This window comes from Sturnira hondurensis, unplaced genomic scaffold, assembly GCF_014824575.4.
Source record: "Sturnira hondurensis isolate 20B ecotype Veracruz unplaced genomic scaffold, ASM1482457v3 Scaffold0019428, whole genome shotgun sequence".
In the NCBI taxonomy this organism is placed as follows: Eukaryota; Metazoa; Chordata; class Mammalia; order Chiroptera; family Phyllostomidae; genus Sturnira; species Sturnira hondurensis.
In genome coordinates, this window is record NW_028092059.1 from 810268 (window position 1) to 882356 (window position 72089).

Sequence of the window (72089 nt, forward strand, 5' to 3'; positions counted from 1 at the left end):
AGAAAGCGGTAAGCTGGCATTTTCACTGGGAGCACCAGCCTTCATAGTCCAAGGTGATGTTTGGACTGATACCGTCCACGTGTGTTGGAGACTGATGGTTACCGGTTGTCATTGCCTTTTATATTTCCATAGGCTTCCCTCACCAAAAGCCACCTCATTGTCTACTGATGCCTACCAGGGTAGTTTATACGCGGTGCTTATTTCTTAAAAGGCCACAGCCGGGTCACACACTATTTAAAGCACTACTTTATTTAAGACAACTTTCAAGTGCTTCTTCTCCCTTTGCTATCTATGATTGCCCCATTCCAGTTTGCCATAGAACAGCTGTTTCGATATCCAGCATTTATCTGTTCTCCACATGCATCCAGCCCAGAGGGATTGTTAAGCAGATCATTGTTTTAATTCTGGCTACATTCCAGGTCCCCATTATTAGTGATCCTGTCTTAACATTTACTGTTCGGTTTGGCTCACAGGTGATGTTGATTAAATTGGATATGCCATCTGGGGTGGGTTTTCGTCTGGTAGGCACATTCAAGGCAGGGTACACCTACGGTTCCATTTCGGTCCGAGGCTTTATGCCACATTTGAAGGCACTCTGGACAAGGTTTTGTGAAACCCAGGCTCGACTCCTGACTTATTCTGTTAGTAGTTGTGTACAGTTGGGTAACCTACTTCACTGCTTGGGCTTTGGTTTCCTAATGAACGAAACAAAGAGAATAAATAGTAATGCATTCCTTCACTTGTTCCCTTGTTAATTGTTAACCATTTATTAGGCAGCTACTTTGTGCCTGACACTATGCTAGAGGTAAAGAACTATGGAGCCTAGAGAACAAAGCAACCCAATCCGCTACCAGGAGTCACAGGATTTCTCAAAAAGGGCATGATCATTGAGCTGCATCCTAAAGATGATGAACTTTGCCCTGAACAGTGTGGTCCAACTGGTTGGATCATTGTCCTTTGACCAAAGGGTTGCTGGTTCATTTCCCAGTTGGGGCACATGCTTGGGTTGCAGGTATTCTCTCTCATCAGTGTTTCTCTTGCTCCCTTCCTCTCTCTTAAAAAGCAATGAAAAAATATCCTCAGGTGAATATAAAAGTAAATAAGAAAGAAAGAATTTAAAAAGAGCTCCAAACTTTGCTTTTGTGCATTTTGTCAATCAAAAGGGGTATTTTGATTGTGTCAGGGTTACACAATTTTATCCCTATTTATTGTGAAAAAAAATCAAACATGTACAAGTTTTTTTATTTGTTATTTCATTAGTTCATTTAAATAAGCAAAGAAGCCTTGAATGCATGCGTGATGTAGCACATAGGATTGTTCTGAGGATCAAATGGCATGATGTGTAAATGTACACCTTTTGAAATGCTGGAGAAAGCTCTTCCAAAATGCGGGTGACATTGCCCACCCCACCTATCCCAAGAGACTAAGACTAAAGAAAAAATCAATATGAAAAAAAAAATAGAAATCAAAAGCACAGACAATAATAAGAGCAGTAATGGTTAACACTTGTTCAGATCACACAATGCACTGCACAGTGTTCTGAGTGTCTGACTTGCATTGGCTCATATAATCCTCACAGCAAGCAATACGGTGGATCCTGGAAGTGAGTCATATGGAAGAGTCAATATTGGACCATTTTTGACCTACAAAAATGGCAATTTTATATAGTTCAACCTATTATTACTTCACTGTTTTGCAGATGAAGAAATGGGGTGCAAGTTGGTTAATGTACCCAAGATCACAGAATTAGCCAACTATTGTTATTTTTCTTATTATCTGTGGACATGCTGAATCTGTTAGGGTTCCTGAGTTACAAGACTAAAAATCCAAAATGCCTAATTTTAAAGAGAAAAATGATTTATTGGGAGGCTGTGGAGCTACTCAGAGTCAGGAAAAGCTGAACAGCAGAGTACTTCCAGAATCCCACTGCTTCTCCTTACCTCAGGGCGTCGCCCTCTTCCAAGCCACCACCACCCCTCACCTGGACGAATGCAGAAGCCTCTTCACTGGTCTCCAGGCTTCTGCCCTTTCCCTGCCTCAGGAGACTTTCAGCCTAGTGGAGGGATAGATCATGTTTAAATGTAGGTCACGTGATGTCTCTCAACTACTGAAACCCTTCCATGGCTCCTGTTTTACTCAGAGGCAAAGCCAACAGGTTTCCTCTGACTAAGGAGGTCCTGCTTGATCTGCCCCAGGCCCCCCCACACCTCGGACCTCACCTCCTACCTTCCTCTCTCTCTGTTCCTCGCTGCTGCAGTCACACATTCCCTGAAGACCCAGGACACAATCATGCCTCAGACCTGTAACTCCAGGTCTTTTCCCAGACCACCCTGTGGTCCCTCCCACACCAACGTCTGTTTTTTTTCTCAGTGAGGTTTCCTTTCAGCCTCCATTTGACACTTTAACGCCCTCCCAAGAGAGACACAGCCTTCTTCCTGCCCTCCTTTATTTTTTATTTCTGTAGCACTTACTATATTCTCACACACTTTATGTTTGCCATTTTATATTTAGTATTGGTCTTAAGTAGAATACTAGTTAGAACAGAGGTATTTTACTATTTTGCCCAGTAATTGAGAACTAAATAAATATTCATTGAGTGAATGGATAACTAGGCCTCAGAAAAATAAAACAAACAGAACAAATGAAACAAAAGTAGAGTCTTGGGGATCCAGGAAGTTTCAACTACTTCCTGGGCAATTGTGTTCAAAATGCAATTCTTAGAAGAAAGATGGATGAGCAGCGGAGCTGAGGCCCCAAGCCCACCCCTGCCCAGGACAGGAGAGGGCACACAGTGTCCCTGAACAATTGCAGGTGGCTGTCCTTAACTTCTATGTCATAAAAAGGGGAGTGGATCCAGGCCAGTGAAAAGTAATGGCCCTGCCACCCTTCCACACGCTGACCTGCTTGATTGGATTCGTATCTTCTTTGTTGTATTTTACAGGCATCTGATATACGGTCTAATATTCTCCGGAAACAGTGCACATCCACAAAAATTTCTATTTAAAAATCACCCTTCTCAATGCAGACCATTATGGTTTCCTTTAGAATGATTCTTTTTCTGTGGTTCTGAGTAAACTTTAGAATATATGAAATTAGAATGCCTATGTATCTTCTAGGAGAGTTTTTGAGTTCTTGTATTTAGGAATTTTATTTTATCTTGTAGAAAATGCAGAAATTATCAGCTTCTAGTACCTCTTTTATTCTGCTCAAAATAAAATAATTATACAGATTTTTCTGATAAAAAGGTAATATGCACTGACTGAAAAAAATAAAAAACACAAAAGCATATAACATAGAGCTCCCTCGATCTTGTGATTCTGCTTGCTCCCATTCTATGACACAGAGGAGCCCTCTGTTATTATGTAGGATATGTACTTTCCGTTTGCTGTGATGTCACAGACTGTTGTAAAAGCACTCAGTAAACAATATTATTCACATTCCTGTATACACTGCATGTTTGATAAATAACCATTATGCACATTGTTCTACAAATTGTATTCTTCACTTTATGTTCTATCATGCACCACATTGGTCTACTTTACCTTATTTAAAGGTTGTATACTGTCCCATTATATGAATACATCATCACATATTTAACCAATCCTTTGATTATGGACACTGTTGTTAAAAACAAGGCTACAGGTGAAGGTATATGAATTAAGAAATACAAATTGGTAGTTACGAAATAGTCACAGGGATGTAAGGTACGGCATAGGGAATGTCGTCAATAATGTGGTGCCAGGTGGATAGTAGACTTCTCAGGAGAATCACTTCATAAATTACATAAATGTCTAACAACTCTACACCTGAAACTAATATGAAATAATACTGAATGCCAGTTATAATTAAAAAATTAAAAAAGAAAAATGTGCTATACCGATACTCCAAAAAAAGACTACAACTGACATCATTTAATATAAATGTCCATTTTTCTTTTTAGGATAAAATCCAAAAATACAATTACTGAGTCAAAATGTAGATGTATTTTACATTTTGATACATATTACTAGATTGTACTACAGAAAATTTATCACAATGTATGCTCCCACCAACAATGTGTGAATAATGCTTACTTCCTAACACCATCATTGAATGGAAGGCACAGAATCTATTGGGATGTCTGTGCATTCTAGACAGCATTCTAAATTCCAGAAACCAGGTCTTACACAGTACCATCTCCACTGGTGTTTGGACGTAAGTCAGACAAAGTAGAGTAAATCAGACAAGTCTGGCCTAAATTAACACAGCTCTAAAAATGGCAGCCCACACTGTTGTATGGTCGAACGGTAGACACTGGAATAAGTGTATGGCCTTAGATGGGGGTTTTAATGATTTCAACAAGACTGGCCAGTATCTGAGTAGATAGATAGACATAGAAATAATAATATTCAGAAACTGTCAGCCAGCAATACCTAGTATAGGACACACACACCACTACTCTACACTCTCTGGCCTGTAGCAGACAAAAGTAATTGCAATGAGCTCAGGCTCCACCTCTGATTCCTTCACAGAATTGTCTCTGGCAGCCACTGCAAACTCATTAGAGTAAACACATCAGGTACAACCTATTTGCCATCCCAGAAAAATGAACCCAGAAGATACAGAATTCTCACCAGGATGTGTTTTAGGGGAGAGTGGGAAGTTACTGGTGTCATCTGATTGGAAACTTAAATCTGTTNTGGAAGGCACAGAATCTATTGGGATGTCTGTGCATTCTAGACAGCATTCTAAAGTCTAGAAACCAGGTCTTACACAGTACCATCTCCACTGGTGTTTGGACGTAAGTCAGACAAAGTAGAGCAAATCAGACAAGTCTGACCTAAATTAACACAGCTCTAAGAATGGCAGCCCACACTGTTGCATGGTCGAACGGTAGACACTGGAATAAGTGTATGGCCTTAGATGGGGGTTTTAATGATTTCAACAAGACTGGCCAGTATCTGAGTAGACAGATAAACATAGAAATGTAATATTCGGAAACTGTCAGCCAGCAATACCTAGTATAGGACACACACACCACTACTCTACACTCTTTGGCCTGTAGCAGACAAAAGTAATTGCAATGAGCTCAGGCTCCACCTCTGATTCCTTCACAGAATTGTCTCTGGCAGCCACTGCAAACTCATTCAAGTAAACACATCAGGTACAACCTATTTGCCATCCCAGAAAAATGAACCCAGAAGATACAGAATTCTCACCAGGATGTGTTTTAGGGGAGAGTGGGAAGTTACTGGTGTCATCTGATTGGAAACTTAAATCTGTTTTTGAAGATTGTACCTAGTGGATAATTAATATTTGATTCAGAAAAAGTCTAGTCAGAATCTTTCTGGTAATGGAGACAAAAGATGACAAGATAGCAACTGTATGTATTTGATTTCTTAAAACAATGAGAAATTTTGTATTTTCGTCTAGCATTTCTTCAATGGTATGTATATTTCAATAGATAAAACTAGGTGTGCTGTCCCAAATTTTCAAAAAAAATTCTTGATCTTATGTTAGTAAAAATAGCTAGTGCTAGCTGCTATAAGAAACAACCCTCCACCCTGGCTGGTGTAGCTCAGTGGATTGAGCGCAGACCTGTGAACCACACAATCGCGGTTCGATTCCCAGTCAGGGCACATGCCTGGGTTGCAGGCCAGTTCCCAGCAGGGGACTCACAAGGGGCAACCATACATTGATATTTCTCTCCTTCTCTCCTTCCTTCCCCTCTAAAAGATAAATAAATACAAATTAAAAATTAAAAAAAGAAAAAAAGAAACAATCCTCAAATCCCAGTGGGTTAACAATACAGCAAAATCTGTTCCTTGCTCCCCCAAAAGCCAGAGATTTTCATGGGTGCCTCTATCAAGCAGTGGCTATGGGATTCAGGCTTTGTATCGTATGTTGTCAATACATTGTTACTTGGAAAGGAGAGGCAAAATCATGAGAGATCACACAGATGGTTTTCCGGCCAGTCCTGGAAGTGGTGTACATCACTTCCAAATGACCAGGACCTGATCCCATAGCCCAGTCAAAAGAAAGCTAGGAAACGGGGACTCTCAGGAAGGGGCAGCCAGTCACTGCCACAGGTACACAACCAGGCCTGGACATTTTATCATTGTTTGTAAGTCTAACAGCAATATTCCCCTTCTTTAAATTTTGGAAGGAAGAGCAGTTTGCTATGTTTCAGTGGGTTCTTCCTGAAATTATTGCATTTTGAGTATGACTGAATCCACAAATCCTTAGGTCTAAAAACGGAAGTGATCTCAAGAGGCACCTTAGATGAATTCACATCTGGTAGGTCATGTTCTCTCCAATGACTCTCAACCTCTTTTCACCACTAAGAAGTCTCTTAATTATTTTTCTCCCGGGTCTTTGTATTTAGAAATAAGTTGTCTACCAAACCCTATTTATGGAGCAACAACATTCGTTTTCCCAACATGTTACTAATTAACATATAAAACTACACATCAGAAGTTGTGTGCAGAATGTAGGGACTAGTCTTGCACTGAGTTGATGTAAAACCAGCCAAATGCAAAGAAACCTGGAGTTCCAGTGCATTTGTGTCTCTCTTGGTGTTAGGAACTGAATTATGTGTCCCCCAAGTTCAGATGTCGAAGCCTAACACCCAATGTGGCTGTACGGAGAGATAAGGCCTTTAAGGAGGTAATTACGGTTAAATGAGCGCCTGCGGGTGGGGCCCTCATCCACGAGCACTGGCATCTTTATGAGAAGAGGAGGCACCCGAGCTTCTCCTTATGAACAGAAGAAAGTCCACGTGAAGAAGACATAGGAAAATGCTGTCTGTAAGTCAAGGGGAAAGGTTTCATTAAAAACCAGCTGAGACCTTGGTCTTGACCTCCAAGCCTCCAGAACTGTGAAAAAAATTAATTTCTGCTGTTTAAGCCACTCAGTCTGGGTGGTATTTTGTTATGGCAGCATGAGCAGACTAATAACACTCCCTTAAAGGTAAAAGGGGTTTTTTTTTTTCCATCTTTAAAATGTGAAAAAGACCTCAAGTATTCACTCTGTCATTGTCGATTGTGATTAGGATGATCTGTATTATCCTCCTTATCTAAAGAGCTTTATTTAATGAGGGGTAATATCATCTCAAATCTCACTGCTGCTAGGTGTGATTACGTATCAAGCACCATGCATCAGAAAGCCCTAGGTGGAAGAAGAATCAGCTCCATAAACATGAAATTACATACGATTTGGTGTTTGTTAATAGAAGGCCCCACCTATTGGAGGTTCAAGTTCCATCTTTAATATTTTCTTAGGCAATCTTTACAGATAATCACCCATGAACACTAAATGATGTCGAAACTATCAATCCAAGTTATTATTTATTGACCAGTTTAGAGGATGGGCTCAAGGAATCCTGACAATTACATAAAATATTTCGATCTACCACCAACAAAGTATTTTACCATCCCTCTTCAAGGCAAGAATCAGTACTTATAGGTGCAAAAAAAGTGAGGCAAATGCCAAGATCATTCTTTTTAAAGCTTAGCACCATGTTTTGCAGAGGAGCTATCTTTGGTATTCTCCATTGCAACCTCTCCAGGTATGACCTTAATCTTTGTCCTTCCCAAGGCAGCTCCTCTGTGATTAATACACACATGCAGAATGTGAAGACTGTTAGAAAGCAAGATTTCGCATCCGCATTTTAATAATAAATGCAAACACAGACTTACCCAGTGCCTTTTACGCCTGCCTGCAACAAAAACAGCTGAACAGATTGGGATGGAATTCAGAGACTGACAGTCTGACAAAAAATCCCTTTTTGTCTAAAATCTGGCTTCCATAGGTTTTTGCAAATCTAAATATTTGATTTTGTACTGGAAAAGGAGCCAGTCTTATGTACAATTTATAAAATAAATGTGTAGATACATGTTTTAAAATCCCCAAATTTTGTCAACACATACTGTCCAACTTTAAAGACTACCCACACCCCCCATTTGTCCCTTATGATTTGGGTGTGCTCTCCTTCTGCCTTTTAGGCTTTAACTCTATTTATCTAATAAGGACTCTTTTGCAAACCAGTGTTTCAATAGTGATTTAAACAGTAGTTTCAGTGTCAAATTGGCCTTTCCACAGCAGGGAGTTTTAAGCCTCGCTGTATTATACTTCCCAGACACTCAGGAGCTGGAGTTAGGAGATATAATATTTTCTTTGAAGTTCGCCTTTCACTACACACTGGGATGCAAACAAGCTGCAGTTACTCAGCAGTCAAACAATTCCATCACACAGAGAACAGGGTCCAATACTGTACCAAATTTTCTAATTATGCCGTTGTGATATTTGCTGCATGAGGTTAGGTGAAAGCAGACTAGAATCAATATAAAACTCCTTGTCTAAACAGGACATCTGGGCTTTGAGATATTTATTTATTGCCTCAAAATACCCCTTTGGAAAATCATAATTATAATACATGCAACTTAATTAGGGAAAAACAAAAGATTTCTGATCAACTCACACATATGTTGAAGGTACTTATTGTACCAGAGAGATGCATGACCAGACTATATCTACACGTGAAGTTCCAGGTTTAAGCAGATACATTTTCTTCCCATGTGTATTACTATATTGCCTTCATGGTTTATATATCATAGCAATTCAGTTGCCTTAAAGCTATTTCTTTCAGGGATTTCTTAATCATTTTCTATCCTGAGAGTTGGACTTTCTCCTTTTGTAAGATTTTTTAAAGTTCATGCATGATTCTTTTATTATTAATATTTTAGAAAGAGAAAAAACAATAGACCGCCAAGGAGACATCTCACCCGTGATGGAGAAGTAAGGTGTTGAAGAGCGTTCAAGGGCCCAGTAAAAAGTATCATGAACTATTGCTCACAGAAGCTGCAGGGAAATTGGAAGGGACTACAGGTGCAGAGTGAGGTGCGCCAGCCTAACACCCTGCAGTTCTGAAGAGCTAAGGAACTGAGGGAAATACTGTTCCATTGCACAAATGTAACCATTTCAATATTGTTCTAAACTTAAATAAGAATTTTGATGTACTTTAACCATCATTAATCTGCAGTAGTATCTGAAAACAACATTTGGAGTGATTTATATTTTAGAAAAAAGATTTCAACTTCTGGTCAAATACAGGCGTGGTTAAACATGGCTCGCCTTCTCACACAACCACAGCAACAATTACAACTAAATTACAAAACAGCTATCTCCCAGAACCATCAGAAAATCGAGCTGTAGCGAAGCCTGACAACCAAGGAATTAAAGAAGCCACATTCATTCAGATAGGTAGGAGTGGTGTAGACACAAAACAAGCTGGTCTCACACCTGCATGTGGTAGATAAAAAAAACATGGAGGGATATCTCAGGAATGAGGAATCCCAGCCCTACACTAGGACCCGCACCCAGGGTACCAGTGCCAGGAAGGTAAGTTCTCATAACTTCTGGCTGTAAAAACCAGTTGGGGTGGCTGTGGTAGAAGAAACTGTGAGATTCTCAGTCTTCTCCTCTTAAAGGGGCCCCAGTGAACTTAGGACTTACTCAGACTCATTCCCTCTGGGCTCCAGCACCAAGGCAGCAGCTTGAAGGGCACCAATGGCATAGGGGGAGAAACTAAAGCATCTGGCACCAGGGCAAGTGCCAAGGGGTAGCTTCCTCCTGGACAAAACACCAAAGGCCAGGCAGCAACCATTGTCCCTTCTCTGAGCCCTCCCTGACATAGAGCCACAGACCAGTGGTACTGTGTTAGAGACTCCATCACAGGTTTAGAGGAGTTGCCACATCCCAGCAACTACCTAAGGCCCCATCCCATCCAACTTACAGGCGTGCTTTCCTACATTAGGCCACACTACTAAGACAAGGGATGGAAGCAGCTCTACATAATACACAAACACAAACACAAACGCAAACACAGGGAGGCTGCCAAAATGAGGAGACAAAGATATATGGCCCAAATTAAAGAACAGAACAAAACTCCATAAAAAAAGAACTGAAAATCAAAAGAACAAAAGAAAATCAAAATCAAAAGAAAATCAAAAGAACTGAACAAAATGTAGATAAGCAAACTGTCAGATGCAGAGTTCAAAACAGTGTTTATTTGGATGCTCAAGGAGCTCACTGGGTACTTCTACAGCATCAAAAAGACCCAGGCAGAAATGAACTTTACACGGAGTGAAATAAATAAAAAATTACAGGAATCAATAGTGGAGTGGATGAAGTCGAGAATCACATCAATGGTTTGGAATATAAGGAAGAAAAAATTAATCAGAACAGCAAGTAGAAAAGAGAATTTTAAAAAAAGGACAGGCTAAGGGGCCTCTGGGACAACTTCAGACATACCAATATCAGAATTATAGCAGTGCCGGAAGGAGAAAAGAAAAAGCAAAAAAATTGAAAACTCATTTGAAAAGATAATGAAAGAAAGCTTCTCTAATTTGGTGAAGGAATAGACATTCAAGTCCAGGAAGCACGGAGAGTCCCAAACAAGATGGACCCAAAGAGGACCACACCAAGACGCATCATAATTAAAATGCCAAATGTTAAAAATAAAGAGAGTATGTTAAAAGCAGCAAGAGAGAAGCAGATAGTTACCTACAAAGCAGTTCCCATAAGACTATCAGCTGATTTCTCAAAAGAAACTTTGCAGGCTAGAAGAGACTGGCAAGAAGTACTCAAAGTGTTGAGAAGCAAAGACCTACAACTAGATTATTCTATTCAGCAAAGCTATCATTTAGAATCAAAGGGCAGATAAATAAAGTGCTTCCCAGACAATGTAAAGCTAAAGGAGTTTATCATTACCAGGAGCTTATTATATGAAATGTTAAAGGGACTTATTTAAGAAAAAGAAAATCAAAACTATGAACATTAAAATGGCAATAAATTTACAGCTATCTACAACTGAATCTAAAAAGACAAACTAAGAAAATCAGCAGAACAGAAATAGAATCATAGATTTGGAGATCAATCGGGAGGGGGAGAATGGGGAAAAAGGTGCAGGGATTAAGAAGTACAAAAGAACAGAATAGGCAAGAGGATGCTAAGAACAACAGAGGAAATGAAGTAGCCAAAGAACTTGTATGCCTGACCCATAGACATGAACTAAGAGGGGACTGCTGGAGGGGATGGGCGTGCAGGGTGGAAGGAGGCAAAGGGGGAAAATTGGGACAACTGTAAAGGCATCCTCAATTTTATATATATGAAAGAAGAAAAGGGAAAACATCAGGACTTAAGGGCTTCAGAGAGTTAGTTATTTGAGACCCTACAGATAATTAGTGGTACAGTACAGAAGAGAAAGAGATGCTCCCTCAAAACAAGGTGCCACTGGTGGGACTTCCTTGGGGGCAGCTCTAGCTAATCAGGACGGCCTGCTCTGCCACAGGCCTGAGCCCATGCTCTGGCCTTCTGTGGCAGTGGTTTCAAAGTAATAGATCGTGCAGAAGGAGTGAGAAAGTATATACACTAAAACATTAACTGGCAGTATATCCGGGAGCTGGGACTTCTCCTCTCCTAATACATTTATTTTTCCAACATTATAAAATGAGCAGGGATGAACTGTGTCACCAACAAAGCATAAGTGGAAGCAACAATGGTACCCTTCAGTTCTGAATGGATAAATAAACTGTGGTATATCCAGGCAATCGAATATTATTCAGCACTAAAAACAAATAAGCTGGCAAGCCATAGAAAGACATGGAGGAAAAGTCAGCCTGTATAACTATGTGGAAGAGACCAATCTGAAAAGGGTATGTGCTGTAGGATTTCCGCTATGTGCTCGTCTGGAAGAAGCGAAGCTATAGACACAGTAAGAAGTGGTTTCCAGGGGGTCCGGAGCAGGAGGGAGGGGTGAATAAACAGAACACAGAGGCTTTCTTTGTAGAGCAGTGAAAGCTACATGACATTATAATGATGCACAATACTATAATGATGTGCATGTGTATATACACCTACCCAAAACTTTGAATATACAACACCGAGAGTGAATTCTAATGTAAAGCATGGACTGTGGGTGAGTACGATGTGTCGATGTAAGTTCATCAGTTGTAATAAATGTACAACTCTGGTGGGGGCTGTTGATAATGGGGAAGGCTACACCTATGTGGGGGCAAGTGGTATATGGGAACTCTCTGCACAGACCTAAAGTAACTTTCAAATATAAAAATAAAGCATTAATTATGCAAAAGGACATAACTGAAAGTCAGGTTAGGAATGAAGAAATATGTGTTTTGGAGAAATTAATAAGTATTGTCATGCCTTGTTTCTAATATCCAGTAACTCTGTGTAGACCAAGCTGTCATCTTGTGCAGTAGTGTTTTAAAAAACAAAAGCCAGCAAGTCACCAGGTCGAAAAAGGTAAATGCTCAAAGCATTCAAGCATATGCCACTCGAAGTTTATTCAGAAAAGTTTGTGATTGTAAAAACAAACATTATTTAAGCCACATTTGAAAGAAATGCAAAGATGCACAAAAAATCATCCTCCAAATAAAGTTTCACAAATTAAGTCATTGACCTGCACTGAATTGAACACCAAACAAGGTGCCCCTTCTTCTAAAGTAATGAATATTCTTCAAAGGACAAGGGAGTGAGGGCTGCTGTTTGATGCTGATGACATTGAAAATTTAGGAGAACGGAAATCCCATCATTTTTCATTTGTATGCAAATTTGTCTGTTCCAGAAATTAACCCCTGGACCCCACGTCAGTTTTCATCTCCAGGAATTTTCTTTGCCTGCACCACACGGTATAGTCTTGTCACTACCCTGAGGTCACCAGGCCTCCCCAGTTTAAAAACAACCATCATCTCCAAAGTCATAATGGTGCTTTGTTTACCCTCATTACCGGAGGATAAAGAGCAACAGAGGCCTGTTGTAAAATGCACATCTCTAAGGCCAGCCCTGCCTCCCGGCAGCATTGAAATGCAAACCATATCCTACTTTGGCCAAACAGCTCTCATTGACCACTGCTCCCAGTCCTAAGGTGAACCCCACACAACAGACCAATCTTATTACCCTCCTTTTCAGCCAGATCTTCAGCTGTTAAAAAGTTCTTCTGTTACTTCCCACCTTAGACAAATGTCACAATCTACATGTGAAGAGGAGAGAGGTGACTGAGGTTTTAAACTGATGTGGATTTAATTATGCTAATTTAGACGGCTGTAAAGCATTTCAGTATAGCTGCATAATAGGGTGAGCCAATACAGGTGCCCTTCGCTGTAGGGGCTTAATTTTTAACCTAGGTAGTTTTAAAAGAGAAAGGGGATTCAAAAGCATGAGCAATTTAAGATTTGTAGGGGGAGGTACACCCGAGTTCTAAAATATTCAGCAGGCTTTACAAGCAGGAAGAAAGAGCCAAGAGAAACAGTCAATCTGATGGAAACCTCCAAACTTGTCTATAATTAGCATAGACAATATTAAATGATGGGTTTATCAAGAATTGATGTGAGATAACACTAAATTAGAATTTGCAGATTAAAAATGACCTTTATCCCCCTCTCTGAAAAAAAAATTACACAATGGAAATGATGATAAAAAAGTAGCAAGAAATTTTTATTTTTTTTAAAAGACAGGGACACTGAACTTCGGTGACAAAGTGAGTTTACCTCACCATATATCTGACATGAGTTTCATTCCACTACTAACAACATGAAGATCTATTTAATGTCGTTAGTGGGAAAATAACATTCATTCAGTTTTTAAATTGCTATATAACACCATTTTGGCTTTGAGAGGGGTTGGGGTGAATCACTCAGCAAACTATTTAAATTGTGGTGAGTCTTAAGAATGACATGCTATCCTGTGAACTACAGGGTCCGGCACAAGTAAAGCCTGCCTGCCTGAGAGTGGTTGGTAGGGTAATAATGTGGGTTTTATAATTTATCGTTTTAACTTGAACATTTCACCTAAAATGTCATATGGCATGTTTGAGTGTGATATTGTTATGTTATAGGATTACATGCTTATGATTTTGCAATAAAAGATCTTGTAATAAAAAGGGGCGTTATTTGTGCTGGGTCCCTGTGTAAAGATGTTTAGGGAGCACTGGCTGGTTAATATAGCACTCTTGAAGGAGGCCCTGTGGAAAATACATTGGGCAGGCTGGCTATAATAGTGTGAATGGAGAGGAGGAAGAATTGGGACCTTTTGTGGCTTTTTTTTTTTTTTTTGGCTGACTGAGGTAGGGAGGTCTGAAAATGCTCTTCTGTCCTGTTCACCTCTGAGTAACGCTTTCCTCAGGGCCCAAGCTGTCCCCACAGACACTGAGTTTCTCCTCCTAGGAGGCCTATTACATTTCCAGAGGACAAAGAGCTTCTAAATGAATCATCTTCCTTTCTCCCAGCCATTTCCTTCTCGACCTTGTCGGGCTCCTCTTCTGTGCCTCTTCCTTTGTCCTGTACTAATCAGAGACGTAATTAGCTGGCAGAGAACAGAAGAGAAAAACAGGGGCATCTGTCCCATGTTCCGCACGGAGGGTGGAGAGTGAGCCTTCCCATCCTGCCCGGTTTTAGTGGAAACACTTAGATTTCGTCATGAATTTTCACTCCGGTTTTTACTAACTCTTCAGACCTTGAAAGAGTTATTTTTCTATGATTTAATTGATTTACTAAATGAAATAATCATTTATAGTTTGTTGGTGTCACATATGAGTTATGCATAACAGTGCTAAGGATTCTGTCCAACACATAGTAGGTAGGCATACATGATATTTGTTCTTTTCTTCTCCTCACCACCCACAATGCTTTGCACCTTCTCCATCCCAGCACCCACCCCCCACCTCCCTTCTCATTGCAACATAGCTTCTTTATTCATGTTGTTTGGAGTGCCATCATATTATTTTCTCCATTCCTGAAAATTTACTCTCCTTAATCTTTTTTATTTTCTTTCTTCTGCCAATTTAGAGAAAAGGTGCCACTCAGATTAGTCAAAGATTTGATTTCTGCAGCCATATGATTCTGTTCTTAAAATAGCAGAGAAATAGCAATAATAATAAGAATGGCGGCAGTCTTTTAGTAAATAATATTTTAACGATGAAATTAATAAATAATTATAATAATAGGATTCTTGTTTCTAACAGCATGGCAACCTAACGCAACACAACATTTTTTCTGCTACCTTACAGAAGTACTACATGTGCCATAACAAAATATATAATACATAGTTTGAAAAACAAAATATAATTCTCTGCTCCTAAAGTAGAAAAGAAATTTGCTGTCAGAGCGGCAAGGGCATGGATGACACACAGTCACGATGGGAGAGAGTGGGCTGAGTAAGCAGCAAGACGTCTGTTTCTACTTGCTACAACGGAAGAAAAATTCTCAGCAAATCCCGAACCCAAAAGATGCGCCTTCTGCCAGTTTAGAGTATATTCAAATAACCCAAGTTCATACTACTCAGGTTACTTGAGAATATCAAATAATAAATCTAATGTACAAAAAAAGGAAATGAATGTAACAGAAGCACACCCTGCACCTGTGTTCAGGGATACTGACACAGCCTGAGACGCCCGGGAATCTTACAGCTGAAGAGAAGCTCATGACGCAAAAATGACAAGATACAAAAGAAAATGACTTTCCATAGGGAGGGCCAGAGACACATCGACAGAAAGATTAGCACCCTTAATATTTTAATATAATAAAAGAATCTGACTCTGTAAAAAATATATTGAGGGATAAAATAGATTAAAGAAGGAATGGAGATAAAAGGGGGGAAATAGAATATAATGGGAAAAGAAAGGCAAATTTGAAAAATAATCAAATAAAATGTACAAAAATGAGACCCCGGCAAGCTGGCCCAGGTTGACTGAAGCATAGCTCCCTACACCAGAGCAGTTGCAGGTTTGATCCTGGTCGGGGCTCTGTGCGGGAGGCAACCCATCAGTGTCTGTCTATCTGTTTCCCCCTCTCTCTTTTCCTCTCTCTCTAAAATCAGCCATAAAAATATATCCTCAGGCCCTGGGCAGTGTGGCTCACTTTGTTGTCCTGTAAACCAAAAGGCTGTGGGTTCAACTCCCAGGTCAGGTCGCATACCCAGGTTTTGAGTTTGGTCCTGTGTGGGATTCTTACGAGAGGCAACCAATTAATGCTTCTCTCTCACTCATTGGTGTTTCCCTCCCTCTTCCTCTCCCTCTTTCTCCCTTCCTCTCTCTCTAAAAAAGATCAATAGGCAACTAGAAAGACACCTCAGTTTATCTGAAGAACGCCATTTTTGCTGAAGGAGATTTTTCATTAGTAAAAATAGAATCAGCATGAAATTGAGTAATACCTTCAAAGTGCTATGGGAAAAACAATTGTCAACTTAGAATTTCACATTCAAATCAAATATAATGAAAGATAAGATACATTTTAAATAAAGACTGATAGAGTTCACTATCCTCTGACTCCTTACTGAAAGAAAGAAGAAAAAAAACCACTAAAGACTACTTAACTAAGAAGAACATTGAACCAGAAGAAAGGAAAAGGGCAAACTATGGTACTCAGAGAGTTTGGTAAATATGTTGGTAAATCTAAATAAATATTGACAGAAAAATATAATGCCTTAGTTTAGGGGCTAAAACCAAAGGAGAAGTAAAATAATATATTGATGGAAGAAGAATGTAGTAATTGGAGATTAAAACAAATATGTCAAATGTGCTGTTAGAAAACTTATGAGCACTATTGAAGAATAGAAATAGAATATATAACTTTCATTTAATAACAAAAAACAAGGTAAAACAATACATCTAAGTAGGAATAGGGAAAAATTACAAAGTGGAATATGATAAAAAGAAGTGTGATTTAAAATCATAGATAACCCAAATATTTCATTAATATTTCAAATGTATATGGAATTAGAACTAACACTTGAAACCTACTGACCAATACTTATGTTTCTAGAACAGTTTTTAAGGAAGGCTTGGAAATAACAATTTGGGGATTCCACTTGGAGAAGATAGGATTCTTTAGTAGAGAACAACTGAAATGAAGAGAGAGGGTTCAATTGCAAATGCCCACTCGAGACAAATTATGCAACAACAAAGAGTAGGAAAATAAAGAGTGAGTGATACACAGTGAAAGTCATCAGCCTGAATCATAAAATTTGTGATTTTGTTCTAGATCTGCCACTAATTTCGTGACCTTATGTGATTGACTTATCTCCTCTAGCATTTTATTTCATTGTGGATACAATGAGGGATTAGAATGATAGCAATTTTTTTAACAAGAAGAAAAACCATAGTTCTTTGAGGTGGTGACAGGGGTTGGGGAAGAGGCACTCTAAGGTCTCTCTTCTCATGTCCTCATGAGTCCCCTGCACTGGACGCTGGGCATCACTGATTCTAGTCCGGCTGTTAGTTAGGAAAGGGTTCATTTTCAAAGGAGTCCCCGGCAGCACCATTCACCACCTCTCCAACAGCCACCCCTTTTCCTTCTTCCCCACAGAAGAGAATACCAATTTTGATCAGGTTGGCAATACATTCCTGATTCCCTCCATGCTAGGAAAGGCCATATGACACAGATCTATCCATCTATCCAGTGAGATGCCGAGGGAAGGCCAATACAGATTCTGGAAAAGCTTTCTCTTTCTTTATGTCTAACTGTGCATCAACCATCTTGCAGCCTTGAAGCAACATGGCTGAGTAAAGAACCAAGAGAACTACATTAAAATCTCTCCTGACACCCAAGGCTATCAGCTACTCCCTTTCAAACATTTTGTTAAGGAGATAATGCAACATTTTTCTTTAAGTCGAGTTTTTGATTTTGTGTGACTTCAAGCTAAACACATTCTTACCTGCTGAAAAAGAATTACATATGAAGGTTTAATTGTGTGTATGCAGAGTCCACATTGAGCACTAATGGTGAGTCATAAGACTGACAAATTAAAATATGAATTCACAAAAGAAAGTCAGATTTTGCATTCTATGTGAACCCTGCAAAATGTGAGATATTTTATATTTGTTACTGGAAGTTTTAAAATATATATTAGTATATGTGTGTGTTTGTGTACAAGTATAGGTACATGTATATGTGCACATATATTGCACATATGCACAAATATATTTATATGTGTATACACAGATGCATGTATGTATATATGCACATATGCACATTTATATATGCAACTGTATATATAAAATACATATAATATAATATAATATAATATAATATAATATAATATAATATAGTATATATTATGCTGCAGTAGCAAGACATCTATTGAACAAACTTGAAACTGAACCTCCAGTACATGAATGCCCTTAAAGATTATCTCACAAGTTTGAAGCAGATATTACAAGTGTGGTGAAACATCTAATGCTTAAATCGGCCAAAATCTGAGAAATACTTTTGTAAATGGGCAGAGCAAATAAAAAGTAAAGAATTGCAATCCTCTTTGATTTTACATATTTTGACTTTTAGCTTCCTGCCTTCTGCGGGAGAGTTAACTTCAGCAGAAGGCATTAAAAAATCCATGTCACTGAGACACAATCTAATCTGAGTAATTTGTCTCCTATAAAACATAATAGATTTATATACCATTCATAATCAATAAACATATGCTACTAGAATTCATGTAATCTCAGTGAGGACATTTTTTAAATATTTGTATGTTACTGATTCTTCTTGGACTAGTCAATAGTTACTCAAAAATATACTTGAGGTACCAGTTTTAATAGTTTCTTCAAACCTAGCGTGAATGAAAAAAACTGTTGTCTCACATTTCATAAAAATATTTTAGAACTTTGCTCAATGGGCTAAGGCAGAGGTAGAGAAAAGGCAAACCTCACTCTAAGGTTTTGTGCTCTGTAAAGAACGGGCTGCTTTTTAGAGAGTCTGAACTGAGGCAAGGGTTGGGGTTGGAGGACACGTACTCTTCTATTTCTTTTTATAAATCAGGAACCTGTAACTTTTTAGTTTAAAGAATCAGAAAACCACAAATGCAATGGAAGACAGCATGAACCTTTGCTTGATTTAGCTCATTCAAATCACATTACTCAATATATGTATTTATTGAGTCAGCTCCACATTCTAAACACTATACTAGGCTCAGGAGATAAAATGATGGAAAAAAATAGGTGTAGTTCTTGTCCTCATGCAACTTCCCCTCAGTTATAGAATGAATTAAAGAAATAATTTTACCCAAATTCATAATTCCAAGCGCAATGAGGGAAAAATGGTAGGAGCTTGGAGAGCTATAACAACTGGTCTTGATTCAGCCTGGTGAGAGCAGAAAACGAGTCTCGAAAGAGAACATTCTGGATGCAATTCAAAAGATGGGGAGACACAAAGCAAAGCCAGGTGTGCCCACCAAAAGTTATTGTACAGTAGCCCTGAGGTGAAAACAAGTTCAGGAAGGACTTTGAATCAAGTAACAAGTGACTGTGTTTGGGTATCCATAATCAAGTCAGGAGGCCATGACTTGCTTTCTAAGTAATCATTTGACATGTTGCTTATTTCTTTAAACCTCAGGGCCCAACTTGGCAGGATATTGTGATAATTAAATGAGATTATGTACATACCAGGGCTTGACAACTAGTAGACTTTGAATAAAATTAAGCTTCCTATTTGGGTCTCTAATTGAAATTAAACCAAGCCATTCTACTTATTTTTATCTCACTGAAAGTGCTGGTTCCAGCTATAATGGAACTTTTCTCAGGATTGGCTATCTGATATCCTATGTGCCAATGTAAGGCAACCCATGTTTCTTTGTTTAAGGTATTCTTTGTCTTGTCTCTCATTTCTAAGCTCAGCTAGTTAGTTTCCATTCTTACCACTTCCCTTCTTACTGAACACAACACCTTTTCTTATCAGAGGTCACTATCTTTATGAACCTACTACCCTGATCTATTATTCAGGGTTCACCAGAAAAAAACTGAACTAAGGGGATGTGTATATATACTTAAAGAGATCTTAAGGAATCTTAAGGTCTCATGAGATTGTGGGGGCTGGCAAGTCTGAAATCTACCCAGCAGGCAGCAGGCTGGAGACTCAGGGGAAAATATATTATGTATCTTGAGTCTGAAGGTGGTCTGGAGGCGAATGTTTTCTAAGGGAACCTCACTCTTTTCTCTTAAGACTTCCAAATGTCAGATGAAGACTCACATTATTGATAGTGATTTGCTTTATGCAAAGTCAACTGATTTCAATATTAATCTAAGACATATCCTCACAGCAACATCTAGACTGATGTTTAACCAAAAACTAGGCACCACAGCTTAGCCAAGTTGATGCATAAAATTAACGGTCAAACCTGGCCATACCAATTCGACTTGATCAACATGGGAGTTTTGACCTGCTCCGTTTCCAACCTGAGCCAATGCATCCCTCCTTAGGCAACCTGGTGGCCCCCCTCCTCCCCTGAGGTCACCATATTAATGCTGAACTTAGTGCGGACACCTGATCAGCATAGCTCACTACAGCCCAGAACTCTTGGGCTGAAGCAGTCCTCCTGCCTCAGCCTCCCAAGTAGCTGGGACTACAGGCATATGCCAGCTCCAATTCAACTTGAGATCAGTGCTTTGCCCAAAGGCTGCTGTCTCCTGTCTGGGTCTGGGTCTCTGAGTTGGCCTGAGGAGATGGAATTCCTCTCCACAGCCATGACTGCAGGTCAGCTGACACTTGAGCAAATCCCAGAGGCCTGTAAAAGGAGACATCAGGGAAATCTATAGGGAGGACCAAGAGGCATTGATGCAGGAAAAAGTCAGTGAGCAGACACCACATGGTGCAAGAAACCTTGATCAGTCAGGAGTCTGAGGGGGAAAGGAGGCTGAAAAGAGTGTGAAAAGGCAAGTGAAAAGCAGCAGGGGAAGCAGCATCAGATATAGACAGGGTCTGGAGGGTAGAAGCACTTGACAGTAGGGAGCTATAAACACCACCGTCGAGGGTGCAAAAAGGTAACTGGATCTCTAGAGGTGCACTCAGCCAGATGATATCTCAGTTCTCAACTGAGTCTTCAATGTGCCCCTGCAGATATGCCTAAAGAATGCTCCACACTCATGACAGCAATATGCCTGTTTTTCTAAATGTGGTAGGTTGTATGGGTTTGTTAGGGCTGCTATAACAAAATACCATAGACAGGGCAGCTTATAAGCAATAGACATTAATTTCTCTGGAGGCTGCAAGTACAATGTGGGGGCAACTTTGCCCGAAAGTCCCCCCATCCACCACAGATGAAAGTAAACACTACCAGGACATGCTCTGCTTGGGGACGAAAGGTGGCTGATCCCTTAAAGGGGAAGGGCCCTGAGCCCCTTCCTCCAGGGGCTTTTATTGGGTTGTAATACACAGGAATACAGGGCAGCAAGGATCAAACAATAGATAACATTTCAAAGAAATCTGAGGGCTTAGTCTGAGTCAGTATTTGTCAGGAAGGGGGTTGCAGAATTTTAGGGTTTCCTGCTCAGACCCTTAACATATGAATGAAAGCACTCTTAGCAAAGCAGGTTTCACAGGACTTCTGGAATTCTCTTATGCCTGATTACCCCGGGGAACCCCCCATTCCCAGCACAAGGCTGCACCACCCTTTGTCATTGTTTTCAGGCTTAAGTCAGGCAGAGGAAGCAGATAACCAAAGAATTCTCTGAGACTTCTCGCAGACAAAGGACTCAGTCTTTGTCAAAGCCGGGGGATGAGGGCCCATCACCCCCTTTCTCCATAGCCCCCCAAGTTCTTCCCTGGGGCCTCCACATGATCATGCCTGTCTTAGGTGGTTCCCCCCTTGGGGAATCTTACCTGTCATTGGCTAACTGATCAAGCATTGGAGGCTAGTTATGATAAAAGGAGCAGAAGCAGCGCTCCTGCTAAGGAGATAAGCTTTGTCTCCTTAGTGGCTTATGGTCCAAAGGTCGCTCACTCAGCCTTAGCCATGGGGGGTTTCAGCTCCTGAAACCAGGCAGGGTGGTCCCCAGTAGTACAAGATCAGGGTGCCACCATGGCTGGGTTCTGGTGAAAGCCTGTTTCTTGTGGGTAGATACAGGTCTTCTCACCTTGTCCACTGGTGTTGGGAGGAGCTGCGAGCTCCCCGAGGTCTCTTTTACAAATGCTCTAATCCCACTGGTGAGGGCTCCACTCCTGTGACCCAAGCATCTCTCAAAGGCACCATCACATCCAAGATTAGGGTTTCAACATATACATATTGGGGGGACACAAAACAAACATTCAGATTTGTGACCTTATGTGTGGCCAGAGAGCCAGAGTTTTCTGGCCACTTGGCTTGCTCCCCTGAGCAGCTGCCTGGGGATCTGAACCCCAGGTGCCACACCTATGAAATGGAAATAGTAATGTGGCCTAAGGTTGTAGTGGAAACTAAATGGGATAGTTAACACTTCTAAAGCAGTTCACGCCGTGCTTGGCCAATAATGAGTATTTAATGAACATTAGCACTTATCACAAATTGTATCCATCTCCTCCATTAGAACCACACTGGAAATTTAACCTCTGGTCACTACAAATGCCTATTCTTTATGTATGATACTTTCTATTATATGTCATTGATGTTTGTCCTGTGCCTTCTGTGTCTCCCATTAAAAGTTAAGAACTTATGATGTCTTTCACATTCCTTATAATGCCTCACAATTCCCAGCAACTATCATTAAAGTAAACGAGCATTAACTGAGAACATACTATGTTCGGAGCCCCCACCAAGTCCTGTTCATGACAGAGGCCTAATGTGTTAATTATTAAAGAAACTTTTCATGAAGTTTGTGTACCAGGTCTCAGCACCGGTGTGAGAGTGTGATAATACAAATCAGGCTCTTTAGGGAGACACACAGGCGGCAAAACAAGCTCACGGTTCATCAGCTCACACTCAGTTTTCAACGTTCATGACGTGCCTGCTCTGTGCAAGCAGGACACTCTAGAGTCAAAGGTGTTAGAAGGTGACTTACCTAGCCCTGGCTGGTGTAGCTCAGTGTATTGAGCGTGGGCCTGCGACTCAGAAGATCGCGGTTCGATTCTCAGTCAGGGCACAGTTCCCTGTAGGCCAACTCCCAGCAGGGGACACAAGAAAGGCAACCATACATTGATGTTTCTCTCCCTCTCTCCTTCCCTTCCCCTCTAAATAAATAAAATCTTAAAAAAAAAAAAGAAGGTGACTTACCATAAATGTGTATCCGTTTATTCATTTTTGTTTGAGGAGGTGATCTATGATTATATAATTAAAAAAAAGATTTTGCTTACTCATTTTAGAGAGATGGGAAGGGAGAGAGAGAAACATCGATGTGAAAGAGACACATTGCTGGGCTGTCTCTCACTCGCCTCCACAACCAGGGCCCCAGCCCGTAACCCAGGCATGTGCCCTGACTGGGAGTCAAACCAGTGACCTTTCAGTTTTCAGACTGGCACTCAATCTATTGAGCCACACCAGGGCTGATTATATAATTTTTATTAGATACTAGCAGCATTCTTGACACTAAACAGGGTGAGTTTCTAATCACAACAGTAGTCATTTATTTTCTATTTCGCATCACTTATTATCTCTATTGAAGAAAGAAGCATGATGGCTCTCTATTACTGCCAAATTCAAACAAGACTTTTTGTTTTAAAATTGAGTATTGTGTCTCCTCTAACCTTAATACCTCTCCTTTAAACCTGGCATTCACCTCTCTCCACATTATGCAAGACTTCACTTGGTAAATGAGACATACTACCTGTGGGAATCAAAAGGTTTGAGGAAAAATGGAGCACTATAGCAAGTTGCTATGAGCAGAGGGCCAGATTAAACTTCCAGAGCTGTGAATGCACTCTCCCTGGGCCCTCCCACAAAAGCCAAAGAACAAAACAATATGTATTCCTATGAATATATCATTAGTACCAACTTGACTATCTTGCTGTTGACAATATTGATTGTAGGTCACTTCAACCCCCTCCTGTGGTTCAAAACCAGGTCCAGCACCCCTGGGCCCATACTGGGCGTGTACCGCAGCTGCAGGGCCAACTGCCAATGGAGCTGAAACAGCCTTTCCAGTCTCCACACCTGACTTCCCGGCTGCCTTCCTTTCAGATCTCACTGGTTGATGTGATCCTGACAATGCTCTTGGTGTTGGGTCAAGTTTTCACTTGTCTGATTTACTTACTCCTTTGGGTGCATTTTCCTTGACTCACCTTTGATTATAGGAAATGTCATTTATTACCTTTTAAAATTATGATATCCAGAAGCAGAACTTTGGAACAGAGTTTTTGTAAACATTACCCATGATGGATTTGTTTTTTTGTTTTGTTTTGTTTTGATTTAAGGCTAGAATGCAAGAAGTAGGGCTAGAACCAGCCCAGATTCTGAGTTTAGCCTAGTAGTGTATCAAATATCAGTTGTAACTTCAGAATAAAATACACAGATACTTTCCCTCCTAGGAACCTGGATGCAATGTCTGCTCGTATAAGCAGTTCGTAAGTGGAAAAGTACTAAGTGTGTTTTGTTATACTAGAAATGTTGTGAGAATCCTCCTTCCCTAAAAAGCTTTAAATGAATAAAGTTTTTGTGTTCCTCTATAGAGAATGTGAAATAAAAAGACATATAAATCTATTGATAAAACATGGATTTTTTTCAATAGTTATGACATACAAGTCACTTGCAAAACTTGCTCACATAAGGAGAAACCTGTCCGTATTGCAGCTTTGTTTGTCCTAGAATACCATTCTCCCTCAAAACAGACTGCAATACTTAAGGTCCATAGTACAAAAAATACTATGTGATGTAATTTGTTTCTGTTTTTTAAAGGTATATTAACTGTCAGCTTTGAGGTCTTGAAAAAATGCTGCATATGTTGATAAAATAATGTATTACTTTTGTGATTCTCATAATTACATGTTAGCATTTTAAAGAACTATCTTTACTGATTTTATAAAATATCTAAATATTATAGAAATATACACATGGACAAAACCAAGGGGGCAGGATCAAGGGTGGGAGGTGGGCGTGGCTGAGATGGGGGGAGTGGTAGGGGAATAAAGGAGACCACTGTACTTGAACAACAATAAAAATTATGCAGGAAAAATAAGTAAAGTAAAAAATGAGAGTCTCACCTGCAGAAACTCTCACATGAGCAGCCTGGTGAACATTCCTTTAAACTTTCTTCTCAATATTCTAATGTATGAATATAATTTCTACCAAAATGACCTATACCGTACTTCCTCTCTGTGACTTAGTTCTTAAAATTGTATTTCTTATACATCTTTTCCAATTCATGATGTCTAAGCTGTCTCATTCTATGAGTATATACGAGCATTACCATGAGGGGTTAAACTAAGTTCATAAGCTCCGCACCCAAATGGCTTTGCTGGGTTTGAATCCTAGCTCCACCATTAGTGATTCTGTGATTTTGGCCAATTACTTAAGTGCTCTGCACTTCTCTTTCTAAACCCGTAAGATAGTAGCAAAACCTACCTGAACTGGTGTGGAATGTGGACTTACTGCTCAGCTCTTGGTAAGGTTGCAAACCTGGACAGCGCTCTCCCGCGGATGTTTGCTGTCTTAGCAGTTCGGTGCTGGTGGACTTTCGGAATGATCGCAACTCCTACTCTCACACACTGTGCACTAGTGGACAGGCTTCTGAGCACAGGTGCACAGTGCTGTATTTCTAAAGGTTATATTGAGGTGCATTTTCTTTTCAATCAAAAGTGATGCACATTTTTAAAAATTTTAAATATATTTTATTGATTATGCTATTACGATTGTCCCGATTTTTCTCCTTTTGCTGCACTTCACCCTTTCCTACCAGCAATTCTCCCACTTAGTTCATGACCATGGGTCATGCATATAAGTATTTGGCTTCTCCCTTTCCTATACTGTTCTTCACATCCCCTTGGTCTATTCTGTACCTACCAATTTGTACTTCTTAATCCCTGCATGTTTTCTCCCATTCTCCCCCTTCTGCCTCCCAGCTACTAACCCTCCAAATGATCTCCATAACACATTTTTTAAACTGAGAGATATTGCAGATATTGCCACCCCCTAAATTGTAACTACTTACACTATAAGAGTGAATGACAGTAAACTTGAGATTACAAGAAATACTTTACTAAACTTTTTGTCTATGCATGAAAATACATTTTTTACAAAGAATCAGGGCATTCTTATAGCACAACATATATGTCTTGTATTGTATTATCCATAAAAAGCAAAAACCACTTTTCATCATTCTCACCATTCTTACAAGTCTTTGAGCCCTCTTTTTCCAGAAAAAAATTCATAGTATCTTAATTTCATATAATTGGTTATTATTAACTGAAGAAAATAATATTCCATCAGGGAGCTACTTGTTGAGGGCAAAGGGGAACTAGCCAGAACATAGCTGTAAGGAAGCAAAAGGCGTATTACTAACGCAAAGAGGCTCCGGGACACGCCCGAAGAGCAGGGTGTGTTCCAGGATGTGGTGTAAGAGCAACAAGGTTAGTCAGGCAGATAGCCATCTGGACAGTCACTAGAGGGAAAAATTTTACCCCTGAGCATGAGCTCAACTGACCAATCAAGTAAAGGAGCACGAGCCAGTGCACGAGTTAACTCACCAATAATCAGTAACCCTACTGTGCCCCTGAGCCAACCGCTAACCACCACATCTGCTTCTGTATCCAGCTTGCTTGCGCGCCTCCTTAAAACCCTAAGCCCATAAGCGTTTGGTGCGACTCTCATTTGCAGCCCTTGCAGGCACTGTGTCTCCCAACACTTTGGAGAGTTCGCCCCTGCGCAGGTTAAACTTGGCCAATAAAGTAACATCTTTGGAACCCTGAAAGTCTCCGACATTTGTTCTCGCAGTTGGTGAATGCAACACTACTCATACATATTACCAATTAGATGTATAACAAATGTTTACAGAAACTAATGTCAAGAAATGAAACAATTGTGTCATGTTCAATGGGTATGGCAACATTATTTCTGAAAGCCAGATCAACCACAGTGCCTGATGGTGGGACCACATATTCAGAATTGAGACAGTGCCAGGCTGCTTTATCTGTAGTCAACACAGGAGGAAGGTTCGAGCAGGGGAACCATCCTGATACCTCTGATGTGTGGTATTAGATGGTACATGTGTAGCATGATAGAGTCTGCCCTCAAGCAGTGAGCCCTCAATGGTAAATATTTTACAGCTTCTGGAAATGCACACTTCTCTCTAGTTATTTGGCATAAAGTTACTTTGAGGCTTTGTCAAGGATAGTAACATCTGATGCAATTAGGGTAGCAGGAATAAGATTTTGAATCATTGAAATAGAGTACACATTTTTTAAAATAATGGTGAGGTTTTATACCACATTGATAGAAAGATCAAAATAAAGATTTATATAGAAGTGGCCCATAGGCAAATATGTTTTTCTCACACCTACCAGCAAATTTTGTATTTTTGTAGTTTTATTTGTTTTCCATGCTTGTTGTTAACATGACCTAAAATCTGTGCACAATAAAGTTTTTAATAAAATAAATAATTTAAATATTATTATTTAGAATTTTGTGTTATTCTTTCTCAAAATAGGTTACTATGTGGCATTGATATTTTCAACTTCAACTGCAAAATTTTTCTAAAAATGGAAGTTTGGGGCCAAATAAAAAATTCATACACATTTATACTTAAAAAGACTTATTAAAAACACCATTTGCTTTATATGAAACATGTTTTAAAAAATCAATTTTCTACTTAATTTTCAAACTACAATTTGTTGGTATTAATACGAGCCTAATTTTTTGGAAATAATGCTCAACATAATTGGCATTATAGAGTTTTAAAGTAAATAATGAAATAGTCTTTCACTAGACACTACACTGAAATTTTAAAGAAAATGATGGAAATAGCTGTAAGGGAAAGAAGTAGCCTTTAAAATCTCATTTGTTATGCACCACAGTAGGGTAATGGATGCAATGAAAGATCTTTTATTGAGTTCCCATGTCCAAAAGGTATTTAGGTAGCAAAGGATGTTAAGCAGACCCCCTGCCATGCCCCTTTAACTGAAGATAGCAGGAAATAAGGTGTATAGGTCTGTGTCCTCCTGATTTTTATTTCCTCGGGAGTACAACTTATGCAAAGGACACCTTAGGCTGCTTAGCAGATCACAAAGGGTGCACTAGACCCCCTCACAGCCTGCTTGAATAGAGTGATCTAAAGGATGGCTGAAACCATACCGGGAGTTCAATCCTTCAGGTGGGTCTTTTCAAATTCCAATAGTGAGGAGTTAACTGGAGAATTGGTAAGGATTTCACTAGGCCCCAGCAGGTCGGAGATCAAAAGCTTCGGTTAAATAAAAGCCTGTTGGGAATTCTTAAAACCTCTTTGTAATGTAACTTTAAAAAGTTAATACAAAGAACCCTTAGACTGAAGCTGGTAACAGCACGAACAAAGAGTATATCAAAACTGATTCCATTAAGGGAAAGCGGACATACAAATTCACTTAATTTAAAGAGCAATCCTGTTCTATTACCGTGCGCAAGGGTAGAACTTACACCAGCCATCCAGCCCATTTAGAAGATGTGCTCGTTTCTCGTTACATATGCCAGGCTTCATTCTTTGTGGTTCAGATATGCCTTTTAAACAACGTATATATTCATTTTCTGAAAGGAAGAAGAGCGATGTGCATTTAAACTCACCCCTAAAGAAGATACTTTTAAAACAAATTAAAATTAAACTTGATGAGGACCCATCAGTCAGTCGGTTATCTCTTTTTCATGGTGTCAAACTGCTAATTGCCCATCCTCCTTAAAATAATAAACCTTCAATGGATATTGATTGGTAGACCATTAATTATAATGTAATTTTTATAATTAATACAAATTCATTTCTTGGCAAGTCACATGCTTTTATTAATCCAACTCATATATTACTTTTAGTGGAAATATTTTGCTCAACACACACATGCACAAACCCTTCATTTGATATTAATGTCTGAATTTTGCAAATTTTTTTGAAACCTGCAAAAACTCTCATGTGCTCAAGATCTCTCCCGTTTTCACATGAGGCCCGTGAAATGGGTCAGTGAAGCATCGTTTTCCATTCTCTTTCTTAGTAAGTAGGGACACTGAAGCACACTTAGTAGGAAGAGCACAACTGTCTTGCTCTGCTGAAAGCGAAAAGAGGCCATGCACCTCTGACGGTTCTGCCTTCTCACAGCCTCCTCCCCAACAGCCCAGCTGGCAGCCCACCTGCACAGGAGTGCCAGCAGGAGCCAGTTGCTTTAAGCTATTTAATGAGCTCCCTGTTGCATCCACCAACCGTGAGAACAAATGTCGGAGACTTTCAGGGATTCAAAGATGTTACTTTATTGGCCAAGTTTAACCTGCGCAGGGGCGAACTCTCCAAGTGTCCAGAGACACAGTGCCCGCAGGGGCTGCAAACGGGAGTGGCGCCCAGCGCTTACAGCTAAGTCCTCACATAGAGGCAAGCAAGCAAGCGTTGCACAGAAGCAGATGTGGCAGTTAGCTATTGGCTTACAGAGCCCAACAGGGTTGGGTCTGACTCAACTGAAAGGAAAATTTTGAAACTAAACAGATGACAATCAACTTACAGGATGTTTGCTAGGGACGCAGGCTCCTTGGGGCGGAGACTCTTTTTCTTGTTCCCAACATTCCCCCGTTTTCTTTGGGGGTATGTCAAACCCTTGACTCTTCATCACTCGGAAGGATGGTATAAGGTTGGAAGAGTACCATTAACTTGACTACTTCTAGCCTCTCTTTGATAAAAGCAAGAACTCTATTTAGGATGATAGGCCCTATGGTGAGCGCTGGTAGGAGCAGTAAGAGGGGACCAGCAATAGCAGATATAAGGGTAGTTAACCAAGGTGATGTTTTGAACATGGAGGCATACCAACTGGAACTTTCCTCCTCTTTATCTCTATCCTTTAATCTTTTGGTGAGGGTCCTGATATTTTCTCTAATTACTCCAGAGTGGTTAGCATAAAAACAACATTCTTCTCCTAATGCAGCACATAACCCACCTTCCTGGAGGAAGAGAAGGTCTAATCCTCTCCTATTTTGTAAGGCTACTTCAGCAAGGGAGTCTACTTGGTGCTCCAAATAAATATATTACCTGATCTTAAAGGAGGGAGATGTCTTTTGAAAAGGTTTGAGATAGCTGTCTAAGGTTAACTTCCCCTTGAATGAGTGATTGCGCTCCTACAGCGGCAGAACCTACGATTCCTATGGTAGCCAGGATAGGGATGAGGAGTGGGGTCCGCTTAGCCCGCCTTGGGGAAGCAACTACGAATTCAGGGTTTCCTCCATATAAATATAAGCTTCACGCAAAGCTCAGGATGGGTGGGGACCATGCACTTAAAAATGCCCTGAGTGCATACAAACCATAGTCCCTCAGGAGCCTTTGTCACTGCTGGGCTCTCTAGGGTGTCAGGCAGGGTTTCTTGGTTAAGGCAATAATCACTATAATTGGATGTATCCAAGGTGAAGTTTGCTAGAAGGCAGCAAGTTCCCTTCCCATGGAACTCTGCTAGGGTGAGGGATCCTTCAGAAATACAATCGTTTATCTGATTCTGATCTTGGTTTTGAATACCCGTGAGGGTGACTGTGGTGGGAGCTAGTTCCCCTCCTCTCGAGGTGTTGGCCCCCAACCCTACATAGAAGGGAGGTCTGGGACATAGGCACAGCCAGCAAGACTCTGTAATACCCGGCTGTGTGCTATTAAAGAATGGAAATACCTTATCTAGTAAATCTAGCGCATAAATCTCTTGGCAGTGTGGCCTTTCTAGTAACGGGCTGGGAGTATAAAAGGGTAACTTATGGTTCTGTTCTTCTGGCTCGATCGGGAACGAGTCAGCAGTAGGAGTCGCAGTGGCTCCGCTCTGGTCTGGGTCTGTCTCACTGCCTGGGTGCTCAGGTGCTGCTGGGGAGCTGACAGGGGGCCTAGGTGGCCTGGGTGGCAGCCCACTTCCCACTCCTCTAAGGAGTGGCCTGTTTTTAGTAGGACGTTTTCTGATGGTGAAGAAGGTTCCAGGGTCAGTCCTGGACACGTAAAGTCTAAACCCCCATGTACAACCCTTGATCCATTCGGGGTCTCCTGGGTTTAGGACTGTTACCGTGGTTGGATTGCATTTGTCTAACATACAGTCTTTATTTTTTGGTTTTCCGCTGCGATCATGGAAAAGGGTTATATGTTTATCGTTCCTACCTCCGGGGTTCCAGTCTATGGCCAGGGTCTCACAACCCCATTGCCTACAATAGAAATCCTTGTAGGTTCCACAAGGGCAAACCTTTTTCTGAGGTGGTTCTGGGCACCCATAATGAGCAGCATACCTAAGGGCGTAGTTCTTGACCATGTTATCACATGGAGTGAATGGGATTGAGAGGCGTTGCCAATCAGAAAGGGAATTTACAACAGCTGCGGCTGCGGGAGACTCACAAAATTTATCATCAAAGAATTTAGAAAAGTCGGCCTTTAGGGTTATTGGAGTATTCCCCCCCAAGTATAGTTGGAAGCAATTACTGTGCCATCAGCAGTTCTAATTAAGACCCATTCTTGCTGTTCTAATCCGCTACTAAGCAAACAGCAGAAAGCTATCAGTCCTAAATAGTGGAGAAAGTAAGCTTTAGGGGCTCCTCCAGTTTCCGTTTGACTTGCCATTTTCAAGGTACCTAGTCTGGTGGATGGGCCGGTTTCACGTGGGAGAGGTGGATCCAGTAGGGTTTCTCAGCTACTCTAACAGCCCTGGGTATGTTTAGGAGCACCTGGAATGGTCCATTCCATTGTGGCTCCAGGTTGCCTTGCCTATGATTGAGAACCCATACCCATTGCCCAGGTTTTGGTGCTTCTGGTAATTTGGCACAGTCAACCTTATCCGAATGGATTGACCTTTGGAGGGCCCGTACTTCACTCCAAATGTGTTGCAAAGCCTCTAGGGACTTGAGGAAATTTTCGTTAGAAATCTCTAATTCCTCGGTGGTCAACCGGGGTATAAGGGGTATTGGTTGCCCAAATAGAATTTCATAGGGGGGCCATTTCTTAAGGTAAGGAGTACATCTTGTCCTAAAAAGGGCAAAAGGGAGTAGCTCAACCCAGTTCTCGCCGGTCTCCTCTTTCAGTGTAATGATTGTTTCCTTTAAAGTCCTATTCATTCTTTCTGCTTGTCCTGAACTCTGGGGTCTGTAAATACAGTGTAGTTTCCAACTAATGCCTAACTTAGTGGCTAATTCTTGTGATATCTTGGAGATAAATGCTGGTCCATTATCTGATCCTAGGGCAAGGGGAATACCATATCTGGGTACAATTTCTCGCAGAATTTTGCATACTGTGGATGTTGCCTCCCCTCGAGTGGGGAACGCCTCCACCCACCCAGAAAAAAAGTATCTACTAGGACTAATAAATATTTATAGCCAAATTTTCCAGGAGTCATTTCAGTGAAATCTACTTCCCACAGTTCCCAGGGGGCCTTCCTTCAATACCTTACTATGGGAGGCAGCTTTTTAGTTGGGGAGTTTACCTTAGCACAAATACTGCATCTAGATACAATTGAATGGACAATGTCCCTAATGTTGGGGCCTAAGTAATATTTCTTTATTAATTGTTCTAACTTATTCTGTCCTAAGTGGGTGCTGGTGTGGATGTCCTTTGCTATCTGCCTGACAACTCCCTGGGGTAGATAAAGCCTAGAATCAGGTAACCTTATCCATCCTTGCTGATTTTTCTGGCCTTTTAACTGAATCCCTTCTTGTTCTTCTTCTGGTGTGTAGCTTTGGATAGGAGGTAAGGTAGGTTGCGGAAGGAGGGGAAGGAGGTTTTCTGATTGTCCAGAAGCTGCTTCTTTGGCAGCTGAATCTGCCAGTTGGTTGCCTTTGATGATAGGGGAATCCCCCTTCTGGTGTCCTTTACAGCGGATAATAGCAACTTTGGTGGGCAGCCAGATGGCATCTAGAAGGGCAGGAATCTCACTTCTATTTTTAATGTCCTTTCCCCCCGCAGTCAAGAGGCCTCTCTCCTTATATATGGCCCCGTGTATGTGAGCGGTGGCAAAAGCGTAGCGGCTGTCAGTATAGATATTGGCCACCTTCCCCTCTGCCATCTGTAAGGCCCCGGTCAGTCTGATTAACTCAGCTCTCTGGGCAGAGGTCCCTGCTGGCAACGCCCTTTGCCATAGGACTTAATCTTCTGTGGTCACTGCTGCTCCTGCACATCACTGTCCGTCCTTGAAGAAACTGCTGCCGTCAGTGAACAAAGTCAGGTTGACCTTTTCATATGCCTGATCTCTTAAGTCCGGGAGGGACTCAGTCACAGTGTCTAGGATCTGCTTGCAACTGTGAACTAAAGTAGAATCTGGTACCGGCAACAGGGTCGCTGGGTTTAGAGCTGTTGTCTTGAGGAACCCGACAGACGGTGGATTAAGCAACTGAGCTTGGTACTGTGTCAGTCGAGCATTGGACAACCATCTGTCGGGAGGTGCCCAAAGCACTTGCTCTACGTAATGTTCACCAATTACGTATATGTCTTGTCCTAGGGTCAACTTGCTGGCCTCTTTGACTAAAATGGAGGTGGTAGCGAGGGCCCTTAGGCACGTCGGCCATCCAGATGCCACGGGGGCAAGCTTCTTGGACACGTAGGCTACTGGCCTTTTCCATGGTCCAAGCTCTTGGCTATGCACCCCTAGGGCAACTCCCCCCTTCTCAGCTACAAACAGCTGGAATGGCTTGGCCAGGTCAGGCAGGGCCAAGGCTGGGGAGGCGACTAATGCCTCCTTGAGGGCTTGGAATGCCTGTTTCTCTTTATTAGTACATGTAAATTGCTCTTCCTTTCCTCTAGTCAACTCGTGCAGGGGCCTGGCCAGCTCAGCAAAGCCTAAGATCCATGGCCCGCAATATCCCATTCCACCTAGGAACTCTCGCACTTGTCTCTTGGTAGTAGGCTCAGGAATCTGCAGGACCGCCTGGATTCGTTGACTGGATAGGGTTCTCTGTCCCCCCAGATAACTTACAGTTTGCGTCACCATCTGGGCTTTCTTTGCTGAGACTCCGTACCCCATTCGCTCGAGGTCCTGCAGCAAGTCCGTGGTAGCTACCTCGCACTGTTCTTCGCTCTTTGCAGCTATGAGAATGTCATCTACATACTGCAAAAGCACTATAGATGGATGGGACAAGCGGAAAGCCTGCAAATCTTTGCTCAGAGCCTCATTAAAGATGGTGGGGGAGTTTTTGAACCCTTGCGGCAGTCTAGTCCATGTGAATTGACCTACTAGTCCATTCTCTGGGTCATTCCACTCAAAGGCGAAGATCTCCTGGCTCTGGGGTGCTAACGGGATGCAGAAGAAAGCATCCTTCAAGTCCAGGACTGAATAATAAGTGTGAGTAGGGGGTAGCGAACTCAGCAGGGTATACAGGTTAGGCACCGTGGGGTGGATTGTCTCAACCCGTGCATTCACCTCCTGCAAGTCTTGCACCGGGAGGTAGTCTTGGGTCCCAGGTTTCTGGACAGGGAGTAAAGGGGTGTTCCAGGCAGACTGACACTCCCGGAGTATCCCCACCTCAAGTAGGCGCTGCAAGTGTTGCGCAATACCCTGTTTGGCTAGTGCTGGAACTGGATATTGCCTAATGCTGACTGGGCTGGTGGTGCTTGACAGTTGCACTAAGACAGGTGGCTGGTGAGAGGCCAAACCTGGTGGATTGGTCTCCACCCATACTCCAGGTATCTTAGCGAGCAAGGCATCCAGGACCCCCGCCGTCTCCCCCTTACCTCCTTGACTGGTGGCAAGCAGGTACTCTTCAGACAGTGGGACGGTTATCTCCAAGCTGACCTCCGTCTCTTTGTCCCTGTTTCTCGAAGGGCTTTCCTCACGTCTGAAGGTGATCATGGCTTGAAGTTTCTGTAACAAATCTCTTCCAAGCAGTGGGTAAGGGCAGTCTGGAATGACTAGGAAAGAGTGGGTAACGGTGCCTTGGCCTAGGTTAGTTATTCTTGCGGTAGTCCATGGGTAGGCCTCTGCTTTGCCCGTGGCCCCCACTATCTTGGTAGTTGCCTTCTGGATTTGTCCCTGTGGTTGCTTTAGGACTGAGTAGGTGGCTCCTGTGTCGACCAGGAAGTCTATTGGCTTACCTTCGACTGTTAAGGTGACCATGGGCTCCTGGGGGCCAATGGGAATGGAGCCCTGGCCCCGTCAGTCCAAGGTTTGAAGCAAGACTTCAGGGCCCTGCCTCGGCCCTTGACTGTCAGCCTTCAGCTTTGGGCACTCCCGCTTCCAGTGCCCATTTTCTTCACAATAGGCACATTGATCTTTGTCTATTCATTGCCCTTGNAACTGGATATTGCCTGATGCTGACTGGGCTGGCGGTGCTTGACAGTTGCACTAAGACAGGTGGCTGGTGAGAGGCCAAACCTGGTGGATTGGTCTCCGCCCATACTCCAGGTATCTTAGCGAGCAAGGCATCCAGGACCCCCACCGTCTCCCCTTTACCTCCTTGACTGATGGCAAGCAGGTACTCTTCAGACAGTGGGACAGTTATCTCCAAGATGACCTCCGTCTATTTGTCCCTGTTTCTCGAAGGGCTTTCCTCAATCTGAAGGTGATCGTGGCTTGAAGTTTCTGTAACAAATCTCTTCCAAGCAGTGGGTAAGGACAGTCTGGAATGACTAGGAAAGAGTGGGTAATGGTGCCTTGGCCTAGGTTAGTTATCCTTGCGGTAGTCCATGGGTAGGCCTCGGCTTTGCCCGTGGCCCCCACTATCTTGGTAGTTGCCTTCTGGATTTGTCCCTGTGGTTGCTTTAGGACTGAGTAGGTGGCTCCCGTGTCAACCAGGAAGTCTATTGGCTTACCTTCGACTGTTAAGGTAACCATGGGCTCCTGGGGGCCAATGGGAATGGAGCCCTGGCCCCGTCAGTCCAAGGTTTGAAGCAAGACTTCAGGGCCCTGCCTCGGCCCTTGACTGTCAGCTTTCAGCTTTGGGCACTCCCACTTCCAGTGCCCCTTTTCTTTACAGTAAGCACATTGATCTTTGTCTATTCATCGCCCTTGGCCCTTTCATGGTCCCCCTTTTCCTTTGGGAGGAGGTTTCTGCGTGGCAATCAGGATCTTAGCAACCTCCATCAGAAACATCAGAATGTTGTTTCTGCCTACCTCTGGGTCATCTCTATTCACATAAACTCTGGGTCTACCTCTGGGTCATCTCTATTCACATAAACTTTCTGGGCTATCTCCAATAGCTTACTCCTATTCTCTCCCTCAAATCTTTCTATCTTTTAAAGCTTATTCCTAATATCTGAGGCTGTCTGAGTTACAAAGGCTATGTTTACTAATCTTCTATTTTCCTCTGCCTCAGGGTCAAGGGGAGTGTACACCCTATATGCTTCCATAAGCCTCTCTAGGATTGCTGCTGGGGATTTTTCTCTGCCCTGGATGACTTCACTGACCTTACTAAAATTGGTAGGTTTTCTCACAGCTGCCTTGAGTCCTCTCAGCAGAGCCCGGCGATACTGGAGGAGCACATCCCTTCCTCCGGTAGTATTAGGCTCCCAGGATGGGGGCTGAGAAGGGAGAATGTCTTCTATCTCCCTCCTCCCGGCCATAGTCTCTCCCTCCTCCCCCAATATCGCCTTTGCAGCTTCCCGAATTATCCTCTCTCTCTCCTCAGGAGTGAAGAGAGTTTGCAGAATCTGTTGACAGTCATCCCAGGTGGGCTGGTGAGTTCTGAATATGGTTTCGAGGAGGGAGATTAGCCCTTGGGGTTTCTCAGAGAACGGGGGATTCTGATGTTTCCAATTATATAAGTCACTGGTGGAAAAGGGCACATAAACTAGATGGGGAGGTGCCTGAGGAGGAGCATCTAGTGCCGTCTGCGCCTCCCGGAGAGGCAACATGGCGGCGCCTCCCGCCGGCGGCAAAACTCCCTCCCCGTAAAGTACGCCTCCCCGAGTGTGTGACGGGCTCGAGAACCCGCCCATGTCCCGGTGTGAGGAATCCGGTTCCTCTCTACGCGGGTATGGAGGGGGTGCATACACAGGGTCTAAATGATCCTCCGGTGGTTCTGGCAATACTGGGTAGAGCCTGGGCTGATTTCGGGGTGTCTTTGGGGCGGTGACCTGCTACCGCATCCCTTTTCTCTTGCCTTATTTTCGCCCGCGGCAAGGCAGACTGACCGTCTGCCTGGCTGATTCCCTTTTAGACATTTCCTAATGTACCCAGGCCTTTCTGTTGCAACATCTACCCAGACGTCTATGTACAGATATTGGTCGGGGTGGGGGACCCTGTACACCGTGGCTCGCACTGCGAACAAAGTGGAGAGGTCAAAAGTACCCTCCATGGGCCACCCTACATCAAAAGTGGGCCACTCTAACTGGCACAAGGCTCGCAGGAATTCAGGGTCAGGCGGTGGTCTGCCGTGGCCCCGTGCTCATCTCTGGAAATCAGAAAAGTTCTTTAAGAGACAGTCAAGTGGGGAACCGGGCACTGATTCCTTTTGTCCCATCTTGAGAAGACTGGGGATTTCGAAGGAGAGGAAACAGACCACACAGGCAAACGACCAAACAAATAACACAGTCCCACGAACACACGGACTATCAGACGTGCCTGGCATACAATACTGAAACTAAACGCAGTGTAGCGCGGTGCGGGGGAAGGAAAACCTAACGTGACTGGTCACAATCCAAATTACCAAAACCAAATTTCAGAGGGCGGCATGCCACCTCTGAAAGTCCCTAGGTAGGTCACAGGTGGCATCCCACCTACTACCACAGGGGTTATTTGCTCCAGAGCACCAAAACCGAAAGAGGATCCTCGCCAAATACTTATTCAGCCTGGGCTGCCCTTCGGTCTCTGACCTGAAACTCTGCCGAGGAAGATCTCGCTGGAGCCTCCAAATGTTGTATCCACCAACCGCAAGAACAAATGTAGGAGACTTTTAGGGTTTCAAAGATATTACTTTATTGGCCAAGTTTAACCTGCACAGGGGTGAACTCTCAAAGTGTCCAGAGACACAGTGCCCGCAAGGACTGCAAACAAGAGTCGCGCCTAGCGCTTATAGCCAAGTCCTTATATAGAGGCAGGCAAGCAAGCGTTGCACAGAAGCAGATGTGGCGGTTAGCTATTGGCTTACAGAGCCTGTGCGCGGGAACAGGGTGGGGTCTAACTCAACTGAGAGGAAAATTTTGAAACTAAACAGATGGCAATCAACTTACAGGATGTTTGCTAGGGACGCAGGCTCCTTGGGGCTGATACTATTTTTCTTGTTCCCAACACTCCCCAGCTGTCTGTCCTGGCAAAATGTCTTCTCAGGTGGGGGCTCTACCATACAATTTGCCCTTCAGAATACATTTAAAACCCTCAAATCAGTGATGAAGGATGAGTGTGGTTACTAAGTCTTTGATTTCCAAATATGTATGTATGAGTATGCATTATGTGGGCATATTCACAGATATGTTCCATATGAATTACATATGTGCCCATCCAAATATAGTTGACCTACCAAGCATTATTAGAGTGTAGACATTCTACTCGAATGCCTACTCTGTGCTTGCTGGAAACTATGTGAAATAACTTATCTCAGACACTCTGGATACTTTATCACAGACTCATAGAACCTTGCCCTGCCTGAAGTTATTGCTTACTTATTTCATATGCTTTGAATTTTAAAATCCACTCTAATGTTCTACTGCATACTCTATCATTTGAATTCAAATCTTTAATTCCAAAATTCAAAAGCTACTACTCTACTCTAGCAATGAATAACATGAATGTAAAGGTGTTCTTTGAACATTTGGCATACCACAGGCAAGATTTGGGGTCCTAAAATTATTTTAAAAGTATGTATTACAGAATCACTCTCAAGCTATTATGAATTTTATAGACAATGAACTACCTGCAAAGATGAATTGTTCCACAATTTTAAATTGATCACTCCCTCCTTTGTGACCCCATGTTACCTTGCATTCACTCTAACTGAGCATTTACAAATTTCATTTTCAGTCTACGGCCATACCACCCTGAACATGCCTGATCTCATCTGATCTTGGAAGCTAAGCAGGGTCAGGCCTTGTTAGTACTTACATGGGAGACAAATTTCATTTTCATGTGGACTTTATATGTCTTTTTCATTAGAATCAGAGGCTCTCTCCTTTCACACCTTTTCTTCAGTGACTAACACAGGACACATGGTAGGTGCTTAACTGAGGTAATGAATAAAAAGGAATGAACAATTGGAGTACAAAAATCAAACAGATGATTGTGCGCTGAAATTTTTTTTAGTGTTCAAAGGAGGAAAAGCGAGACTTCCAACCTAAGATGGAGGTGTAGGTGGAAATACTGTACCTCCTTCCACAACCAAATTTAAGGAAAACAAAGATTTAGAAACAAAAACACAACCAGAACAGACAGAAAATTGAACTTTACCAAAGGCCGATAAGGAACCATTAATCCAGACCGGTCAGAGGGTTGGAGTCAGCGGCCAGCTGAGAGGGATCCCGGCGGAAAAAGGCAGTGGTTGGTGATGCGGACGTGGGGAGGAAACCAGCAAACCCAGTGAGGCCGCCCACAAGGTGGTTGGCTGACTGCAGACACACATTTGTGTGCAGATAAACCAGGCAAAAAATGGGCAATGAGACAAATCATGCAACCTAGGGCCCCTGTGAAGGGAAATAAAGCCTAAAAGCACTGATTGAAAAGGTGAGAGCTTGCGGGAAGCGGCAGAGGGGACTGAAATCCCAGAGAGTGTGGAACAAGCACCATTGCTCCCTCTCTGATCCCGCCCCCACATACAGCATCACAACCCAGGGACATGGGTTGCCCCTCTCTGGTGAACACCTAAGGCTCCACCCCTCATATGTAACAGGTGCAACCTGACAAAAAAATGGCTCAATCAGAAGAACAAATCAAAGCCCCAGAGCCAATACCTTTAAGCGACCAAGAGATAGCCAAACTATCAGATGCACAGTTCAAAATACTGGTGATCAAGATGCTCACAGAATTGGTTGATTTTGGTTGCAAATTAGATGGAAAAATGAAGGCTACACTAAGTGAAATGAAGCAAAATGCACAGGGATCCAATAGTGATGGAAAGAAAACTGGGACTCAAATCAGTGGAGTGGACCAGAAGGAAGAAAGAAACAACCAAATAGAAAAGAATGAAGAAACGAGAATTCATAAAAATGAGGAAAGGCTTAGGAACATCCAGCACATCTTTAAACATTCCAACATCCGAATTATAGGGGTACCAGAAGAAGAAGAGGAAGAGCAACAAGTGGAAAACTTATTTGAGCAAAACATAAAGAAGAACTTCCCCAATCTGGCAAAGCAAGTAGACTTCTAGGAAATCCAGGAAGCTCAGAGATTCCCAAAGAAGTTGGACCCAAGGAGGAGCGCACCAAGGCACATCATAATTACACTAGCCAATGAAGGAGATAATTCTAGAGCAGCAAGGGATAAGGGGACAGTCACCTACAAAGGAGTTCCCATCAGTCTCTTAGCTGATTTCTCAAAAGAGACCTTACAGGTAAGAAGGGGCTGGAACGAAGTATTCCAAGTCATGAAATCCAAAGACCTACATCCAAGATTGCTCTATCCAGCTAAGCTTTCATTTAGAATGAAAGGGCAGGTAAAGTGCTTCTCAGATAAGGTCAAGTTGAAGGAGTTCATCATCACCAAGCCCTTACTATATAAAATGTTAGAGGGACTTATCTAAGAAAAAGAAGATAAAAAATATGAACGGTGAAAGGACAGCAAATTCACAGTTATTAACAACCACACCTAAAACAAAAGCAAACCAAGAGGACAACTAGATCAGGAGTGGAACCATAGAAATGAAGAACACATGGAGGGTTAGCAACAGGGGAGTGGGAGGATGAGAAGGGGGGAGAAGGTACAGAGAATAAGTAGCATAGATGATGGGGAGAAAATAGGGGGAGGGCAAGAATAGGATGGAAAATGTAGGAGCTAAAGAACTTATGACACATGGACGTGAACTAAAGGGGGAAAATGTGGGGGGAAGGGTGTGCAGGGGGGAGGGGAATGAAGGGGGGAAATGGGACAACTGTAATGGCATAATCAATAAAATATATTTAAAAAGAGGAAAAGCAAAAATTATTATCTAGAATTTTTCAAAGTGAAAATAGCTGTCTTTTTTGACTAACAAATAATGCATGCTCACTGGAAAACATTCAACTATCTCATAATAATTCCTGTGTTAGAGAAAACCCGTTTCAGCAATTTGGTGCTCTCGCTTGTTTATCCATGCACATAGAGGGCTGGAAGTTTTTAAACAAAGCTGGAACCATAGCATACATGATTTGTTCAATGACAAACTTTAAAAATTTAACAATATACCATTGAAATCTTCTCATAATACAAGTGTTTCTCTTTAACTGGCTAGGAGAGCCTCTATTTTATAAATTTCATAATGTATTTACCTCTATTGACAGATATTTGGGTTGTATACATTTTTATTCTTATAAACAGTGCTTCAATTAACAACTTTTAACATCTTTGCAAGTTCAGATTTATTTTCTTGGCATATATTCCTAGACATGAAATGGATTTAAAATGTTGAAATATTTCATTAAATTACTGTCCAAAAATGTTGTGCCAAATTATACTCTTACCAACCCATTTCCCCTATAACCCAGCCTGGATATAATTCATTTTAAAAATCTTTGTTAATCTAATAAGGAAAAATCTTGTTTTTTTCCATTGTTGTTTTAATTCCTGGACTACTTAGGGACCTTTTAAATAAATCAATTCTTGATAAATCACACATGGCCCACCCATGAAACATGTCCTGTTCCAAACTGACTTCTCTTTCCTATCCAACTAGATTGTCTCTTTGCACCAGCAATAGATATGAATCAAGAAAACAAGGTCTTAATATTAGATTGAATGTATTTAGGAGAAGCCATATATATATGGCTTCTATATATAGTCATATATATATGATTAGATATGTAATCTCAAAATAAAAAGTGTTTCATTATTGATGAAATACTTTTCATCACTGTTCCCCTCTATTGATGCAGATAATTGAATAAATAATAAAATAACTTACAAATTATATGCCCCCCTTCTGGACCCATTCTGCAAATCTTGTCAGCTACTGGTAGTAAGACAACATACATTTAATGTTTTAAAGGCTCTCATGCTATTTTTAACAATTCTACCATGAAGCTTAGAACTCAACAAGCTGTTGGCATGATATGGTGATGTGAAACTATCTGTGAAAAAAGGCAATGTGTCTAAGGACATGGCTTTGGTGGCATGAATAAAAACCATTGAATATTTGCAAAGCCCCCATAAATGCTTGTGCCAAACCTTTCCTTGGAAAAAGAAATAATACCTTTACACTTCAAAGCTTTACAATCCTATCCCAAAGAGTAAATACTGGTCAATATCTCTTGTCCCATGAATCATGAGAGGATCTCGGCAGGATGGTCTTAGACTTCCCAGGTTTCTCTGTGGGCTTGGTCAGCACTTCTCCATAGCCTGCCAGTGAGCATACACCTACTATATTTTGAAGGCAAAAATGTGAAGATCTCTAACTCACTGCACTATTTCACTACTCACTAGAAAAGGAACTGTGCCCTGTTGGGTAGCTCAGTTAGTTGGAACATCATTCCATACACCAAAAAAGTTATGGTTTTGATTCCTGATCAGGACACATACCTAGGTTGCATGTTCGATCCCTGGCTGAGTATGTACAGGAGACAACCAGTTGATATGTACAGAGAGACAACCATGTCTCTCTGTCTTCCTGAAATCAATAAACATTTCTTCAGGTGAGGATTTTAATAAAAGGAATTGTATTGAGCTACAAAGTATGTCCACTAAGAGATAGTAGTTGTGTTAGTTGTCTATTGCTGTGTAACAAAGAAACTTAAGGTTTGTGACTTAAAACCACGCATATTTACTACCTCAGAATTTCTGTGGGCTTGGAATCTGGGCACATCCTACCAGGATTCCCTGCTTCAGGGTCTCTCACAAGGCTAAACTGTAGATATCACCTGGTGCTGGTTATGTCAAGGTTCAACCGAGGCAGGATTTGCTTCAAAGTTTACATTAGTAGTTGGATGGATTTAGTTCCTTAAGGGCTATTGGAATGAGAGTCTCAGTTCCTTGCTGGCTGTTGGCCAGAAGCTGCCCTCTGTTCTTCACCACATTGGGCTCTCCAACAAAATCAATAGGAGAGACGCTTCAATAACAAGACAGAAGGCATAGCCTTTTATAACCTAATAATGAAGGTGACATCTAATAACTGTAGTCACAGTCCATTCACTAAAAGCCAATCACCAGGTTCTACCCATACTCAAGGGGAGAAGATTACACATGTTTCTGAATACTGAGAGACAGGGATCTTGAGGGACTTTCTTAGTGTTGGTATATGTGTTCTTTATATTTTTATTTTTTAATTATATTTTATTGATTATGCTATTACAGTTGCCCTGATTTTCCCCATTTTGGCTCCCTCCACTCAGCAACATCCACTCCTTCAGGCAATCACCACACCTTTATTCATATCCATGGGCCATGCATATAAGTTCTTTGTCTACTCCACTTCCTATACTGTACTTTACATCCCCATGGCTATTCTGTAACTACCTATTTGTACTTCTTAATTCCCTCACCTCTTCACCCATTCCCCTACTCTATCCTCCCATCTGGCAACCATCAAAAACTCTCTGTACCCATGATTCCATCTCTGTTCTTCTTCAGATTCAATTACTGATAGATTTGTATTGTTTGCCATTTTATTGCTCATTGTTTTGCTCTTCTTTTTCTTAAATAAGTCTCTCTAATGCTCCCTATAATAATGGTTTGGTGATGAGGAACTCCTTTAGTTTTTCCTTGTGTGGGAAGCTCTTTATCTGCCCTTTGATTCTAAATGATAGCTTTGCTGGATAAAGCAATCTTTGGCTGTAAGTCCCTGCTTTTCATGACTTTGAATATTTCTTGCCAACCCATCTACTTTGCGAAGTTTCTTTTAAGAAACCAGGTGACAGTGTTATGGGAACTTCCCTGTAGGTAACTAGCTTCTTTCCTCTTGCTGCTTTTAAGATTATCTCTTCACCTTTTACCTTTGGCATTTTCATTATGATGTGTCTTGGAGTGGGCCTCTTTGCATCCATCTTGTTTGAGACTCTCTGTGCTTCCTTTACTTTCATATCTACTTCCTCCACCAACTTAGGAAAGTTTTCTCTCATTATTTTTTCAAATAGATTTCCAATTTCTTGCTCTTTCTCTTCTTCTGGCATCCTTATGATGCAAATGTTGGGCCTCTTGAAGCTGTCCGAGAGGCTGCTTAAACTATCCTAATTTTTTGTATTATTTTTTCTTCTTGTTTTTTTCTTCCTTGTGTTCCAAATCATTGATTTGATTATTGCCCTCATTTACTCTATTGTTGTTTCCTGTAAATTGTTCTTTATTTCAGTTAGTGTATCCTTTGTTTATGACCGGATCTTTTTTATGCTGCTGGGGTCCTCACTAAGTCCTTGAACATCCTTATAACCAACCAGTGTTTTGAACTTTGCATCTGATAGATTGTTTATCTCCATTTTGTGTAGCACTTTTTCTGCAGTTTTAATCTGTTCTTTCATTTGGGCCATGTTTCTTTGTCTCCTCGTTTTGGCAGCCTCCCTGTGTTTATTTTTATGTATCAGGCAGAGATAGTTTGAGTCTGTGCTTTGGTAGTGTGCCCTAATGTAGTAGGTATCCTATAAGGTTCAGAGGCAGTCTCTCCTATCAGCCAAGATGGGTACATGAGGTGCAGCCTTCATGTGGCCTGAGTGTATCCTCCTCTTATAGTTCAGCCTTGGTTTCTGTTGGCAGATCAATGGGAGAAATTTACCCAGGCCGGTCAGCTGCAAGGACTAACTCTGATCACTGACCACTAACCTTAGCCCTCCATGGAGGATCAGCTCTGCAGGGGCAGGGTGGTGGTGCTCCAACATGGTCTATGGCTGTCTTGTGGGTGTGTGGGCACTGGGGTTTCCCAGGTGGTATGGGCCAAGGTCAGCTCCTACCTGTGTTTTGTCCAGGGCCACCATGCCTGAGCTGCAAAGCAATCTGAGATGGCCGCTACTCGTGATGGGCTTGGAGATGCCCAGGCGAAGCCAAGCATCTCCAGGTTTGAATCTAGGTTGGCTGCTGCTAATGCTAGGTCTGAGCCAGCTATTGCTTGTTTGATAGGACTTAGGAAGTTTTGAAGCATAATCCAAGACCAGACACTTATATAGAAAAGCAGCTGGGGAAGGCCTACAAATTGGGTGGGGTGGAGTCTCTGGGGACCTCTAAGGCAAACCAAATAGTATTGGCAAGGTTGATGGAGTCTCCAATGTGGTATGGGCTTGCAGACTCTGTGCAGTGGAGGGCTTAGAAAAGGGACAATGGCCTCTGCTTGCCTTGATGCCAGACACTTCAGTTTCTTCCTGTGTACCATGGTGCCTTTCAACTTGCTGCTCCTGTGCTGGAGCTCAGAGGGATTAAATCTGAGTAGGTGAGTCTGTGTGTAGGTACTTTAAGAGGAACTGCTTGGAGCTCCAGAAGTTTCTTCCACTGACTGAATCCCTACTGGTTTTTGCAGCCAGAAGTTGTGGGGACTTAACTTTTTGGCACTGCAACTCTGGGCTGTGGGGCCTGCATTCCTTGCTCTGGAAATATCCCTCCTGAATTTTTACTCACCACCAATGAGTTAAGGGGCCAGCTCATTCTGCATCTGTGCCCCTCCTACCAATCTGGATCGATGTGGTTTCTTTAATTCTGTAGTTGTCAGACTTCCATTCAACTAGATTTCTGATGGTTCCTAGTAATGACTGTTCTATATTTTAGTTTAATTTTGATATGGTTGTGCAAAGAGGAGAACCATGTCTGTCTATGCCACCATCTTGACCAGAAGCCACCCAGAAACTATCTTAGAAGGTGTCTACCATACCAGGTGATTGCTCACTTGACAATGGACTTAGTGGCCACTGGGGAAAAGTGAGAAAAAATACCAGGAGACATGGTGGGAGAAGAATTCCTCAGGAAAGGGCTCATAATACTCCAGTGAAATAGACACTGTCAACAAATACAGTTAAATCTAGAGGTATTAGACACCTTAAGAAAGTGTGTTATGTCTCCGGTAAAATTAGTTAGTACCACATCAAAGCAGTAGTCTGTCAAATAATGTATGCATTGGGAAACATTGAAATACTAGGTGACGGAGTGACGATGACAAACAGAGTGACGATGGCAAAGCCTAAGACAAAGAAAGAACTGATAACTGGGAAACAGAACCGCAACAAAGAGGAAAAGTATTCCATAGCCAATGTAAAAAAATCACAATTCTATTCCCTCAAAATGATGTTTCTAACCATTAACATTCATAAAGTGAAACTAATGACATTCAAAAGAGTTGGAGCCTACATTTATCACATCAAAACATACCCACATGCCACTTATCTATCATTTGTTGAGCTTCAATTCGGAGTTTGATTTGTCAAGAACATAGACCTAGAGATAATGTAATGTTTGTCCGTACTTTGCACCCACCCCTCACTTTGACAGGCTAGCTGGTTCAATCTAGGGGTATATTTGGGGGACATAAAGCAAACTATAGAAAATATAGTTTACTGATCCATATGAGGCGGGGGAAGGCTCGTACTTGTGACAGCAGTTTTATTAGCATGCTCTAGTAAGTTGAGCTAATTAGCAGAATGCATGCAGATATGGGTTATATACATGTTTCTGTGATAAGAAAAAGGAACTGAAATACAGCAGATAAATTGTCTTAACAGGTTTTGCTTGGTTTTAGTGCAAAAACTGACTAATTAATGCAAGTGCTGCAATCATTTTTATGACATTCCCCAAAGATGGCACTTTAAGGGTTATACCATATGCTGATTGACAGCAGCCATAATTCCATACAATGAGACTGTATCATATTGTTTGAAGTGAGGTGATACTCATCTCTTGAAACTGATCAAACATACGATCGCATCAAACAGTATTACAGCATAATCGCGCTGTACGTGGGGACTGCCAAGGCAGATCATCATGCTGCCCTCTCCTCCTCGCACTTCTCTAACAGCAGTTGTGACACACCACCGCACCCACGGTTTCCTTTAAGGACTGTGGAGTCTCAGATAGAGAACAATTGGGCATAACATTGTGGTTTGGGTATGCTGTGTGAGTGTACGTTTATAGACTGCTTTAGAATTACAAATTTGCTCCCATGAAGATCTCCCTAAGTATGCAATAAAAACTTACCACGGGCGAGAGAAAGACAGAAGATTCCAACCAGGGCAGAAAAGAACGCCCTTTGTTTTATTTTCTTCAGTAAAGAAGTAAACTTGAGAGAAATGTCTTTATTAAAACACATTTCAGTATCTTAACTTCTCAATGATAGTTCTTTCAGCATGTGGTTTTGCAAAGCCACTTGCTGTATCTACCGATCTTGGGGATACTTCAGCTGAAGAGGAAAATCATACAAGGACCTGTGCTTCTCCCGGTTGCAGCAGCTAATGATCTTGGAAAGTAGTGTGAGGATGGGCATGAGCGAATAAGGGTAATTTGTTTTCTTAGTGGCATGAAATGCTAACACAGACGTTTAAATTGATGTGGTTTAGGAACTGCCCTTTGATTATTCATCCATCTCTCACTCCACGTATCCGTCTCCTCCCTCCCTTCCTCCCTTCCTCCCTTCCTTCCTTCCTTCCTTCCTTCCTTCCTTCCTTCCTTCCTTCCTTCCTTCCTTCCTTCCTTCCACCTGCCCATCTGACTAATAGTCTGTAAAAGAGTTATTGGAATACGTTTAACAGGGTGCCGGGTTGGGAGCCATTGTCTGTTCATGCTGACATTCACTGAGAGATGTACTGCCAATTTTGTTTCTCTGGTGTTGATCCACACAAGTGTCCAAGATGTCACCATTGTGTACAAACATTATGCATTTGTCTAACCTTACGCTAACCCTTTTCTTAAGCTGGATGTCCCCAGCCTTTTGGGCCTATAGAATCTCTGGGGTTGATTCAGAGACTCATTGGGATGTTAGGCACACAGAATCTCTTTCTTGTATGTTTCGTGAACACCCACACAGTCATCTCTCTTCCACTGCCCCTGTGCCATTGGGGAAAGGGGAATCTCTGAGGCTGTAGGCCTCCTTGGGTTCCCCCCAAATACAAGACTAGATACCTCTTGCTTCTAGATTCCATTGACCATGGGCATTACTCCCAGCTCAGGGGAGGGAGAGTCAAGGCTAAAAAGTCCCTGTACAGAGATACCACCAGTATTTTATCTCTGTGCTTTCCTTGTGATTATTTTCTATTTCCCCCTTCTTTAGCCTATGGGGTCTTTATTAATATTAGATGAAAAACACTGACTTTTTGTTTTTTCCTCAAATCTTTTGTTTGGATATTAATATCATACTTTGAGATATTTAGGGCTTCATGTTTGATACAAAAATGCCCAAGGTTTTAAAATTAAAAACCTATGAACTGATTCTTCCTCTCTTTCTGCAAGAGGATCCATAGCCTAAGCAAGTAAGGAAGCCCGAACTGCTGCCCGATGGGGGAGAAGGGCCCCTCTGTATCCTCTCCTTTTCTTGTCTTTTACTTTGTTCATTTTGTTGTTTGACCTTTTACTTTCCTCTTCTTACTATTTTTTTAGGATTTAATTGGTTGGACTTTTTTTTCTAGATGACTGAACTGAATAGTTAACTTCACTAATTTTCAATTACAAATTGTAAAGGCTGTGCATTTACCTCTAGTTCTTACCTAAGCTACGTCACACATTCTTTATTTTGCTATTAGTTGCTTTCTTTAAAGATTAGAACAATAAAAAATTTCTCAAAAAAATAACAAACAAAGTAGACAGCCCTGGCTGGGTGGCTCAGTTGGTTGGAGTGTCATGCCATACACCAAAATGTTGGCAGCTTGATTACCATTCAGAGCACATCCCTAGCCTATGGGTTCAATTCCCGGTGGGAGCACATAAAGGAGGCAACTGACTGATGTTTCTCACACCAGTATTTCTCTCTTTTTCCCTTCCTCTCTTCTAAATGCAGTAATAAAACATATTCTCAGATGAGGATTTTTAAAAGACAGATGTAGGCATACAGTACAAAAGAAAGCCTTTTTCCTGAATATTTGTAAATTGCTAATACTTCATTAACCCCCAAACATTTTAACGTGTATTTTCTATGAATAAGAGTACCCTATTAAAATGCAACACGACCAATACAATCAGGAAATAAACTGATACACTCCTGCCCTTTGTTCTACAGGACATAGTCATTTCCCCAATTCAGGCAACAATATTTTTTGTAAAAAAGGATTCAGTTCAGAATCACACACTGCCTATAGTTATCATGTCTCTTTACTCTCTTTGAGTTTGGAGTATTTTTCAGCTGTTTTTAAATTTCATGACTTTGGTATTATTTTATTTTGATTTTCGATTTTACAGAGAGGAGAAAGGGAGAGAGAAAAAGAGGGACAGAAACACTGACTGGCTGCTTTCTGTACACTCTCCAACTGGGGACCAAATGTTCAGCCCAAGTAGGTGGCCTCACTGGGAGTCCAACCTGAGAGCCATCCAACCGACTGAGCTACACAGGCCAGGGTGACTTTGATATTTTTGAAGACGAGTCCAGCCATTTTGTAAAATTTCCTTCAGTTTAAGTTTTTCTGATGTTTCCTCATGATTACATTTAGAATGTAATATCATAGAAGCGATGCTGCGTTTTTCTTAAAGCATCATACCAGAGTATGCATTGTTTTGATAACTGATGTTCACTTTGACCACTTGATAAAAAGTGATGTTTTCCAGTGATGTTCGCCATCAATTTACATTTTCCTCCTTCTTCAGGGAGGTACTTTGAAACCATATAAAGGTCCTGTTTCTCACCAAACTTTAAATTTATTCACTCACTCATTCATTCATTCATGCATGCATCCATTCATTTATTTATTGGTATGGTCTCATGGTTCCTTATTTCACTCAGTATTATTAATTCTATTAGTTACCATCAGTATTAATTTTGATACCAAAATTATGACCAACATGGCCACTAGTAGTCCATTTACCTGGCTTCTAGGTTCTTTTGATATGTTTCCGTCATTTTTCTAGAAACATTTCCTTAGTTTCTGGTATAAATTGCAGACTTTTCTTGAACTTTGCCTCCCCATCAGCCTCAGAGTCAGCCATATTTCTTTTATAGAAAACAATATTTAGAAGGCAAGATCTGAGTGCTCTATGTGTTTCTCATTATTGTACTGTTGCTATTTCTAGGCCCTAACAGAAGAAGGAGCTGGGAAGTGCACGGTTGCATGTTCCACAGTTTTCCATCTAAATTAATTTCCATGTTTGTCAGTATATATTGAATACCATGAGTTCATGGTGACACCTTCAGGTCTCATGTCCATCCTAGTTTCTTCCTTTTCCGCAGACCCAACCTTTTCCCTAATAGTGAGAACACTAGCCTCCATGATTCTTCCGTTACGTCTTTAAGCAATCAACCTCACTCTGTGGAGCCCGTCCTCAGTCTACTCCATGCTCCCCTCCCCGACACAGATGCCCTGCTCTCCCTGCTTTGGCTCTGACTACGCCCTGTGGATACCTTCTTACCGCGTTCAGGCTGATTCCTCATGCAAGTTCGCCTGCCATTCTTGAGTGGATGTTCTCTCCTCATCCTCCAAGGATCCCGGTACCTTCCTCTGGCCATTGCAGATCCTCCTACCTCACTCAGTATCAGCTCTTGGGTTTCAGAACTAAATTATTCATGAAGGGGAAATAGTGTTACTCAAGCTTTGCTTTGAAGTGTTTTCAATATCCTTTAATTCTTCAATTCATATATTTGTTTATGTGTATTTTACATTTTATAAATATTAATCATTTTTGTTGGTGGTTTCTAATTTAATGACATTGTACAACTCTCTATTTTCTAATTTTTGGATTAATTGTGTTGAGATCAGTTTGGGTATTTGTTGATATCTTCTTCGAGGCTTGATTAGTACCAGTTTGTTGAATGACCCAAGTTTGCTGGAAAAATTTCATATGCTCAAACTGTCGGGTTCAATTTTTCATATATATATATGTGTATGTGTGTGTGTTACACATACACACATATAAAACATGTCACTCTTGACATTTGTGTTGTCCAAATTTTCTACATCCTTATTAAGATTTTTGCCTGCTTGATTTACCCATAATTGAGATGAATGTTAAAATTTTTTATTATGATTTTAGTCCATTTTCTCCTAAAATTTGGTCAATACCTGCTTCATATATTTTGAATGTATGCCGTGTGGTGCACACAAGTTCAGAATCATTATATCTTCCAGGTGACTTATTCCTTCTATCATTACATACTAACCACAATTATTCCTAACAAGGTTTCAAAAACAGTTTTTGCCTTCAAGTCTATTTTTCTCTAATACTAATTTAACAGCATCAGCTTTTTATTCTCATCAGTTAGCTGATATTTACCTTGTGTTTCTTTTCCTAGGACTTTACTTCTAAACTTCTTATGGTCTTAAGGTTTGGATGTGTTTCCTTTAGAAATTATGCATTTAAATTTTAAAAATTTAAACGTTTCCTATTTTCTTTTAGCTGGAAAATTTAGATTGCTTATATTTACTGTAATATCTGTATATTTAGATTTACTTACACTATTATATTTTGTGCTACTTTTACTATCTTTCTTTAAACATTTTTATTGATTATTAAAAAAAGAGAGAAACTTCCTCTCTCTTTTTAATAATCAATAAAAGGAAGGGGTGAGAGAGAGAGAGAGAGAGAAACATCCATTTGTTATTACACTTATTTATGCATTCAATGTTTGCTTCTTGTATCTGCCCTGACTGGAGATCAAACTGGCAACCTTGGCGTATTGGGGTAAGGCTCTAACCAACTGTACTATCCAGCCAGGGTCTGCTTTCTTTCTTTCTTCTTCTTTTTGGCTTCAATGAAGCTCGTTAGTTTTTTACAATTTTTTCTTCTTTGAAATAATATATTTTATTTCTGTTCTCTTAGGGCCTAAGGTTAATGAATATGGTTATCCTCGTAAATAATATGAGGATATATTTATACTTAAAGTCTGATTATTCTCCACTTGTATGTTGTTGTTTTCCAGACTTTTATATCCACTTTGCTTTTAAAAAATAGATAATTCATTTATTTTTAAATTTCTTGTGACATATTCAAACACACCCAAAAATGAAGAGTTATAGAATTATAACCTCTGTCTACTATCAATAAAACAACTTAGCTTAGTCCTCCTCTTCTCAGAAATAACTACTATAAAATCAAGAAATTTTCCATCTTATGTTTATGGCCCCAAATAAGTACTTTTATTATTTTATTCAAAGTATGGTTATTCAGATTCATGTGCACATTTCCCATTTTGTTTTCTCACCATCGATTCTTACATATCACCCTTGTCTGGGTTCAGTTTCTTTCTCTGAAGAACATTCTGAGTTGGTTCTTTCAGCAAAGGTGTTTGAGCCGTAAGCTTTCTTGTTCTTTATCTGGAAAGAAGTATTTGCATTTGACCCTATTTTTGAATGACAGAGTGTGAGATATATGAATATAGAACTGTTGATTGACAGCTATTTTCTCTCAACATTTTGCATATATTATTTTTTTGCTATTATGTTGCAATTGGGAGGTCTGTGGTCAACCTCAGTAGCTCTCCTTTGTCTATAATCTGCCTGAACAGGTAATGTTTCTCCCATTCCTTCCACTGAGTCCTAATGAAAATCCAGTTATAAAGGACCTTTTCATTTTGACCTCTCTTTGTGTATGCATAAATTATATCTACACATTGCAAATACATGTATTACATATAATTTCTTTATAACCTCAGATCTATTTTGTAGTTCATGAATTCCTTCAAAACTGTATCTAATATGCCCTTAAAACCACTAATTTTATTTAACTTTAATGGCCTGTCGAATTGCTTTTATCTTTACTGCTGCTACTTTAGGAAAAGCCACCAAGGTCCTTTCCTGGACTACTGTGGACAAGCTCCTTTTTCTTCCCCCCCAATCCATTACTTATACTGCAGGCACAGTAAAAGCTAGAATCTAAATTCAATGAATTTACTTTTCTGTTTAAAGCCCTCAATAATTTTCTATTGATTGTTTTATAAAATTAAAAAATTAAATTCTTTGTCTATTTCATATGGCTCATTCATTTCTACCATTAATTAATACAACAAAAATACACTAGGTAGCTACCACTCATGGGCACCATCCTTAGGAATGGGCTTACAGTGTGTATTTGTTTGTTAGAGCTGTGGTGTAGACTGAAAGTTTGTGTTCCCATCCCCATCCCCAAAACTCATATATTGAAATCCTAAGCCTCAGTGGGATGGTTTTATAAAACAAGGCCTTTGGGCAGTGATTAGGATCCTTTGTGCATGGTTTTAATGCCTTTATAAGAGAGTTCCCAGAGTTCCCTCATCCCTTCTGCCACATAAAAATGATGGGTTATGAACAAGAAAGAGGGCTCTCACCAACACTGAATCTTCCAGTACCTTGACCTTGGACTTCCCAGCCTCCAGAAAACACAAAGTTATTTTCTCACAATTCTGGGGTCCAAAAACTAGCAATCCAAGATCAAAGTGTTGGCAGAGTTAATTTCTTTAAGGCTCTCTTGTTGGCTTGTAGACAGCTGTCTTTCACTGGATCTTCACATGGTCTTCTTTATATATCTGTATCTTAGTCTCCTCTTCTTATAAGGAAACCAGTCGGATTGGCTTAGGGTTCGCCCTATAACCTCATTTTATCTTTAAACATCTTATCTCCAAATGCAGCCACATTCTGAGGTACTGGTGTCAGGACTTCGATATATGTATTTGGAGGAGACACAATTCAGCCCATGATACTGTGGTGAACTGAACATCACCAAGCTCCCGGCTCCTGGTACTTTCCTATTTCTTCTCTGCTTTCCAGATACTTCTCCACACACAGTGAGCTTCTTTTCCTTGCCTTGGGGACTCTGCAAACTGTTGGGATTCTTGTCCCCCTACCTCCAACTTTGCTCAGCCAAAGGCTGGACTTTCAGCTTCAGTGTGACTTCCTCAGAGAAACATTTCCTGACTCTCAGATTAAATTAGGTCTCTGTTTTGCATTCTTCACATCCTTCTGGTACCACTTCCTATGATTCTAATTAAATAATTAGCTGTGTAATTATTGAATTTCCTTGATCCTACAATGCTAAGAATTGTTAGATGCACCATCAATTTCAAAATACGTGTATGGAGAGGAAATACTACTTTATTAGTCAGCTATTGCTGTAATAATGCTGCATTAAAAAGAGACACTCTACAACTGAGTGACTTAAGACAGCAATCATTTATTTCTTCCCCATGAATCTAGGAGTTGCTCAAATTCACTCCTACAAGACTGAACTTCAGGCCCCGGGTTCTGGGCTCCAGGCTGCAGATGACGTTCAGGTCTGCTTTATGTATCTCCCTTCATAGTTTCCTTGGAATAGTGGCCACCCGGTCCATGGTGTTCTCCTGGCGAATGATGAAGTTCAAGTGGAGGGAACATGGAATACCTTTTAAATGCTCCACTTGGACAGGCACACTGGCTTCCACCGCTTCCATTGTTTAAGGTAAGGCTAGACCAACAACAGTATGTAGGGAACTGTACCATGCCTCCTCTTGTAGGAGACACTGCAAAGTCACAAGGAAAAGGGCATCCATGCATATATAATTCTACAACAGGCAAGAATTTTAAGCAATAATTTAATCTATCATAACTACAGTAAGCAGTATGTACATAATTATCATTTCGTTTACTTACAATAGATTGCTCATAAATGTTTGTCTGTATAAACATAGACCACTTGGTTCTGTAATATGAACAAATATCCATATCCAGAGTCTAAAGTAGCTCCTGAGTCTCTTTTGGTCACCATCAGCTACGCACATCATTCCAGTGACTAGTCCTTTATATAGCCTGAGCCCAGGATCTGACCTCTGAGGGCTTGTGTAAGTTTTAGGCATACAAAGTATTCCAGAGTTCTGTGTGCACTCTCAATTTGGTTAACTCAGGCACCCTTGTCCGAGGGTGACTCCCTTGTCATTAGATATTTTAAAATTTTATCAAAAATCAACATGTAGCCCTGGCTAGTGTAGCTCAGTGGATTGAGTGTAGGCTGCAAATCAAAGGGTTGCTGGTTCAATTCCCGGTCAGGGCACATGCCTGTGTTGCAGGCCAAGTCCCCAGTGGGGGCCATGTGATAGGCAACCGCACATTGGTGTTTCCCCCTTTTTCTCCTTCCCTTCTCCCCTCTCTAAAAGTAAATAAATAAAGTCTTTTTAAAAATCAGCATGTAATTTCTGATAGGTACTTGACATCTGAATGATAATCCTTCACAACGCATGAACCTCTATAACTTGGAAATTCAACAACCTGTTTATAATGTCAGTTGCACTGTGTAGTGGATGATGGGCAATGTTCTGACGTCTTAATAACAAAAGGAAACCTGGGCTTATCTCTTGGGGAGTATCTTTTCATCTTAGGGGGTCTGCAAACGACCTGAATGTTTTCGGATGACATTTAAGTGCACGTCCATCATTTCTCCAGTGACTAATGTCAGCTTCACTTCCCTAACTTTGTCTTGTGGCTCTATTTCCATGTTTTCTGCATATCCAATAATGCTGCAAAACTACTGTGGAGTGTAATCCTTTGAAAGGCATTTAAAGAGACAATGAGAGATCAAAATTGAAGTTAATTCAACCCCATATGGTGATAGCACTGTACATATCCCAACTCAGGAGATGTTCATTTACCAAGCGATACAATGTCAACGGTATCACAATTGATTCCTTTGCCTAATAGCTGGAAACTTACTTTTCACAGGGATGGAAGGATCCACCTCTGTGTAACCCTGGAGTACTCACCTGAGATGATGTCTTGCTCAATTTCCCCAAATCTACTATCACAAGTGAAGAAAGTGACCCAGGTGGAGTGGACACATGTCCTTTGTGAGATTAGGGTGCTAGACATGATAGGTTCTCTTCTCTGAGGCTTTAAGAATCATGTGAAATGCAAGAGTCATCTTTCCCATCACAGCTATGAGTAGATAACCTAGAGACAGATAATAATTGGGGGGGTCAGGGGGCGAGACTGAGCCAGATCACCAGATCCCAGAGGCTGGTGCTCGAGTGTGGAGTTCTCATCATGCCCAGGATCATGTTCTAGGACTCCTCAACACTTAGGCCCAAATTTATGCCTGTTTAGTGTGAGCTGATTTCTGTCACTTGCAATCAAATAGAGTCGTGGGCACTATACAATAAGAACCCACGTGAACAACATCATTGTCAGAAAAAACACGCAACACTGCAACAACCAAGAATAATTTCCAAATAGCTCACGTTCTTCATTTGTTTTCTTAAACAAGATGAAGGGCATGGATATCCTTAAAAATCTCCCACCCAGTTCACATGCAGCAGCTGCTTCTGCTCCTTTACATCGGCCTTCAAATTCCAGTCGCACATCAAGATAACCTCCTCCCCCAAATTTAACCTCCTGAACTTTTGTTCTCTGTCCCTTTCCTCCCTATTCTCATACCTCAAACCCAGAAGAAGTTGTCTGTCAAAGCAGTAATCTCAGGGCAGGATGGACCTCCAAACACGAGAAATTCTGTTAGCAGGACGAAGAAAGGCTGAAACTGTCCATGCGTTCCTCGTTTTTGTCCTGCGACCTGTACTAATGCTTTACAATGGAAAAAATATGTGCCTTCGGTGTTAGTTTCTACAGTTATTTAACGTCGCTTTTCTTCTTGCTAACCCAGTGTCTTCTACATGCATACTAGCTCGGTAACAACAGTTTTTTGAATTACGACTAAATGAAGAGCTGAATGAACAAAAAAGGGATTCATCAGTAAGTGTAAAAACAAGACATTAAACATTTTTGGAAAACAATTCCTGGGAAATTTAAAGTCATGGTCAAAAATGCTGGATGATTAAAAAATACATTTCTAAAATCCAAGTCACTTCCCCAAACACATTTAAAAAACAGAATTTTTTAAAAAGCTAAAGTAGAAGCAAGTTCTATATATCCCAAAATAGAGTAGCACATTTTGTCTGCAGTTCTTTTTAATTTTTTTCATTGTAGTTGACACACAGTATCATAGTAACTTCAGGTGTGCGCCGCAGCGGTCAGACATTTGAACACATTACTGAGTGATCACCGCGGTGAGTCCAGTTCCCACCTGACACCACACAGTCACTACAAAATAACCGACTATTTCCTATACTGTACATTACATGGCCATGACTTATTTTGTAGCTGGTTGTACTTTTTAGTCCCCTTCACCGTTTTTTGCCTACCCCCCACCCCCTCTCATGGGGCAATCATCAGTTTGTTCTCTGTCTGTATGGATTTGTCTCTGTTTTGTGTATTCATTTTTTTAGGTTAGAAATCAGAAACAACTTGAAAAGGTACACACATCCTATGTTTACTGACGCATTATTTACAATAGCCAAGATATGAAAACCTTCTAGGACTCCATCAATAGATGAGTGGGTAAAAATATGGGATACATGCACAATATATGTATGTATATGCATGTAGTATGGCATACCTGCTGTTCTTGATTGAAAGTCATTTAAAGATATTCAAATTGTGAGCCTATTGATAAGGAAATATTTATAAAAACATGGAAGAGTACTTTAGCAATATTGCCTGTAACCCCGTGTAACCCTGTGTTAAGGAAATCACTGCAAGGCCAGCAGCGAAAGCCCAGCCTCAGCACAGCACTCCATCCCCTTTACAGGGACCTGACAGACCACCACATGAGTACATTTTAAGGAAGCTATTCCATTTAAATAATACCAGTAGTAATGTAACCAAGTGTATTAATTAGAATTCACTGCTTACAAGCCACAGAGATCAAATCTAGCTACATGAAACATAAACATACTTATTGAATGAAGTTGCAGTTCATGTGGCCTAACCAGCAGCCATTTCCCCCTTCTTGTCTTTGTCAACCTCATCCTAATTTTATTCAGGGGTCTATGTATCCTCCACCTGTGTGGTTCAGGGTTCGGTCCTAATTGATGGAAGGCATTCCCCCATTCCCTCTCCTACTGACTGTTCAGATACAAGCGAGGCGGGTTCCCTCTCCTGCGTCTGGTGTGATGGCTGGATTGTTGTAGCCCTCTTGTGACTACTGGGGCAGCCAGCGAGAAGGCACCATGTAGCCACTCTCCTTCCAGACTTTTTGTTCTCTGGAGTGATCGTTGTTTTCTTAATGAGCAAGCCAGTTAAGCCAGGCCTTTTGGATCCGTATGGATGGGAGGCTGGACATCCACGCTTGGGATTGGGAGGGACCCTGGAAGCCGGGAGGTAGGAAGCAGGGCCCGAATCCTCTTGCTGAGGTGCTTGAGGTGCGACGGACTGATATTTCAATGCTGCCTTTTAGTTCTTCTATTTAAGGCAAAATTCAGTTCCCAAGCCTCATTATATTCAGTAAGAAAGAATGAATTCCTCAAATACACGTTAGATTGCTATAGAAGGGTTAGGTAGATGTTAAGCAGCCAAAAATGTTCCATGTCTACACCATCAACTATTAGCTGCTTTTTCCCCCAAGACCTCCTTTTTTACAGGTTTCTTTTTTTCTTAGCATTCACTCTCAGACAACTTCCACTTCTCCTATTCTTCTCTTATCCTTAGTTCCGGCTCCCGTAAAACTTTTGGCTTTATTTTCATGAATGCCTTCTTCAACGCCACCTTGGCCACCTGCCCTTGGCCTTCGTTCCCCACATGTATCAGTGAATCACGCTACTCTCATGTCTCAGACTCTCAGTGGAGCTGTCAGAGGAGGTTGGTTTGAAATACAAGCTTAGAACTGAGTGTAGCATTCCCTTATACTTTAAAAAACAATAATCAACTGTAGCCCAGCATGGGGAATTTGTTGCTGAATGTGTTATCGTCAAGTCCTAGTTTATGTTCTTCTGTCCTGTGACCATTTTCTTTCCCTCTCTACCAGGCTTACTTTTTTTCCAGTTTCCACAAATGCCTATTAATTTCATGAAAAAAGAATAGTTTTCTCCATCTTATACTCAAAGTTAAGCTTGTGGCCTACTCACAACATATAGCCAAGAACTCATGAAGGAGCTCGGCCAATACATTATCTGCTTCAGATTTCTGTCCTTTAAAGCACAAAATATGGCAATAGCTTTGGAATTAGTTTTTCTGTTACATGATTCAAATTTTAGGAAGTGCTTCCTTCCTTAATAACCGCTATAAGCAAAGGGGGAGCAATGTAATAATTTCTCCTTCTCTACTGTGCAGAAAATTCTACAGGGATTGTTTTGGGTCCACCCCTGCCCCCGTTTCTTCTTCCCCATCTTCCTTCGGCTTCTATTTCTCTTCATTTTTCTTCTTCTTTCCTCCCAGGACAAAAACTGTAATTGAGGAGCACTTGGGGGGGGGGCGGGGGAGGGGGCAGGGCTGGGAATATAAGACAGAAAACTGTACTTGAACAAGAATTAAAAAAAAAAAAGAAATAAGATTTATCCTTAAACCTGCAATTCGAATGAAGAACAAAGTATGCCATCTAGTCTAAAGGAAGGGGAGGAACTGGGCACCATGTGGCATGGTCTTTAGTCTCAACTCTGCAGCACACCAGCAACGGATTCCAAGTTCCCTCATCTGAAGTTGGGGACTATGGTTATGGTTTACTTGTAGCCCACGGTTGTTACAAAGACTAAATTAGATGACGGATGAAAAATGCCTCTTAAAGTATCCAGAATTTCTCAAATGCAACAGAATGAATACCAGCTAGCAGATTTCATCATGGAAGGTCCAAGAGAACCAAGCCAGAACTTTGACCATTTGCAAAAGGGCATGCATTTCATTAAAGAGCAAAGCACTCAGGGACCGAGGCTTTGGGATGCGAACATCAGAGGGGAAGTGGGCTTGAGCTGGAGAGCTACTAGGAATCCTTTTACTTCTTTTGTGGGGGCAGATGGGATCCTTGAAATTGCTGCAGGTCCAAACTTGAAAGAAATCTTACCCTGCCTTCTCTCCTTTAAAGCTAGAGGAGCCAAGAGTTAATTACCTTGTTACATTAATCTCTTTTTCAAATTTTCCACATGGGCTTTTCCCTTAATTAGTCATCATATGAAACTGAAGAATATTTATTATTTATTGTGTGTATTAAATTTTATGTCTTTTCTTCTTAATTTTTAAAACGGGTGAATTTACCATGCCTCGTATTTCTCTCCTAAAAAAGCAATTTTTTTGTTGTTGTTGCTTGTACTATTTGTTTAGTTGTAGTCCTCCTCTGACTTTCCTCTGGGTCAATAATTCTTAATAAAAAGCAAAATAAGGAAAAGCTTCTGGCATGTTTTAGATTAATCGGGAGAAGCAAGTAGTCTCCCACACATTTGTCTTATTCTTAATTTCTTTCTTTAATCTTTTACCCTGTTTAAATATGATACCTATAAATGCCCACTTAGTATTGGTTAAGTTATATGATTTTACTTCAGGGCTCTATAGTCACTTATTAAGGTATATTTTATAAAGTGATTTTTGGTTGTCAAGATAACATGACTGTACATGACTTGTTTGCACATGGGAACCATTACTATGGTTCGAAGTCAGCTCTAAAAGGCATGTGAAATGCGTGCCACATGCCATTCAGCCGGGATTATATATCCACTGCAATTCATTAAACTTGGTGATTAACAAAGGGTGTATACATTTAAAGAGTTGCTTGTTTTGCTTAGAAATTAAGTGCTAGTGAAGTACTGTCTGAATAATTCTCTATTTAAAATCATCTTTACTTTTAGCACTGATAGCTGTGGCTTAGTTTGTTGGGCATCGCCCTGCAAAGGGAAAAGTCATAGGTTCAATTCCCGATCAGGGCACATGTCTGGGTTTTGGGCCAGGTTCCCTGTCGGGGAGGGGGGTGGTGGGCAGAGCTTACGAGAGTAACTGACCAATTTTCCTCTCTCACATGAATGTTTCTCCCCTCTCTTTCTGCCTCCCTTCCCCTGTCTCTAAAAATAAAGAAATAAAGTCCTTAACAATATGAAAGAATAAAATCATCTTTATTTGTACACAGTCAGTAGGTAACATTTAACAATGCATTATATATAGTTGTGTTTATTTTATATATTCTAGATTGTAAATGCTTTCAAAGCAACGAGTGTCTCTCCTCCTCTCTCCCATAGAGTGAACATGGATATCTGGTACAAGCTTCACTTAAGAAGGTGGGGCTTGAATGGAAAAACTGGCCCCTAATTATCACTCAAGTTTCAGTTAAGAGCTTCCCTAGCTGTTTAATATGTGAATGCAACAATCTAGGTTTTATCTATTGGTGTTTTTTATGATTATGTTTTATTCTGCTCAAGGCAATTTTGAAAGCTTTTCTTGACAAGCCTCTTTTACCCCAATTCTGTTTCTCTCCCCTCCCTCTCCCCTATACTTTCTCCAAGTTCTTTTCTCCTTATCCCTCATATTTCTCTTTCTGTACTCTCTCTTCCACTTTGTACACTTGAACAATTACTTAGAAAAGAAAAAGGCTGGTATTTCCTTGTTTTAATTCAAAGGAAAACAAGCCTGAGCATACCTCTGTAACAAAGATTCGTTTTCTCAGGGGGCAGTGGAGGAGCTGAGATTGACTCTGACCAGATAAAGACAACAAAAAGGACCTTTAAACATGTAACGATTAGGTTGAAAACAATGTGTATATAGGTCAGTTTGTTTACTTGGATAAGGTACTCTCAATGTTCTTGACTATGTAAAGGTAAGACATTGTAGTTGGTAAAATTTTAGAAGCAGCTGTTAAAACTAAAACGTTTGAAAACGTAGCTGTTGCTAAAAGGATGGAAAAGTCACTTTACACAGCACCTGTTTACGCTCAGCTGGGCAGGGAAACATCCAGAACATGCCCGGCGCACCGGGAGAGGGTTTTCATGCTCCTGCCTGCGGTTGTCTATGAAGGCATTTCAAAGTCTAATCCTTACTGATTCTACTTTGCTAAAAATTTAAACCACCATTACTTGTTCAGTGTTTTAATCCCATTTTCCAAATGTTTACAAGTTGTCTGAGTTTTAGTTCCTTTTGCAAAAGGGGACCACATGGTGTGAGACCCTAACACCACCTCTGGACTTCAACACGGTGGCTTCCTTGAACGGAAGGCCCAGTTGCTGAGTTTCTCCAGTCTGCAAAGAATGGGAGAACTCCTCTCAAAATAACTTGAGTTTATAACTTTAAAACAACAACAGAAAAACCTGTCCATCTATTGCAAGTAAGTGTACTTACTCCCTTTGTTACATGCTATGCAATTAGATCAGAAGTCTCGGGGAAAAGAAGGTACTATTTTAAAACAGGGAGTGCCGAATGTTATTTTCCAACCCAGTACCAAAGGATGTTTCTCAGGTAATTTCTCAGGGCTGATGTTAGCTAATTATTAGCTACCATACCCTGCCTCCCATTCCAAGTGACTATCTCCTGGCAGAAACACATGGCTAGGAGTGTTTTGTTTCATTTGTCCTTGGAGTTTTTATCAGCATCAAGAAGGTGGTCTGAGCCAAAGTAAGAAGAATTCTGGAGCTAAGCAAAAAAGCAACACGTTTAACAGCCCCCATTAATTGAGGCTGTAACATGATTGATTTGAGAAAAACAGAAGAGACCGATTTCTTTACAACTCACAGTTGGATGCAATGCACTAAAAGTAATCCTGTAAATTACATTTTAAATCTTCAACATATTCCGAGCAGATAAAATAGTGGCATGATTGACCAAACTCCTTTTAAAAGTACACATATTACGATGCATCATAGTTATAAACAGATGGTATTTGGCCTCCTTCCTATTCTCAACATTTGGAATTTCTAAACTATGTGAATTAAACAATAATATTTTATAAACATACAAGGGATTTTGCTCACTGCTTTGTTAACATAGAAATTATACAATGCTGACATTTATTTAAATTTTAAAAAGTAAACAACAGTGTGCATTGAAATAAAGCAAACTAAAATCAACATAGAGAAGTATGTTCTGTGTGCATATTACCTACAATGGCACTGGCCTTTTTAAGGGAAGACGGAATGGGCTGAAGAACAAATGGGAGCTTAGATGGGCCTAATCCTTTGTACTCCGGGGGCTCATTTAACACCTCTCCGTAAACAAAAGATATTTATACCATAATTGGCTATTTGACCATCAGTAGTCATTTACTGTGTAACCTGCTATTATGGAGTTAAAAGAAATTCCTTTTCATTGGCTTGTCGGCTTTCATAGTAGTGAAAGTGTCCTCGCAGTTTTAAAAACACTTTCACAAACGGGAATCGTTCTGACACTTGTACTCAGAATGAGAAACATTATCATGATATCAATAAGTATGTATTTTTTCTTTGGGGGGATATTATTGCCAGAAAAAAAGGAAATGTATCAGATCTTAATGCCATTTCCTGAGATACTTATCTGAAATTATAGCTTTAACCCTTTAGCCACATTTTGGAAAGGGAGTCCCATCTGCTGAGTGGATGTACAAAATAGAAGGCACTTGGTTTTCAAACACCATTCTCAGATTTGCAGAGTTGTGCTATGATGAATAAATAATGAATCAGATCTTCAATCCGTTTTATGATTTTTGAAAGCCTTGATTATCATTGTTTACAGACGGTATCTTCTCAATGCTCTTTGCATGCCTTCTTGTGCAGCCTTCCAAGGTTAGGCTTACATAGGCCATCCTCTCCTACCTCACTTTACCCCCAGACCGCTCTTCTCACATTTACAACGACCAGCCCAATAACCCATATGTTCAAGCCCACGATTTGAAGAGTATTTCAAACTGGGGGTAGTGGGGGATAGGGCTGGGGAAGGGAATCTCAAGTAATAGATGCCAGGAACGACCACGAACACTCCAGGAAGAGTTCCCCTGTTTGGACTGGTTCGCACCGCTTTAACGCGCAGTCTCTAATGGTGAGAAAGGAAGACCATTGTGCCACAACCTGGATGGACAGAAATGCGCACAGCAAGGCTGAAACCGAAGACAAGGAGAATTTTTTTTTCTCTTGCAAAAACATTCTAAATGTGTACACTCGAATACATACCTAATAAATAATAATACTATTATGGGAGAAACTCTTTAAAAATTCAGAAGCCTTAAATAATATGGTTTTCCCAGGGTTTTTTGAAAATTAACTAGACCCAATGAGTGACAGATCAACATGCTTCTAAATATTCTCCGGCCCAAATACTGATTACACCTTCTTCTCTCCTCTTAAATAACCAGTTCGTGGTTAAGAGAACCAAGTTTGTATTCGACAACATAGGTATGGAGTGAACAGCAAAGCTACCTGAGGGCTTGGGGGTGGGATTGCAATCGCACCTCTGAACGTGTGAGAGGGACAAGAGTATTTTTAAATTAACAGACAGAACCTCCGCCTGGAAAGTCCCAGTTCCCATCCTCACTTCCTCCTTGGTTTTTGCTTTCAGGTAATTTGTTTTTTAAGGGGAGGGCCTTAAAAAATCAGTATTTCTGTTTTTGCTTAGTGCATCTTCACCGTATTCTGTCACTGAGGATTGAGAGGAGCTACCTCGGGAAACCAAATTCAATAAAATCCTTAGACGAAAAGAGAGAGCGAGTTCCGATCTGCCTTCCCCGGGGTGCCCGATCCGGACTATTCCAGTCCTGCACAAATGGCCAGGGCAGCAGTGGGCCACCCACCGTGTGTGCGTGTGTTAGCATGTGAGTGTCGGTGCGCGCGTGTCGGTGCGTGCCAGTGTGTGCGTGATGGTGCGCGCGTGCCGGGCTGTACGCGCGCCTTGGTGCGCGCGCCAGCCGGGGCAGCGGGAGAGCCCGCGCGACTTTGGGCGCGGGCGCGGGCGCGGGCCGCCGCTGGGGACTCGCTCGGCCCTGCACCTCGGACAAGCCTCTGGCCCTGGGAGCCCGTCCGGTTCTGGACTCAGGACTTAGCGCAGCCAAGGGGGCTCGGCTATGACTTTGTGACCTTATCGTTCCCTTCCTCCCCAATTTTCTCGCGCCCCAAAGAGGTGCAGCGTTTCTCCCACCCTCTTTGGAAGCGACAGAAGGGGGCCTGGAGGGAGGGCGCCACGGGGGACAGTTGCTGGGGCTCGCCGGCCGGGGAGGCGCTGCGGCGCGGGGGAGAGGACTCGCGGCCAGGGAATCAGTGGGCGCCGCGGGAGTCTTCCAGGGGTCCCGCGGGGGAGACCTTTCCCGCTTTCGGCAGCGTGGGCGCAGCTGCGTGGGCGCAGCTTTCTGGACGCTAAGTCCAGGCTAGTCGGGGTAACAGGACTAGCTGGGGCGCGCGCTCAGGGGCCATCGAGCGTCCTGCCGGACCAAGGTCCGGGTGCCCTGCAGCCTCTCCACTGCCTGCCGCCTGTCGGGCTCCAGGTCGTCACCAGGGCTACTTGAAGTTCCCCAGTCGGCAGCGCAAGGTCGGCCTGAGGCACCCGACTGAGGGCGGAAGACCGGCGAGGCAGGAAGGGAAGGAGAAAAGAGGTAGCAAGCCCCAGACAAGGAATCCTTAATTACAGATTAAAGGCAAGCAAAACCATCCACCACATTTTCCATGTGTCAGCTGACGGCCGCGACAAAAGGAAACAGAACGCTGGCGGGGGGGGGGGGGGGGGGGGGGGGGNNGGGGGGGGAGGCTCCTTCTCGTCATTTATTCTTTCCTTTCCTCTTTTGTATCTGTGCAAATGTAAAATGCATTAGGTAGTGACTCTAGGTAGGTGGTGCCTGGGGCCAAATCGCAGCTGCACACTCCGTTCCGTCGAGTAGGAGGACAGTTTGCTGATGCACCCAAAGGTCTGGGGAACCTCTACTAAAAAAGAACTATAAATACTCCATTTGAACACATTTTGCTTCTGAAAAACTTCATTACTTATACACTTTTAAAAGTTTGGTCCTGAAAGTGTTGCAATTCATTATCTTCAATAAAAGCCTATATCGTGTGCGCGTGCGCACACCCCCACCCCCTCTTACTTTTGCAATTTTGTAGATTCCATTCGTTCTGGCCTAGTCTCAGCATTAGAAATCCAGGGGAAAAGCCAGGCCGACTGAAAGCAGGGGACATAGCTGCAAGCACTGGAGAGCACAAATTCACCCCGTAGGTCTTCGGCTCAAGAGGAAAAAGGAGAGAGATGTGTGTTGTATGCATTTCCTCTTAATTTATTATGATCACAAAACAAACACTTTGTTCAACTCAATTCCAGGGTCCTAAATCCTCCACAGAGGGTAGAGGAGTGATCAGAAGCCGAAGCCATTGCAAACCTCTAGTTCTGTGCCCTGATTTCTAACCCTGAAACCAGAGATGACCTTTGTGAGTCACCCTGAGCCCCCAAAGCCTCGCAGTCTCCTGTATTGTCTCCAGCTTGTTGCTGGACCAACTTTAGAAACAGACGATTTGGGTTCGTTGTTGGTCATCTGTTCACTGATACAATCAAGGCACCACTTTGAAGGCAATAAGGCCATTGGAAGTCACTTCTCCAATCTTCCTTTTTGTAGATATTGTTATAGATGTACTTCCATTTGTATTTTTCACCAGTGCCATTTCCACACAGCATTAAAAAAAATTGTCAAAGTGCTTTTTCATGTGGTTGAAGTTAAGTGATTTGCCCACACCCCAAATAATGCTATTTGCATTCAAGATTAATAGCTGCATATCAATAATTCTTAAATACCTCCTGATCTGTATTCTCAATTGAAACAATTCCTAATGGTATTCGCCTGGCAAATGCCAGAGCCAATACATTTGTGGACTGGTTGCCAGCCAGATCACAGCTCTCAGGCACTAGGAACAGGATTATTTCTGCTCTGGTCTCTTCAGGTGTTGAAGTCAGAGTGCTTCCCACCTCCCCCAGAAGCGGTTAATAAATAGATGCAAATCATACTAGGTCCCAAGCCCACCCCCGCCTATAGGGACACATTTAGGAAAACCTCTAAAATCCATCCCCCTTGAAGCATCTAGTCCTTCTATGACTTAACCACACCCTTTCCCCCCTTTTAAACGTTATCCTTCAGTAGAATAAATAAGGTGAAAGAGCGAATTAGGAGTTGTTCTTTCCTTTTAGCTTTCCAGTGTTTGCGGTTGTTTTAGGCCAGTCATTGTTAGTTCATGTTTTTACCACCCACCACAGAACAGCACAGGATTAAATTTATATTAATAAAGGATGTTCATGACTAGGTTTCTAAATGCCAGAGTTATGATTTATTTTTTTAAATGGGTGGAGAAAGGAGAGCAGCAATAAGACTCACCCCTAAGTCCCTCAAAATCCTTGGCTTCACACATTCATTTTTTTTTGGCCTTTTTGTTTTGTGCATGTACCTCTAATTTCCCCTTAACTTCTATTATTATGGCTAATTATTCTTTACTATATACCTTTGTCCATCTCTCCCAAACCTTGTGTTTATTAAATTTATAAAGTGTATTATATGTTCTTCTTTCTACTTTCTAAGTGTTTGTAATTATCCCAATTTATCCCCCCACCCCATTAAGAATTTCACAATAAAACCTTACATCAAATAAATGAAAATCTGCGACTTCAGACACCCAAGGAAGGCATTAATTCACTTAGTAAAATACCCAGACCTCCCCTTCTCATTTTCAGCTCGTCTTAATGTAACATTTAGTAATTGCAGCTGGCTCCTTATACTTTCCTCCCTTCTTTCCTTCTGAATCATATTGGCCTTGTTTAACCTTCATTTCCTTTCCTACCCCCCACATTTGTCCACATACTTTTTTTTTTACCATGTTTGTCTCTTTTTGCTGTCTGGAACGAAAGCAATAAATAGAGCTTCTAAGATCTTAATGCTTTGGGTTAAAATCCCATCCCACCTCCCATCCCACCATCACTGCTCTGTACAATTATTTAGGTGCCCTTCGGTCGTGTAGTTACTGCTCTACATTTTTCTGATTGATCGTAAGTTCTGCCGGTTTTCAAGCCCGGCCTCCATAGTCCTGAAGCAGAGGCTTTGTACTTGGCTTGCTCTTTGCCTGTGGAATGCCTTTCCTGGCAAGGGCAGGCATTTTGGTTTGACTACGATTCTTATGTTACAATTCAAGGCTAATTTGTTCAGTTAGGTTCCTACCATAAGCAGCTCTGTTTCTCACCGTTAAGTGCTCTGTGAAACTGCTTAGTTGAAGGGTTTTTATGTAAGTGCAAGATGTAATACACTTATATTGTACTTGATTATCAGTTTTCAAAAACAGCTGCACGCTTTGATATCTGTGTAAGGAAATATCAGAAGATAATATACCATTGGTATTTATTACTCTATAATTAAGGATGTGTCAGTGTTTCCCTTTAAAAAACCCATATTTTCAGAAATTCATATCTCAGGCACAAATTTCCCTATGAATTACAGTCTAATACCACATTAGAAGTATCTTCTTTTTAAGTTATCCCTCCCCTTCCTTTTCTTTCCAGGCAAGGAAGTTCCAGGATGTAATTTCTGGGTTATCGGTTTGGGATGAGAGGAAACAGGGCCTGTGCTGCGAAATTAAAGGTGCTGCTGCTGCTGCCGCCACCTGCTCCCTCTGCCCCAGGCCCCTGCACCAGGCAAGAGTGTGGGGGCCGCGTTATTCCTACGTCGAAAGAGCCAGCCTATTCCTACGTGGATAAAACAGCTTCGTTGCCATATGATAAGAAAGGCAATAGAGAAGACTCAGCTGTTCAGAAATATCACAGGTGCCACAGAGCCTGAAATTTTAGTACCGGGAATCAATTCTTTTGCATTCTCCTCCTTATGGTCACTTAGAATATAAATGCAACCAGGAGTAACATGAACTATATCTACAGTAAGGTACTAGCAACTGATTAATCCACGTTTCTTCTAACAGTAAGAGAAGCAGCAGGAGGCAAAAAGAGAAGATGGAAATATTTTCCCCTTTCTCCCCGTTTAAGGAGTGGCTTTGACCAACTGAATTGAGGACAGCCTCCTTAAAGAGTCCTGGGTTCTAAACCCGCCTCTGCCACCATGGGGTCCCACAGCAACGCAGCTTCAGTTTCCCTGTATGTACAACGTGGGCATTACAAGACATAAATGCTTACCAGAAGAGCCAGGAAAGTTACTTAAGGGTATAAACCAGCAGATTGTAAGATTACACGGAGCAGTTTAATAATAGCAATAAAAACACTTAAAATGTTGGCTACCTTACGTGGTCTCTCATGACCCCTTCAACCGAAGCAGGCAATGAAATCACCCCTTGCTGCTCTTTCCCACTCTCTTGCTTGGTGGGAGGAGAAACAGAAGGGAACTAGGGGCCCCACTGAGTCCTGAACTCTGAACCTGGTGCTTCCTGAAAGACCCGTGAATGACAATGACACTACCTCATGCAGGGAAAGGTTTATACAAAACATCTTTGTTTCTGTAACACATTGTGGCTCCTAATGTGCTATTATCTAATGCCTTAATTTCCTCGTTTGTGAAGTAATAATGGAAATGTTAAATTTCCATACATAAAGGACTTCAAATTCCAAGAAATGTGTTATGGAAGTATTCTTAGTGGCAGTTACATGTTCTAGCACCCCACCTCAAGTCCGCCCAATAAATGCAGTAGCTGACAGAACAGCAACAGAAGCATTTTAGATCACCGCCCATGAAATATCAATTCTTTACATCAGTTTATAAGAACAGTTATGAACCTGTCCTAGGGTTGACCATCATTACCACAGAGCTATGGGAGGGGATAAAGCACCGATCAGGTAATGACAGACAATGGGAGACCCCTGAAGAGACCGATCCCGAATTCCAATTTAGGGAAGTGGGCCATAGGGTGAGTGGGGATCTTGGTTCTTGGAATCCCGCGGACCTCACGTGCAGCTGGGGCATCCTGAAGGTACGAGAGAGGGCTCTCTTTAGGGGATGGACTGCAACGTACAGAGCCCACACTTGGTTCCCGTGTCTTCAAGAGGAAAGGGGACAGGTAACAAAGACAGGAAGCGGGCAGAGTGGGGAGGACATCGGGCAGCTCTGTGCTCTACCACGCAGCTCTGAATTTGTCAAGATAGGACCAGCTCATGTAACGCTTTCCTGGAGGTGGGTATTTCCCATCTTGTATTAGAAACAACCAGGCATTAGTGACAGATGGTGATCAGAAGCCCTGGGGGGAAAGGAACCCATGCACAGGCCGGTTCAACTTTCTTCAGAGTACATTTCTTTCAGGTCAAGGTTAGGTGCTTGCCTCCTGGGAAGCAGAGGAGTCCTGTCATGCAAAACTGGCAGTTAGGGCACTGTCTTTAACAGTCTGAGGAAAAATGGTTCTCTGATTTGAATAGTTTAGAGTCAAGAAATGTGAAGGACAGAATGGCAGCAAAAGTAACCACAGGCTTCCCAAAATATTGATAGTGCTGATGAAAAGGGATAGCCAGAGTAACACTTCAGATATGTAAAAAGACAGAGAGGGTAGGAAAAAGCCAATGTGTAGCATGGTCCAGCCTAAGAAATAGACCGTTAACTGAACCATGAATATGCCTCTACCAGTAGTTACATGTTGGTTCTTTCCCCCATTGCTCCTCTGACTTAACTATCGTTGCATTGTTGGTGTTGGTGCTCATATTTTTTGGTTATACTTTAATCACATACGTGCACATCTTTGAGCAGCACATAGAATTGCTTGCATGTTTTAAAACATTTCCAGTTACATTTTAATGAATAATTTTAAGGGCAGGTATATTATGGAAACATTAGTTGTCCTGCATGTCAATTCAAATTTTAAAATGAAACATGCTCATGCCAGTGGTTTATAATATATTCTCTCTATTGTTAAATATAAAATCTGATATTAAATCCCACTCAATTTTCCACTGAAACAGAAAGGCACTTAGGGCTATACTTGTCAGCAGTCAATAGAGGAATGAGACTCCGAGGATATGTCAACATTAAAAGACGGCACAGACTATCATTTGAAAACTGATTCTATCACCCACAGAAAGTATGAAACTTAAATGAAATTTTTTTGTGTCTCATAATATTTCTGGGTAGCAGATGCTTTCTCAAAAACAGATTTTTTCTCTTAAAAATATCAAATATAATTAACACCTTCAACATAAAATGAAATCTTTGCTTCCAGATGCATTTCAAGGTGTTGAAACGAATCTCTGCCACCCTCCACGGCTGAGAGCCCCACTGGCTCGCTGAACCTGCTGCCGTCTTCACGGGGCGCGACCCAAGAGCTGGAGCGAGGGCAGGGCGCTTACACTTGACTGTGTCTGAAGGGACCTTGTCGAAACAGCAGCATCTCAAGAAAGGTCTCTTGGCCTCTTCCCGATCAACACGGCATATAATGAGCAGGTTAAGAACCAGGTGCCCAGTTATTTTATTATAGAAACACCTAGCTAGAGCATTACCTAGATTAAGTAAATTCAGGGCAAGTGTCATGGACATTGTGTCTTGAGAAATAGGAATAGAGATAAAAAATTCTTGTTTTTTAAAAACTATTGCTGCTTTATTTTTTTAAGATTTCATTTATTTTATTTTTAGACAGAGAGGAAGGGAGGGAGGGACATCAATGTGTGTTTGCCTCCTATGTGCCCCCTACTGGGGACCTGACCCGAAACCCCACATGTGCCCCGACTGGGAATAGAACCAGCGACCCTGTGGTTCTCAGGGCCGCGCTCAATCCACTGAGCCACACCAGTCAGGGCAGAAAGTTCCTGTTTTTAATGTACTTGTTGAAAACATTGGTCTTGTTTTAAACATTCAATTCTATTAATTTTAGTCTTTGAAAAGAAATTGTTAAAATTTAACATTTTAACAATTAACTATTAATAGAGGGCTGAGAGTAAGGGAAACAAAAATTAAAGAGTCAATTTGAATTCTCAATTATTCTCTGATTTTAACAAAATACGGATTAGCGTGCTTAGTAACACTTCATTCCACGATATCACGGGTGCTGGGAAGCACGTGCGGGCACCCCCCCCCCAAAGATTGGTCTTTTCCAATGTTAAGAACACATTTACAAACATCTTCTCGCTCATCAGCCAAATCTGACTGCACAGTTTGAAGAAGAGATGACTTTAATGTAAATTCTTATTCAGGAAGGAACTATTCGTATTCAGGGTTGCAGCTAATGACAAAATTCAATTCAATTTTACGAGTGCAGAAAAATTCCACACACAGGTAACTTTCAATACTAGATCTGCCCAAATCAGGGAAATATTTAAATGTTTGAAAGGTAGCTGGCCCCTCCCATTAATTAGTGAGGAAACATATATGGATAGTTGATGTGAATACAGTATCTTGCCATTATAAAAAGGGTGCCCATTATTTTCAGGATAGAAAAACAGTAAACTAAGCACAGTTTCTTGGCTGTGACATTAT